The 66,962-nt window shown below is 31.9% G+C and overlaps 3 protein-coding genes and 1 long non-coding RNA gene across 4 annotated transcripts; all 4 read right to left on the bottom strand.

Annotated features, from left to right (window-relative positions):
- Positions 1–18,751: 18,751 nt before the first annotated feature.
- Positions 18,752–19,802, bottom strand: LOC111394954. Its single transcript, XR_002702771.1, has 3 exons — positions 19,655–19,802; positions 19,488–19,552; positions 18,752–18,921 (listed from the first exon to the last, which is right to left on the bottom strand). It is a non-coding gene; the product is annotated as an uncharacterized LOC111394954 (long non-coding RNA).
- Positions 19,803–30,322: 10,520 nt separating this feature from the next.
- Positions 30,323–33,212, bottom strand: LOC111394599 (putative disease resistance RPP13-like protein 1). Its single transcript, XM_023020500.1, has 2 exons — positions 31,420–33,212; positions 30,323–30,555 (listed from the first exon to the last, which is right to left on the bottom strand). Exon 1 carries the CDS (start codon positions 33,196–33,198, stop codon positions 31,981–31,983), a length of 1,218 nt encoding a protein of 405 aa, XP_022876268.1. The 5' UTR covers positions 33,199–33,212; the 3' UTR covers positions 30,323–30,555; positions 31,420–31,980.
- A 474-nt stretch (positions 33,213–33,686) lies between these two features.
- Positions 33,687–35,817, bottom strand: LOC111394223 (putative disease resistance RPP13-like protein 1). Its single transcript, XM_023019984.1, has 3 exons — positions 35,782–35,817; positions 35,338–35,700; positions 33,687–34,653 (listed from the first exon to the last, which is right to left on the bottom strand). Exons 1-3 carry the CDS (start codon positions 35,815–35,817, stop codon positions 33,808–33,810), a joined length of 1,245 nt encoding a protein of 414 aa, XP_022875752.1. The 3' UTR covers positions 33,687–33,807.
- A 3,154-nt stretch (positions 35,818–38,971) lies between these two features.
- Positions 38,972–39,636, bottom strand: LOC111394953 (putative disease resistance RPP13-like protein 1). The gene has a single exon (XM_023020990.1). It carries the CDS (start codon positions 39,618–39,620, stop codon positions 39,171–39,173), a length of 450 nt encoding a protein of 149 aa, XP_022876758.1. The 5' UTR covers positions 39,621–39,636; the 3' UTR covers positions 38,972–39,170.
- Positions 39,637–66,962: the final 27,326 nt, after the last annotated feature.

Here is a 66,962-nt window from a genome sequence, read left to right as displayed (position 1 = left end):
CGCGGGACGGTAACGTTCGGGATCCGACGGGTTGTTCGTAATCCGATTGTACAATAATTACCAACCGGTGCTCTTGAATATATGTGTAAAAGTGTATAAAATGTAGTGCAAGTAAATGGAGAGAGTTGAGTAAAATGTAGTTTTTTGTATTGATTCTTGCATTAGCCTTTGGCAGTATACAATGGGGGTATTTATAGTGATACATATGGAATGGGAGCCCTTGGATGAAGTGGCACGTGGCCTCATCTCCTTGGTTTAAACGTCTGTTCTTAGGCATGGGATTTGACTTGCTAGCTTACGGCGCATTTATTGCTTGTGCAGGGCCTCCATGCTAGTGACAAGACTTGACCTTTATGCTTATGACAGACATTCCATCAATCATTCGAATAAGATCCGTGCATGCGATCTCTTGGGAGAAGTGACCATGGAGGATGTTTCCTTGTGGTTGAAGCTCGCGCATCAACTTCGGGGCTTCGTCCATTTGAGGACCTCAGCTACAACCAAATACTTCCACGCCTCGGGCCATGGGCCTCGGTTAGAAGCAGTTCGGATATAACCCACCTCGGCAATATGGGCCACCTCGGCAGGAATGCCACGTGGATCAGGATGAGTGGGCCACTGGCCCAGGTGGGTAGGACAGGTGTGACAACACGCAACAGAAGCTTATCCCCACTTGTCTTAATTTTTCTTTCCCTGATTCCATGCTTGCAGATGAGACTGCTTCCGAGCTAAAAAATATAAATAGCCGGTTGGAAGTTCTGTCAAAAGAGATTAGTAAGCTCGATTTAGAGGAGAACGTGACAAGGGTGCCTTACAGAACAGGAGAAAGGTTTCAAGCGGACTCGTTTATGGAAAAAGGGTCGTGCTACATGACCACAAATCCTGACACATAGGTTGACACATTCACTCACATGGTGATGTCGACATTATTTTATTAATTTAGGACTCACACATCGATTGTGAGAGATCTGTCAAACAATATGGTCATTTAGCTTAATTTATGGAAAAATCTTTAGAAGTATCGCATGCCTATCGCCTTTCCTAGGTTGGTTTAGTAAATCCATACTTTCGTTAAGAGGAAAAGTTTCCTAGTTGGAAATGATATTTTTAATGCAAAAAATTATAGAAACTCCACGGTTCAACTGTCCCAGCAACGTCCCTCAGTGGAACAGATATAGAAGAAGAAATGTCCCACTAGAGTTTAAATTACTTTTATTTCCCCAAGAAATGTAGGTAATGAAGTAGAATTTTTCAGTGTGTCATATAGTTGTGTTTTAAGCCTCTATTAACTATTTTACTACATTTTATCACATTATTTTTTTCATAGTACTCATTATCATTTATAGTTTTCATTAAAATAATATTACACATAAATAAAAAAAATTATTCTTTTTTAATCACATATTTCAACATCAATCGCTATTTCAAATATTACTTTTTAAAATTAAAGGGCACAAATAGCCCTAAGTACTGTCTGGGCGAGATTTGTCGCCGTCCCGTTCGTATTGACTAAATTTTGTAAAATGACCAACGTACTATTAAACATTCAATTTCTTATTCCGTACACATGGGACACACCTTTAGGTTCAACGTCCAAAAAATGGATTAAAATCTACATTAAATGCCTGTAGTTCTTCAACACGATCTAATCAGCTCCTATCTTTTGATGATCAGGTGCATGGGAGAGGGGTAGTTGGAAGCACAGGTTTTAAAGAGATAAAAATGAATTTAGGATGGTATTTTAAACTGTTTAAAGCTAAAATTAAAAAAAAAAAAAAAAATCAAAGTTGGGACCTTAATTTGTTCATTCTCTTTCTGTAGATACGAATGATTTCTCTAATCTAATATGTGCCGTTGTAAACTAAAATATTCATCTTCTATTGGAACCCAGGTAAATTTGACTTGAGTTTGAGGTCAATTTTTACAAATATAATTGAACGATGCTTGGAAAAGAAAACGGATGATAATAAAGTTATTTACAAAAATTTATGTAATAGCATAATGGATTTACGCTAAGTAAAACCCATTTTTTACAATGCCATGTTGGCCAATGGGAATTTACACTACCTTACTTCTCCACCAAAATATCAGGGTTTCTCTACTAAAGTGTTTTATAATTCAAATTTATTTGTATTGTAATTCAACTTAAAGAACCACAAAAGAATACAACTCCTTCCAAGTAATTTTTTTTAACAAGAGAAGAATACGCGTGTTGTTCTATATTAAAGCCATTGGTTTTGGTCATTAAAAGTTGTAAATAGAGCAAATTCCCATCATGGAACTTAGGGCTGGATATGGTCCGATTCTATTCAAAATTTTTGGATATTTAATATGTGGAACCGTCGGGTCCAAATTTAATTATGGAACCGTTGGGGTTCGGTGCCATTGGGTTTAGTTCGGTTCGGTTCTATTTCATTCGGTTTCCAGATTTCGTATTATAATTAAATTTTTTTAATATCTACAAAGTTATATTAATTCAACTAATGATATGTTCAATCTTAGTTCTTACAAAATAACGTAGTCCAATTTTATGTGTTTTTTGCGTCTATCTTTACTAAGTTCTTCATAGATTTGATTGTTAAAATTATAGGAAGAGGAATATAGCGAGCTCAAAATAATTAAGAGAAGTATTGTCGAGTTTCAATTTGATTTCTCCGAAACCGTAGAAATAGCACTACCGTAGAGTAACAGATTTGGATAAAACATAGATCAATTTGATGAAATTGACTTTGAATTGAAAATTAGAAATAGGAAAATTATATTTTTGGGTTTGAGCTAAATTAACTAGTTAACAAATTTATTTATAAAAATAAAATAATTTAGATTATTTAAAATAATTTAATTAAAAAAATTAGGGAGATTCGGTTCTTGATCTAGAATCGAGAACCGAACCGAACTCGTCAAATCTCAATTCAGATACTCGTTCGGTTATATAACTAAAAAAGAATTGCCCGGTTCAGTTCGGGAGTTTTGTTCAGCCCTAATGGAACTTGACATTTCTTCTAGTCCTTCATTCCTTTTTCTCCTTCAAAGGTTTTACCACGGCTTTAAGTGTTGGATTGAGTCAATATTTGTTCCATAGATTTGGAGGCCAAGCTTGTAATTTTTATGAAAGTCCTACTTTGAGAATTAGGTTTTGTGTGAAGAAAATAAAAAAGAAAGAAAATCAAGGACCAATTATAAATATAAAATAATGGGACATGGAACGTTAAACAGCCGAAGAAGAGATTTCGAGAGGAAAATAGTGAAGACAAAATTTAACAAAAATTAGAAAGATGTTATATGTCGATTTACAACGTACTTTTATGTTCTAAAGAAATTGAGAGAGTAAAGAACATATTGTACTGTAACGTTTTCTTATCTAATAAAACCTTGTTGTCATCGGTGGTTTCTAAACCATGTTTAATTTGCACCTTTTTTTTTTTTTTTTTTTTTTTCCTATTGAACATATGTGGATTTTTTTTTCTCTCAACAACTTGTGCTAGAGTTCACGGTTCAAACTCTAGGAGTTGTTGATCCTCTCTATTGAACATATGTGGATTTTTTTTTCTCTCAACAACTTGTGCTAGAGTTCACGGTTCAAACTCTAGGAGTTGTTGACGATGATGACAATTTCCAAAATTAAGGTAGAGTGATTTGACAAAAAAAATAATTTTCTTATTTGGATGAGTACTTTTGAAAATGTTCTCATGCAACAAGAACTTTAAATGATTTTACATGATATGAAGCATGAATGGATGAAAAATGCACAATGAGAAGAACGATAAGCAAAAATATCCAGTTGCTTCAAATTTGCTTTTGCACCCAAGGCAAAGCACAATATTTTGAGCGAGAAATATACTTGTAAGCTTTGAAAAAAGTTAAAATTTTTGTATATGTCCAGGTCCCTAAAAAACATAGATTATATTTTAAAAAATAATTAATTGAGTTGACGATGGATGATAACACCGAAAGTGAATCATACTACTCCGCGCATACCTAGGTAGCAAAAAGAAAGATACACAAACGATATGATCTATAGACCTATCACAAAACACTCAAATTGAATCAAAATATTCGGATACGAAGAAAACATAACTTTATATATGTGTGTTTTGATTCGTATAACAATGCTATCACATGTGGTCTTAGATCCTCATAAATTCTTCTATTTCTTGCTATCCAAATATAGTAGATGATAGTCGCCAATGCAAATCCTTTTGACCTTCCTTTTGCCAAGAAGCCCCTTTAGCCTCATTCTTTATCCATTTCAATGCACTAGCAATACTAGTCATTGCTCTTCTAATATCCAACCAAACTTTAATATCCTTCCAAACATGAGAGGCGAAAGTGCATTGGAAAAATAAGTGTTGGCATTTTCCCTCTTGCAAAGCACGAAAAAACACAAGTGCTGTAAATGTTGAGATGCGGTAGCCTATCCTTATTAAGCAATTTGGATTGCACTCCCAACCAAAGGATGAAGGAGAAATTTTAAGACCATGAAGAGAGGCGCCCTAGTAAGTATAGTTGATTGGTTTGTTGGAAATGACATGGCTCTTTTCTAAACAGGTGATGCCGCCAGTATTTGCATTCGTGAGTTGAATATTTTCGTTTGCAATTTCGAACAAATCTATTGGTATGAAGGTTTCAAGGTTGGATGTTGGGTGGCATGTGTAGAGAGAAGTGAGGGTTTTTTGATGGGATGGGGGTCCAGTAGTTTTGGTGGTGGTTTGCTGGAGTTTTTTGACTTCTAGGGTGACTGACCCATTTGAAGAAGAAGAGAATAGAGAGATAGAGAGAGAGAGAGTTTTGTTATTTTTAATATTTTAATAAGGCCTAATAGCCAAAAAATCCCTACGTTTCAAATTTTTCATCCCTATTTTCATGTTTCATTATGGAAAACATATTTTTTACCAATTTGAAACGTATGAACGTTTTGCACACTATAGGCCAAACGTAGGGACATTTTGTGCTATTAGGCCTTTTAATAATTATTTGGACTCACTTGCACTTTTTAAAAAATTCAGGAGTAAGATTGTAATTTATTCTTTATTTTTCTTTTTTCTTTTTTTTTTTGGTTTTATTGAAATGGAGGGCATTTTGGTTATTTTACATTAAAAATGGTGAAAATGATGTTTTCTGCAATGAAACGTTGAAATAAGGACGAAAATGCAAAAAAAGAAAGATAGGGACGTTTTACAAAATAACATTGAAAGGTAGGGACCTTTTGTGCTAATTACCTTTCCTCTAAACATGAGAGGAGAAAGTGCATCGGAAAAATAAGTGTTGGCATGTTTCCTTTTGCGAAGCTCAAAAAACACAAGTGCTATCAATGTTGAGATACTATAACCTATCCTTAGTAAGCAATTTGGATTGTACTCCTATCCAAAGTGTAACGCCCCAAATTTTATTGACTTAAATTTTGGGGTGTTACCGATATCATTTCATAAACATGGTTGAAGCAGAAATATTAAATTGAGAATTTAGACCCTTAATTTATTTGAACTCTTAAATACGGAATAAAATAAACATGGTGTTAGAGAGTTTAGAACATTAATGGAATTAAAGAGAAACGTAAAATAGCCTAACATAATTATTTTTGAATGTTTTCTTGAAAAACTTATTTACTTGGCAACCCGCGCATTGTTTAGCCACCATCCATGTCCACCGATTTAACTTGAAATGTTAAAATTCAATGAATGAGTAATTTATACTCAGATGGATACGTGCATCCAAAATAATATAATAACTTTTCAAAACATGAATTTATAACATTTCATACCATCATTTCATCCAGAGCAATCACTGATCAATCGAATACTCTTACACATTTGAAAGATCCGAAGGAGATCTAACATTTCATTTCATTTCTTTGGGACCCATAGGTCAATTAGCATTTCATGAAATAAATCACGTAAAAAAATTATAATATTGTACGGTCAGATCACTCGCATATAGTATCTTACCTCATTTGATTTTGAAGAACTGTAAAAGGATGTAAAATATTGGGAGATTTTTATAAATGGCCTGCCACTATTCATTTTTGATAAAATGTCTATAATACCCTTAATGAAAGGATTTGTCATATTTTGCACAAGATATCCTTAATTTATTGGGATAGTTCCGAAATTCTTCTATTTCTCTCATTTCGAATTTTAATATATAGTTTCATCTTTTGATCTAATAAATTAGCATAATCTGTAATATAATTGTCATGTAATTCACTAAGATTATCATATTCCTTAAATGAAATATCCATAGTCTCTAGTTAAGCAAAAATATTTCTTATTTTTTCTAATAGTTTTTCTAACAGATTATCTAATCCCTTAATTGTATAACCTGGCATTATTCAGATAATTCCTTGCAAGCTTTATGAATAATAATAACATGTTAGATAAGTTTTTTGTAAACATGAAAAGTAATAATCCCTACGATTCTTTCAAGATATTAGAAGAATTCTTTCTAAATTTAACAAAGACAATAATTTTACCTTACTTTTGATCTTAAATCTGTATTCTTAGAACCGAGTGACCTTCAGGCTCTGAATCTGCAAACTGCTCCCTCAAACGGCCTCTTGCCTCAATGGAAATTCTGCTATTTCAGCTTCTGCCCTCACGGTATCTTTTCTTAGAATTAAGAGTAAAGATTTTAAGTAAAGAAAATTCTCTCTTTGTTAAAGTAAGAATGAGATTATCTTCTTCAATCTATCAAGAATCTATGGGATAGGAAGTTTAGAAACTCATATTTTTCTGATATCAAAAGATTGTAATTTTATTTCTATAATGATTTATACAAGATTTCTATTGTATACAAGGGGTTTCCAGAAAAACTGGTTTTGAGAAAGCTTAAGGAAAGAGAATGGTTTCTCACTCGAGATGATCCATCCTTTCTCCAAAGGCCTCTATTTATACATGACTCGAACTCACTATTATTGATCTATTACTTCATTGCATACATCAGAATTTTGAAAAAAGGCTCACATGCCTCTCTATTCTTTTTCTCCTGGGGTCTACATTTTCACATGCATTCTTTGCCTTTCCATCAAAGGGGCATCTTTTTCTCTATTATTGTCTTTTCATCTTTGGCTCCATATACAGCTGGCTAAATGCTTTGGTAGTGGTAGGTCATTTTTCATTCATCAATCTTTCAATTTTGTCTACATGTGGGGCACTCCCTCAATCTGCATGATTCTTGGATTGTTGTTGGACTTCCACTAATTTGATGGGTATCAAATTTCTGGATGTATTCTTTCAAAATGGTAGATTTTTCTTTTCCATTATTTGTAAGGAGTGTCCATCCTTCATATTAGCACAGGCATCTAAATTTTTTATCATATAAATTCTTTGCAATGTTGTAAAGAACTTTCATCCCCAAAACTCTCCGGGATTTTATCCATGATTTATTGATTTTAGGCAATGGTTTATTATTTCGGCCAACTTCAATCTGAAAATCTCGGCCAACATATCCAATGGTGATAATATGTTCAGCAGGATAGTATATCCTTCAATCAACTTCGGGACTTATTGAATAAAATTTGATATAAATCGGTCTCCCTTGGGCAAATTTTGAAACTTCTGTCCTGAATATATCATCAAATTTTTCAATTTCTTTTAAATCTTTTCCTGGATAGATCAAATCCAGAAATCCATAATCTGCTGCCATTTTGACCATGAAAGGGTCTGCATCTTTGGTAATTATTAATCTGGGATAAACATGATCTCCTGATGCAATAAAATAAGATTCATTTTCTTCCAATTCATAAACAATCTTGGCAAATGATCTATATTCTTCTTCTTTTGATGATAAAGGGGTATCATCATATTCATCAGTTTTGATTCTTATAACTCTTGTATGTTCATCACCATTTTTTATAGTCACCTTCCGGGGACTTGCTATGTCTCGTTTGATATTGCTGGGTCTACTGCTGCTTCTTGGCTGTGTACCTGTTTGTATTTTTGAGATTGTATCAATTGGCATTTCCTGTTTGGTATCTAATGACTCGAATTGTAAAGTAATATCAACAATTCTGTCATTCAATTCTTTGGTATTTTTGGAATGAGAATTAGAGATTTCCACCAACAATTTGACATTTTGTTGGATAGATTCTGTCATTTCCTCTCACTGCTCAATTCCAATTTTCATATCTTCAGATTCTTCCATGAGGAATTTCATTTGTCTGTTGACGTCTATTAATGAATTTTTGATATTATCCATCTCCAAATTCGATGTTCCTGCTCAAAAAATCTGCAAAATAGTTATTTATTCCTTTAATATGTATAATATCAAAATTGTAGAATGATAAATATGCTTGCCATCTGTGTAACCTTCTATATTGAGGTTCCATAGGTAACTTATTTCTAATAAGTCCTGCAACTTGAGAATTATCAGTTTCAACAACAAATTTTTTAGATAAAAGGAATAATGAAAACTTTTTTATTCATCTAATAATTGCTAATAATTCTTTTTCATGAGTAGTATAATTTATTTCTGCTTGGTTAAAAGTTCCACTTGAATATCTACATTTAAATCTGTTTTTAATATAGCTGCCCAATATTTATCCGAGGCATTAGTATTGACAATTAGATTATCTTTTTCATCTGGTAATCTTAATTTTGGTAAATTTTTACATTCTTCTTTTAATGATTTAACAATTTCAGTATGTTCCTTATTCCAACCTTTAGTATTTGTTTTCCTAAGTAGGATTTGTATCTTATGTCTCTTTTTTGAGAGATTTTCAATAAATCTTTCAGTATAGTTTAAACATCCTAAAAATTTTTGTATTTGTTCTTTGGATTTTAATTCATCTGGAAAGCTTTCTATCTTTTTAGATATATGACTCTGTAGTTTTATTCCTTTTCTATCTATTGATAATTCTAAAAAATCTATTTCTTGTTTCTCTATTATAGATTTCTTTTTAGAGAGTACTATTCCTTCATTTTTGCATTCATTTATGAATTGTAATAAATGATTCCTATGTTCTTTTTTATTATTAGAGCATATTAGTATATCATCAATATAAACAATAAGAAAATCACTAAACTTTTTGAATATATTATCCATTTTCCTTTGATATATTTGCGGTGCATTTTTTAAACCAAATGACATAACTAACCATTCATATTTTCCTTGAAGTGTACTAAAAGCTGTATATTGTATACTCTCTTCTTCCATTTTTATTTGCCAAAATCCTGATTTACAATCAAATTTGGAATAATATTGTTTTGCTTTTACAAGGTTTATTAGGACTTCTTTATTTGGTAAAAAGTAACCATCAAATTTAGTATATTTATTTAATTCTTTATAGTTTATTACCATTCTAGCTTTTCCTCTAACCTGCTCAGAATGTTTCATAACCATAAAAGCTGGACTACTATGAGGTCCATTACTGGGTCTAATTAGCTTTTGTTCTAATAGTTCTTTTATCTGAATTTTAAATTCTTGCATATCCTGTAAGGTATACATCAATGGTCTAACTTTTATTATAATATTTTCTGTTAATTCTATTTTAGTTTTAGGATGATATGGTTTTCAAAATAATAATGGGTTTTCTCCATAAATTTTCTCTAATTGTTCTATGATTTTTTCCATACTCATCTCTATTTATGTTTTTAGGATCTTTTTATATGATTATTTTTTATTTTTTAGTTCATCTTGTACTATTGGTCGTTTTTCCCATTTATCACCATGGTGGGCTGGCTGAACTCTGTAGGGTCTAGATTCTCTTGGTATTTTTAATAAATGTGCACAAGATGTTTGTAACATTATCATGTAATTATTTTGTTTGTAATATTGAAATTGTTGGATAAAATCATTTCCTAATAATATATCACATTATAATTTATTATAATTATATACTTTATTTATTATAACTTGTTTACTACCAAGTATTATATTAACTTTTTCAGCACTATCAATTATTTGAGTACTTTCTCCAGTCACTCCTGTTATTTTTATTCCATGATTTTATTAAGAAATTTTTAAAAATTGTGATATCACTTCCTGTATCAATTAAAGTACAAGTTGTTATATTCGTTTCTACTATAGTAACTTGTATATATGCTGCCAATGGAAAACTAATTTGATTATTCATCCACTTCCTACTCTACATAATGTAGTTTGTCCTTTATGAGTTATATATAATCCTTCTCTTCTTATACTATAATCTTCTAATCCATTTAAGAAACTCATTCCTAATAATATATGAGGTTCAATATCCATACTTTCATCCAAATAACATGGTACTAAAAGGTCAATCCCACCTATTTTTATTGGTACTTTTACCTTTAATTCTGTAATATATAGTTGTCCATCAAAATTCCTATATTCATATGGTTCTATCTTGTAAGTCATTAATTCTTCATTTTTATTTGCAGCCATATGACATTCACCAGCTTCTGTATCTATCAATATATTTGGTCCTTTTATATACCTTCTACCATTGAAATATTTTCCTTCTATTGTCATATTTCCAATATTTCCATGAGGTTTTATTTCTTTTATACCACTAATTTCTCCCAAATATTCCTTTTTATTTGGTAGTTTAAGATTTTTTGATTTCTTTATCAACCTTCCATTATGAAATGTTATTTTATAGTCTTCTTCTTCTCTTAACTCTGTTATTTCAGGCTTATTTTTAGTTATATTAAATTCATATTCTTCTGGAATAAGATTTATTTGTTTATTTGGTTCCACTATTTTACTAATATCCTTACATTCCTTATGAATTTCTATGTATGGTTTATTGGAATAAATATTCCCATAATTAGAATTAGTAAATGTATATAATGCCTTATATTCCATAGTCATAATTTGATCTCCTGGTTCCATTATATCATTTCTATGTAATTTGAAATGTAATCCTAAAACTTCATTAAAGTTTTTATCTTTTAATGAGACACAATATTTTGGGTAACAAGTAAATATTAACTTTTGATATGCTAAATTTCCTTCTATAGTTCCTAAAGGACCATCTTCCAAATTTATAATTCTTCCATCATGTAAACTTACAGTTAATGGTGAATCTATCCCTTCCCTAAATAAGGATTTAAACATTATTTGTATTCCTGCTAAATAAACATATTGGATCTTTTCACTATATTTTTTACTTATTTTTGATAATAATTCTGATACTGTACTTTTTGTTAAAAGATTTATTTTATGTGTTCCTTGAGTAGTTCTAATATCTATAGTTTTTTCAATCTTATGGTATTCATTTATTACTATTCTTTCTCTTCTCCATATTCTATCCAGAATTTCCCATTTTCCTATTTTTAAATCTAAGGATAACTTTGTATCTTCTTGTATTTATTATTATCAAAAGTTACTTTTAATCCATAGCCTTCTATTCCCTCATATTCTTGGATTTCTATGTTATTATTTTCTATTTCTTCAATTTCTCTATTCTGATTCTGATCCATAATCATCTGAATCTACTTCACTTATAAATATTTCTTGATTATTATAATTTTCAATATCAGATATTTCACTTAATTCGCTTTCTATTTCAAAATAATCATTTTGTAATATTCTTACTTTTTTCTTTGTGCAATCAGGACTTATATAACCTATTTCTCCACAATTCCAACATTTACATTGTTTTTTATCTTTCTTATAAGGTTTATTTTTCTGTATATTATTTTTCCTTTTATAATATTTCCTTCCAGGTTTTATGTATTTTTTCTTAAAGTTTCTATATTTTTTAAACTTCCTGTTTTTATATTTTATTTTATTTCTTTTTTCAGAATTACATCCTCATCTTATAGGTTTTTCCATATCTTCACAACATATTCTAGTTAATTTTTCTGATTTTTTCAATAATTGTCTTTGTTGACATATAAATGCAAGTCTTTCAAATAAGAATTTTATTCTTGATCCTAGTGTTCTAGGTATTCCTATATTTTCTTTAATATATTTTTCAAATTCTATTTTAAAATATATTTTCCATGAACCTGGTAATTTATTATAATACATATCTTGATATACTTCTTGATTCTCATTATTATAAAATTGAGTATAATAGTATTCTTTAAATTCACAAGTATATTCTTTAATTTTACACATATCACAGATTGTTAGATTAATTAGTTTAACTCTTGCATTATCTTTTTCTCGTATTGCTTCTTTTTCATAATTTCTTAGCCAATTTTTCCCTAAGAATTCATCTGCAATATATTCTACTAATCTTTCTATTCCTAATTTATCTGACTTTATTATTTCTATTTGTACATTTCTTTTTATTAATGATTTTGTATCACTACTAATTCCTTCCCACCAATTTCTAACATTTTCTTCAAAAAATGCAATTAAAAAAATCTATCATCATTTCAGTATTTTCCCATGTATCATCTTTATTATATAAAAAGAATAATATCATTGAGTCTGCCCAAGTTATTAAGGCTTTCTTAGTATCTATTTTGCAATCTAAATCTAATTTTGTTCCTCCATGGTTAACAGGTTTATCATAATTATTATTTAATTCAACTCTATTACTATATTTATTTCCTTTAGACGGTTGTTTATCTCTTATTTTATCATAAAATTGCCTATATGGTTTATTATACATTGGAGCATAGCTTTCATCTGGATCTATTGATTCTTGTTTAGAGGTTCCAACGGGATTAGGTCCTCCTCCAGTATTCATTAAGAATTGGTATTCATCATCTATACTTTCTAAGCTTAAATGGTCAAAATTATTTATAAGTAGATCTAATTCTTCATTCATCTTCTTTGTCTTGATTTTCTTCAATTTTTTGCTTACCTAATATTTTTTCTTTAGATTCTTCTTTTTCTATTATTTTAGGTAATATATTTTTTCTAAACTCATCATCCATGCTTCCTGTTTCTATTATTATATTTTTCCTATCAATATGTTTTTTTCCCTATTTTGGTTATTTCTTTTTCTAGAAATTTTTTATCTATTCTATTATTCTTTTCTTCATTTTCTTTTAATTTTCTGACTTCAAGTTTTAATATATTTATATCATTTCTTGCTTCTTTTATTTCATTCTTTACTTCTTGTACATCATTAATTAGTGTTCTTATTAAATGCTTTAATTCTTCCATATGTTCACTGATTGACATATTATCTATTTTTTGATTGACAATAATAAAATACTATACACTCAACATTTTTACACTCTTTTATCATTTTATCATATTTTTGTTTTATAACTTCAAGATTTGTTAGCTCTTTTAATTTTTCATAATACCTTGCTTTTTCTTTATACCTTTCTTGTTTTAATTTTAATATCTGTTTTTCTTGGGTTTTAGTCATTTCTCCAGGTATTAATAATTCATTTAAAATTTTATTATTTATTAATCTTATTCTTTCTAACTTCCTATCTAAAATATTTTTAGTTTTTTCCATTATATTTTTATGATGATTCATATATTTCTCTATGATACAATTCATTTTCAAATATTTCGCAAATTATTTCATATGTACGTCTATATTTGATAAATCCTACAATTAATTTATGTAATATTTGTTCCTTTATTTCTCTAGGTAAATTTCTAGTTATATATAATGTTATTATTTTTAATTTATTAGGGATGGGGTTATAAAATATATAACATCCTTTTTCTTCAATACATTGATAATAATTATTTATTTTTAAGATTTCCATGATCTCTATGGCTCTGATACCAAAGGACGGGTACTACTATAAGTGAACAAAAATCTAATAATCTAAAAATCTAATAATCATGAAACTAAAAATCTAAATTTTTAATATTTCAAAAACTCTTTTATTTTTGCTATTAGGTGTATATAAAGTCTTAAGATAAAAACTAATTTTTTGTATGCTTATGGTAACCTATTTTTTATTATCTTTTTCATAAATTTTTAAGTAATTCTTCAAAATTTAGCAATGTCTGAGAATTTATAATATCAATATCTGTTATCATATCTATGTCTGTTTTAAAAGGTATATCATATTTTGAGATATTTTTCTTTCTTTTTTCTAATTTATGTATTATATCTTGTATATCTTTTATAATTATTGATCTTACAATTCCTTTAGCAAAATTTTCTAATAAATTTTCTTTGAAACATTTTAATATTTCTTGTGATGCATATAATTATTCTTGATATCCTATCTTATCAATTTCTTTTTCAAACTTAATTTCTTTTTTATTTTTAACAACCTTTTTTATATTAAATGGTCCTCTCTTATATTTGGGTTTTTCCATTTTATAATTAGTCATTAATAATTCTTTCAAATTTTTAGAAAAATTATTTGTTAATTTTTTAAGGACTTAAATAGAAGGATTTTATTATGAAGTAGGCTGTTGTTAATATTTATTTGAGAGTATATTCGGTAGTTTCAAATGTTTGGAAAAGTCAAAGGTCATTTTGAAAAATTATTCTTTTATTTGGGTTATTTTCATGTATTTCCCTAGAATATTGCACATGGAAAGTCGTTGCCATTTTCCATTCTCATTCTGCCTTTGGTTTAATTTCCACTGCCGTGTCTATTTTTGTTGGTGAAAAATGAAGACTTTGACTTGATATTTATAGTAGTACAGATGATAAAGTTTTGGTGAAATTGGGATGGAAAAACATGTACCACCAATTGGATAGGAACTAACTTTTTGGTAAAGCAATTCATGAAGTGACACTTGTAGTTTGATTTGGTAGCTACTCTTTGAATAGCTTACAAGTATGGGTTGTAGTTTTTCAATGCAATAGAGTTTTAAAACAAGTAGGGTTGACGTCGACATGGGGTACCAAAGGGCATAGTCTCCTGGTGAAAAATGGAATTACTAAGGCCCTGTTCTCTTTACCGTTTTCGGGCCGTTTTCTGTTTTCGATTTTTCAAAACGGTGAAAACGTGTTCTCTTTCCCATTTTCGAAAACGAATTTTCGAAAACAAAAAAAAAAATTTGTGAAGAAAATACAAAACGACTTTTTTGTCGTTTTGGGCGTTTTCAGTGTAAAACTTGAAAAAACTGAAAACGCGGGAAACCCCTTTTTTTTTCCGGAGGTGGTATGGTGATAAAAAAAAAATTAAAAATTATTATTATTATATATAGATATATATATATATATTTTTTTTTTTTTATTTTTTTTTTTTTAGGTGATTTTTTGGGGATTTTCAAAATTTTAAAAAAAAAATTTCATTTTTTTTGTTTTGAGAAACAAACAAAAAGAACGCATTTTCAACAATTTCAAAACAAACACTCAAAACACGAAACTCAAAATGAATTTAAAATTCAAAACACAAAACTGAAATACAAAGAGAACACCCCCTAATCTTTTAGCATTCTAATTAAACTGATCCAGAAAATTGGTGATAAGTCTAAATATAATGAAACTGGATATGATCAAGCAAATCAATATTAGGAATTAACCACTAGTGTTTAGATTAATTATAACTAAAATTTAAAATTCTTACTTCAACTTCAATTGTTGTGTAACCCGTTTAACCAAGGACAATTAATTCGCTCAAAATTTTATTCAATGATAACTTTATTTAATTGGCCATAACTTGATTTGTTCTTATCTAAATTAATTTTTTTCTCAAACCTAATATACATAATTAAATATTAGCTATCCAAACAACACAATATCGATATACTAAATCTCGCTCTATAAAAATCTAATTTTTGACCCAAAAATATAAGAATTTAAAATATATTTCACTTTAAATTCCTCAACTTTCAAAATGATGAAATATAATATATAGAACAATTTTTTTCCTAAATTTTCGGGATGTTACACAAAGGATGAAGGAGTGTTTAGGATTTCACTAGTTTGGTGGTAAAGTGTGGCACATAATAGAACGTGGGACTCATGTGGCCCACCAAGGAAGAAAGGTTTGCAATTGCGATGGATAGTGCAGCAAGGGACGGTTTTTCTTGGGACAACCTTCTTATTTATGTGTTTAGGCATGTGGTGGGTGGGGTGGAAGCGGAAATACCCGTAATTATCAAAATAGTATTTTCCTAAAGATGCTACCAATTTAGGCTCGAATGGATTCTTGATTTTAGTTGTTCTTTTACATGCGTTCTAATAAATTGTTACTTGAAAATGGCAATATTCTACTTTTGAAGGCACCATATTTGTTCCTGATCTTGAAAGAAACTTAGTGTCCCTAGGTATATTAGATGAGTTTGACATTAAATTGGTTTATTGACATATTAAAATCTTTAGGGGCTGTGACTTGATCAATTCAATCCAAAGACACATGGCATTTATTTCCTTGAAACAAAACATTTACTTGGTCTGACAACAGCAATTTTAAATGCAAAAAATCACTCTTGCAAAACTGTGACATGACAAACTTGGTCACAGTGGTAAGAAAAGTTTAAAGTCTTTATAAAATCAAGAAGATTTTGAAAAAATTAACATTAGTGGGTTTTCCTCTTGTGAACAATGTATGCTGATTATTGAATACCTATATGCTGATTTGTTGGGGTCCTGTCTGGTGATTAATATTATCTGTTCATCTTTGATGATTTTTCTAGAAAGTCTTGGGTGTTTCTATTAAAGACCAATGATGAAACTTTTAATGTATTTAAAGATTAAATCTAAGTGATCTTGAGATAAAAACCTCAAGGATAGATATTGGTTTAGAATTTTACAATTATGAATTCAATAAATTTCGTAAATTTCATGGCACCTTAAGGTATATAACTGTGATTTATACTCCTTAATAAAATAGCATTGTGGAAAAAAATAAATAGGATATTATTGAATAAAGAGAGATGCATGTAGATGTGTAAATAGTTGGGTGGTGATAATATCACAAATTGTAAAGTAATTCATTCATTTATACTTGTATTTGCATGATTTATTGATGCCTAAATACACTAGACTCCCTTATATTTTGATTTATGTTGCAAATGAATGAATATGGCGAAAATTAGAAGAAAAGGGCGAAAATTAGGATGAAAGTGGAAGAAAATGAAAGTTCGGGGACTAAAGTACAAATCCTCTACAGTTCTGCTTAACCTTATGATGAAGATTCGAAAGTGTTAGGGGTTAAGCAGATGAGGAAAGAGGTCAAAGGGATGAAATATCGTAAAAGTATGATCACACATCAATTCCCAATTGAAGAAGTTACGCATCGATTTTCAGCCTCATATTAGGACCTTTTTTGACATATCAAATGATCGAACTGGAAGATGACATCTGAAGAAAAGTTGGATCCCTTTGAGTTAGCTTTCAAACGCAACTTGAATCACCTCAATCAGACATCAGAAGAAAAAGTTATGAACAAAATACTAAAATCTATCCGACAAAAAAATATTTATACTATGCGTACGCATAGGCTTGCAGGCCTTGCGTACGCAAGACTCCAAAAATTCACTACTAAAGTCTAAACAAGTCTACTATGCGTACGCATCATTATAACCATGCATACGCATAGTTTATTAAGGTAATCGAATCATTATAACCATGCATATGCATACGCATATGTAATTGAGTTTTTCATTGTTAAACAGTTTTAGAATCTGATTTCAATGTTTTAAATGAGTTTTAACATTAATTTAACATTTACTAGAATTTTCATAGACTCAGTCACACTTTTTCTATCGAATATTCGAAATATTTATTGAATTGCAATTTCAATTACTTAAAATTATTCACTACAAAAAAATACCGAATTCGCGACAAAAAATTGTTGTCGCATAAATACAATTTTTGTTGCAAAAGTAATTTAGCGACAACAAGATGTTTGTTGCATGTGTTGTTGCGCTATATGAGTCACAGAATGTATTCTGCGACAACTCTTAGTCATTCATTGCATAAACAAACTAACAACATTATTTGTTTGACGTGAATAGTTTGAAAAAGCAACATAATATTTGTCGCCATAATGTCATCGCAAAACATGTATGTCGCAAAAAATTAAAAGGGCGACAAATTAATTTGTCCCAATGATTATTACAAAAAAGTTTTTGCGAGATATATGTTTGTTATGGATAATATTTTAAAGTTATAACGTTTGTTACCTATTCCATTTTGCAACAGAACATGCTTGTCCTAATATATATTATATAGCAAGACGTGTTTGTCGCATAGTTTGTTTTACAATGCGTTTGACTCGTTGAAAAATATATGTTAAGATATTCAATATTTGTAGTTAAATTTATTCCACGACATAGGTAGTTGGTCGCATTATCATTTGTGCAACAATATATAATTGTTGCCTAATTTATTGTGTGCTTATTTATATATGTAGCTAAATTTAGTCCACAACACAAAACTCATTCCACAATAGTCGATAAATTTATTTATGCAATAACAATGAGTAATAAATCCGTCATCCAAAATCCTTCTCTTACACTTAAAAAAATCGAGATTACTTGTATAAAATAAGACAACTTAAAACCGCACATTATGTACAAAATTAAATTAACAAAAAGAAGATTAAGTACATTAACCGGAACGGCCCAACTACAAGTGTCAAATCCTCATTCCATTCGCATTCTACATTTTATTTAGTGTCACATCATTTTTTTCCATCCGGATCTTGGACTTGAAAGAATGCATCTTTTTTTATTTGAATGTTTTCTGCGAGAAGTACAAACAAAAACTTTTGATAAGAAAACCATGCCTTGCTCAGAAATGGATTCACCTAGACGAGGCCCCTGCAGTTGCTACCGCTCAATTTCTCCGAGGAGAGAATCCCGCCTCAAGGGAAAAACCAGTTTCCTTCATTTATTCTCCTCATCTAGAAATCAAATAGACGGGTAGAAAATCAAACACTCCATTATTTCTATGTACGTATGTATGTACGTATGTATGTGTGTATACACATACAAATATGAAGATACAGCTAGATATTGCTTTAAAAGTTTCATCTACAATTAGAAGTGGAGAAATATCTCATATCTAAGTTTGTCATCAACAAATCCATCTTTGTTCCTGTTACAAGCGTGAGCGCCTTTGGATATATCAACATCTTTACACCTGTCCTCAACCAACTCATCAAACTAATTCACAAATGGTTCGAACACATAAACTAGGTATTATACACGTGTTTGGTGATTGGCCACTCAGAGATAAGATATATCTATCATCTACAAATAAAATCAAATAAAAATCGAGCCTTGGTAGTCAATTCAACTTCGACCAAAAAAGGATGATGCACCCTATTATGTTTCATACATAGATTACTAAAATTACCACCAAAAACTTCTCTTGACCTCCGACTCTATGCCTCATTAGCAACATTATTTAATCCAACAAGAGGCTTATTGAGAATCACTATATTGAAAAGGAGCAATAGCACAAATAAGTTGTGAATGTCAGATTAGAAACCAAGATTTACTGAAGCAATGGCTACAAGTATGAATTAATTTCTCTTTTTGCACAAATTTAAACATGTAAATGCACAATTCCAATGCACCAAACACAGTTGTAACGACCAACAAAAAGAAACATGAAGATATATATAGATATACATTTGATCAAATAGCATTAAAAGAAACCAATTTCCCAATTATTGAAATCCAAGAGCAATATTTACACTTCAATAAATTAAAAGATGAATGTACACCTCATTAATAATGAAAACTTGACCATTGCTCTTCTTCACATTCTTAAGCTTCCTCAGAAAAATACCTTTATAATCACAATAACAATTCGTTTCACTACAATCATCACAGAATTCATTCTAGACAAAACACATTACGTATATATTATTAATTGTAGTGGAGGTCAAACCAAAATTTCGACTTAGCGTGGACCTCAATGGTAGCCCAGGGCTTCATCCAATAGATCTTCGGGTGCTCATCTGTCTCCATAGGTAGAGCCCTTCCCACCACCTGGTACTGATGAAACTGCACAAAGAACAAACATGCCCAAAGGCCATATGTCAAAACTATCCAAATCTGAAAACCCCTAATTTATAAATAGAGTGGAGGATTAACCATGTAAATCACCATTTCTGATGAGAATTTTCTTCTGGTGGGGTGCGTGTATGGGATGTTTGAGTGATTATGTCATAGTTTTAATTCTCGATTTTAAGAAATAGATTCTAATAGAACTAAATTAAACAGCCAATGTGGTCCATTTTGATTCAATCCTAAGAGCACCAAATAAATAAATGTCCACATCTAATCAAACATACTATCCTAGAACAATAATTCAGTTGTCTATTGTCTGGGAAAAATTATAAGTTGATGAAAATGAGTAATGGTTAAATGATCAATAATTATCGATTTACAAAATATGCAGTTAGAATAAGTGCCTAATTCCTAATAAACCAAGCTTATACTCCCCCAGTAAAAGAGTAAAAACTCAATATACAAACAAAATAAAATAAACTTCACCAATAAGAGTAGTAGTAGCACCACTACCATCAATAGTATCCCATGGCCATGGCTGAGAGCAATAGCAGTAGCACCATTGCCATCAATAGCAATGAATCATCATCTTCACCAATAACTGAAATAGCCCAGGATCATATTTTCTCAATTTTGTTCCTACCCATCGAATCGATTCTTTGTTTTGCCATGACTTGCAGGAAATTGAAGTTTTTGGCATATTCTGATTCTCTATGGGAATCTGTATGCAGAAGGGAATCTATATATGGTTTAGTGACTGTGTGAAAGGGGACAAAACTACGAGGGACACCGGGGGTATGAATCAATCAGGTTCACTAATCTGTATTGTGGTGTTTGTGAGGTCTTGTTCGGCCAAGTCCTCACCGCCACTGAAAACCAAATCCCACGACCTGTCACCGCCGTAGAAGCTTCCATACCCCCTTACAGCAACCAAGTGCCACCCACCCCTTACCGTGACCATGGTGAGAAAGAAAACTAGGACTCAAAGAGGAAGAAAAGCAAAAGACGGCGTCGAGGGATGATATGGTTCTGGCCCTAACTGAGAGGTTCTTGCTTTTATTAATATTCGGTCATGTCCGGTCCGATCCGATCCACTTTATGGGCTGTGAAATAAAATTTTGACTAGGAGATTTTACGTGCAACAAAGAGAATTTTTCCGTAACACTAAACCCTGTTTGATCTCCATTATTTTTAAAATACATTTTTTACTCTCTTCTTTTAAATCATATATTTTTTAGTAAAATAATATTATACGCAAATTCAAATATTTTCCTTATTTTTTAGCCACACAATCTCCATCAATTTATGATATGCATCATTGAATTAAAATGTGGCTCAATCAAGCTTTGTATGAATGGTACAAAAACTTAAATTCCCAAATAAAAGAGACAATCAACCAAAGTCTTAAATTTTCAAATCCAGCAAAGTAAAAGAGAGAAGAGATCGATAAAAAAAAAAATTAATTCCCAAATAAAATCATAAATAAAATCAAACAAGAAAATCAATTGGTTACTTAATCTAATCGCTTGAAATTGTGAATAAAAAAGTCCACTGCAACATTTTTTATCCGTTGCAAAAAAATTATTTTTCTTGTAGCGATTTTTTCCTCCAACTATAGAATTTTTAGCAACAAATATTTTTTTATCGCAAAAAGTAGACCATATTGCATCGCAAGCACTTTGTTGCAAGAAATAAATGTTTGTCGCCATAAGTTTCCCACCAAAAATATTTTGGTGCCTTGCTTCCCTCATATTTTTGGCGATATTCTTTATTATTTGTCGCAACTTATCACATTTTACGATAACTTTTTGTCGCCTTATTTTTTTTAATACTTTTTTTTCATAACAATTTTCGCGACAAGCTTTAAAAATGTGTCGCATTAAGTCACTTATTGTGACAACTTTTTGTATGTCGCAAAAAATCTTATCGTGAAATCACAGTTTTGTTGTAGTGATTGGTGTGATTCTCTACTGCCTTATGTCTATGGATATGGTAATTTTTGAATTTGATTTCAATAATTAATTGTACAAATTTGTTTTTAGGAAACTTGATTTCTAGAATTACCATAGAATTGAATTTGTGCTTAACATTATATCTTCCGATTAAAGAGTTACATTTAATGTCTTTAATTGAGTAAAAACATATGAATTGATGATGTTGAATGACGCAAACCAGTTGGGGGAATTCTGACACTTCACTTTCATATACATTGATTTAATTTCATTACGTAAACTTGGATTTCATTCAAACTGTAAAATCATTACAAATTTTAAGAGAACCATCACCTTTTGGACCTTTGGATTATTTTCCATCTCCCTGTGTGGATACGACACCCCAAAGCTGTATTATAATTACCGCATTATACTTTGGGCGTAATCAAATTTTGGTACCGTTGTCGTGGAGGCGGTACGAATAATCAAGGGATTGACCGAAAAGGGAGATATCGTTCCTTTCTTTTCATTTCCATTTGATTTAATTTTATTATTATTTTTTTAGTGTCATTTTTATTTTGTCTTCACACATTTTCTTTGGTTTTCGTATTTGATGAGCAAGGATCAAGGCGATCGAGGGAGTTCTATCGAAGCACCTTTTATAGTGTTTGAATCTCGATATAACCCTTATTTTACTACTGCATCAGTTGCCACGAACACCTCAACACATAACACAATGCTTGATAGTGAGCACGGTGATGCGCCTTATAGGACTTACATGATTATCTGCACCCACGCGCACATCCGCACCATCATGCATAATATTTTCGTTGAATATGCCACGTATGGAACTAAAATCGAGAATGATTCAACTTCTTCCCACTTTTCATGGACTTGACAGTGAAAATTCATACGTGTATATTAGGAAATTTGAGGAGGTGGTTGCAACCTTCCACAATCAACATGGTACAATGGATGCAGTCAGGTTAAAATTTTTCCCGTTTTCAAATTAAGAAAGAGCAAAGACCTGGCTATATTCGTTGAGACCACATTCAATTAGTACATGGGCTGAAATGACGCAAGAATTCTTTAATAAATACTTTCCCCACCATAAGACTAGCGCCCTTAAGAAACAAATCTCATCTTTCACTTAAAAGTATAGTGAGACCCTATATTAGGCTTGGAAAAAATTTAAAGAACTACAGGCGCTCTACCCCTACCATAGTTATGAGAGCTGGCGTATAGCGAGTTACTTTTATAAGAGATTAACACCTAGGGAGCGTCAATTCGTACAGATGATGTGTAAAGGTGACTTCGCGCAAAAAGATCTAGATGAGGCCATATAGTATTAAGATGACCTTGTTGAGAAAGCTCATACTTGGACTGGACCTAGCCCCACTGATAGTACCAATAGGTCATGACCCACGGGAAACCTCTCTAGTACAGGTATCTATCAACTTAGGAAAGAAAATAGTGTTAAAGCCAAAGTAGAAGCCCTCACTAAAGAACTTGAAACCTTGCGTGCTAAAGTTCTAAATCTGCACAAACTGTTTCCCGTGTTGAATCTTTAGGACCTTGTTTTGTGTGCGGTGGAGTAGATCACCTAGCCTAAGAGTGCACCACTTTGATTGAGATGGGAGGGATTTTATGAGGAACATTGTAATGCCTTAGGCACATATGGGAAGCCCTATCTCTTTCCTCTGGGACCAATGTCTTAGCTGTAGGAGAACGTGGGAAATTTCCAACACAGGCTCAACGAAATCATAAGGGACAACACATGGCTCAAACCTCAGGTTCGGGAAAAAGCAACCTTAAGGAAGTGAACGCCGTTACCACTCGATCTGGAAAGGTTATGAACCAACTTCCTTATCTAGGAAAAATGAAATGGAGTTTAGTGAGTCTGAAGAAAGTAGCCCTAGTGATGAGGTAGTAGGAAATCCATCAAGAGTACCTTTTCCTCAAGCCCTTAAGCTTATCCCGAAATCAGTCAATCAACACAGTGAGATCCTAGAACACCTTAGGCAAGTAAAAATCAATCTACCACTCTTGCATATAATTTCACAAGTTCTTACATATGCTAAAGTTCTTAAGGACTTGTGCACTGTGAAAAAGAGACAAATTGTCAAGAAGACTGCCTTCTTGACCGAACACGTTAGTGTTGTGATTGAACAAAGAATTCCATCGAAATATAAGAACCCTGGCTGTCCAACTATTTCTTGCACATCATGAACCATGAGTTTGCACAAGCTCTCCTTGATCTAGGAGCCAGTGTTAATCTTATGCCCCATTCCATATACTTGTTGTTAGGTGTAGGTGAAATTAAACTCACTTCTGTGGTTCTACAACTAGCTGATAGGTCCACTATAAGACCTAGGGGAATAGTTGAAGATGTGTTGGTTCAAATTGATAAATTTTACTACCCCGTTGATTTATAGGTCTTGGATGTGAAGGTTGATGTGAATGTTGATTCTAAAATTCTCATTAGTCTTGGTAGATCTTTCCTTGCCACAGTTAACGCTCTTATAAATTGTAGGAATTGTCTAATGAAACTATCATTTGGGAATATGACCCTAGACATCAACACCTTTCACATCATGAAGCAACCTGAGGAGGATGACAAGTGTCATCAAACATTCATGATTGATGCACTCGTTCAGAAGGAAGTACCTGCGATTATTGGCCCCGACCCTTTAAACTCTTTCCTTTTGAATTCTGAAATTTTGATAGGATATGATGATGGTGACTATGCTAATATTTGTGCTGTTTTTGATGATTTGCAGGATTATGGAGCATCACCGGTGTTTATCTCCAATGAGCTTGGTGCAATGCAAGGAAGATTAACAATGCCCTAGCTAGATGCGAGCTAAAGAAAGTAATATTGGGTTGAGTCAACGACAATAAACAAAGGCGCTGCTTGGAAGGCAACCCAAGGAGAGTTCGTTCCCTTCTCTTTCTTTTCTTATTTTTATATTTCTTTAGGCTTATTCTCATCACATGCATTATTCATTGCATTTTAGTTTATTTTCATTTTCTGCATCATCCTTTTCAGTGAGTACTTTCAGGCTTCTTATACTTCAGCTTATATTGATTCACTTCGATATTCATGTGAAATCTTTCCTTTTTTTCTTTTGACGGACATATTTTTGCATTGATGATAATGCAATATTTAGTTGGGAAAGGATACATTTTGTTGTAAATTGCATAGTAAATTGTGTAATCATGCAATGCTGAAATTTTTTTGCTTGGACTTTTGATTTGCTACATGTCTAACCCCTAGTAGCACAAAAATATGCCACTAGGAGTTGATTGTGTTTATGAGAATTTGGATATCAGGACATTTGCTAAATTTCTTTTTGTGCACACACGCCTTATGGTAAGATGGTATTTTAACACATGTAGTTAGAGAAATCACCTGCTTGAGCTTTCTCATGAGAGAATTGATGAAGATTGAGAGCTACATACACTAAAAATGGTAATAAGTGTTCATTGATTGTGAGATGTGGAAACTCCTTCTAAGAATAACATTACACGATCTGTGGTAAGATGGTGAATTATACCTGGAAAATGATAACAGTCAATTTAGGATTGAATTTGAGCTTTCAGACTAGTTTTTCTTTTCATAATCCCCTAGTATCCACTTTGAGCCAATACACATACATATCGTTTCTTTTAACGTGCCTAAGTTATTCATACCTTTTCACATTGGAATAAAGCCTATAAACATTTCTTTTCTACCTTTAGTGCTTCCAAGTGTATAATGGGTATGAAATGATCATGTGAGAAGAAAAGTAACAGTGAAAGGTAATAAAATTGTTAAGTGCTCAGGTGAAGCGAGAAGAAATGAAAAAAAGAGAAATTTAAATAAAAAAAAGTGATGAAAAAAAGAAAAAGAAAAAAAGAAAGTAAATTGTTGTTGGGAATTGAAAGCTTGAGAATGCATTGATATAAGGATTGATATGTTGAAATACTTGTTGAGATGCCTATCTAGATACTTGAAAGTCCTTAAATTTGTCCTACCCTACTCTTCATATAACCCAACTTAACCCTTTTTACACCCTTTGCATTGACTGTTTTGATCTCAAATCGATTTGTGGTAAGAAGTTGATGAATTCTCAATTGGTAGTATGCCTATCATGTGATTAATGTTCGCTTGTTGCTTGTTCATAAATGTTTAAGCCTCTATGTTTTGAGTGTACATATTTTCCAGCTCCAAAGAGAGAAACCCCGCACTAAACACTTTGATACCCATGAGTTGTGGGGCTGGACCTTTAGCTCGAGACACACTTAATGTTGCATGTGTTAGGGTTGGTGGTAAGATGGCTATGATTTGATACATACTCACACAATTTGTAAGTGCTTTTGATGTCCTGATGATCATGACATGGTTAATCTCTTGTGGTGTTGAGTTTGAAAAAGGCATGGGCTATGATTAAACTAGGACTTAACAATTTGAATTGAAGCATGACCCACTCATTCAATTGTTTTGTTTTGCATTAAAAATTGCTAGGTACTAGTAATAAGCAAGTTGGGGGTGTGATAATATCACAAATTGTTAAGTAATTCATTCATTTATAATTGTATTTGCATGATTTATTGATGCTAAATATACTAGGTACCCTTATATTTTGATTTAGGTCGCAAATGAATGAATATGACGAAAATTAGAAGAAAGGAGCGAAAAAGGACCAAAGTGGAAGAAAATGAAAGTTTAGGGACTAAAGTGCAAATCCTCTACACTTGTGCTTAACCTTATGATGAAGATTCGAAAGTGTTAGGGGTCAAGAGGATGAGGAAAGAGGTCAAAGGGATGAAATATCGTCAAAGTAATGGCCAATCAAAGAAGTTACGCACCAATTTTCAGCCTCATATTGGGACCCTTTTTGACATACCAAACAATTAAGTTAGAAGATGACATCTGAAGAAAAGTTGTAGCTGTTTGAATTAGCTTTCAAAAGCAACTTGAATCACCTCAATCGGACAGTGGGAGGGGAAGTTACAGCCAAAATACTAAAATCTGTCCGGCGGAAAGATATTTATACTATGTGTACGCATAGGCCTGCAGGAGACGCCTCCAGACCCATTCTTTTCACCTTGGTGCTCAAGAAACTCCATGGAAAACTAAGGAATTTGGTGAAGCTACGAAGGAACTCAATCGGTTTTGGTGATTTCGACATCCTTCAATTCATGTAATTCAGTTTTTCATTGTTAAACAATTTTAGAATCAGATTTCTATGTTTTGAATGAGTTTTGACATTAGTTTAACATTTATTAGAATTTTCATAGACTCAGTCGCGCTTTTTCTATCGAATATTCGAAATATTTATTGAATTGCAATTTCAATTATTTAAAATTATTGGTGTGACTCTCTACTGCCTTATGCCTATGTATATAGTCGTTTTTTAATCAGATTTCAATAATTAATTGTGTGAATTTGTTTTTAGGAAACTTGATTTCTAGAATTGCCATAGAATTGAATTTGAGCTTAACGTTATATCTTCCAATTAAAGAGTTACATTTAATGTCTTTAATTGAGTAAAAACATATGAATTGATGATGTTGAATGACACAAACCAGTTGGGGGAATTTCAACACTTCATTTTCCATATACATTGATTTAATTTCACTACGTAAACTTTGATTTCATTCAAACCGTAAAATTTTAAGAGAACCATCACCTTTTGGACTTTTGGATTATTTTCCATTTCTCTGTGGATACGACACCCCAAAACTATACTACAATTACTGCGTTATACTTTGGGCATAATCAGGAGGAGTTGGTTCGAGAGCTGAACCTTGCGGCTCGTGCACGACACGGCGAAAAATGAGCCAAAACTTGCCAAAAATCAATGGTTTGGCGAATTGTTTTTAATCGAACATCTATGGGTGTAGTTGCCTGCTTTTGGTATCTAGCTGCCTGAAAGTATAGGCAACATCAAGTAGGTAGCAGGCTACAGCCTACAACTGCCTACCTTTCAAGCAACTTCAGGCAGCCATGCAGGTAGCAGGCTTCAGCTACTTGCATCCTGCTTTCTGTGACATGGGCCATTTTGGCTGGCCACCATGTCATTTTGGCTGGCCACACGGGCCAACTCAAGCTCGGGCTGTCGTTCAAAAATTGGTCTTGGCCTGAGCTGGCTCAAAGTTTTTCACGAGTTGCTTGAGATAAAAAGCATCTAGATGATGACACGTGGTGTGCATCGGGGTGCAACTAGAACTCACATGTCACATGTGCCACAACTGAAAAAAATTGCAAAATATTTTGCCGGCATTTGAGGACGTGTAGGGGAGGGGCCATTTACAATTTAAAAATTACCTTTTGCTTCCTGAAATATTCTGAATTTTTTTAGTACATAAATATTATAATTTTCAGATTATTAAGTATTTTTAGATATTTAAAGTTTAAAATGTATTTTATAAATATGTAAAACTTATTTTCTGGATTAACTAAAATCTGATAATTTTAAATTAAAATTTAGAATATTTATTTAAGGATTCCATTAGTAGGGTAATTTTCAAAATGCTCCCTTTTTTTAAGTAGAAAAATACTTTAAGAGTATTTTAGACACGTCGTTATTTAAAAATTTTGAAAATTGTATTTAAGTCGAACAAATACCTTTTGAGTTCAAAATTTTTCTGATTTTAGTAATATTTGTTCCCACATTATTTTGTGGTGTTGATCTTGATGTGATTGTGTGATCCATTATAACAAGTTCCCATTTTTCGTGCTTAACCCGATGTAGCTACATGTATGTATACTTTTAACATTTGGAGAGAGAATACTAAAAGACTACTGGTATAGAATGTATCGAAAAATTACACGCTTATTTAAAATAATAAATGGATGTACATTATTTTAATAGATGACGTGAAGTGTATAGAAGGATTACGTATGCTATATTACGGGACATAGTTTTTAGTGATAAGTAGAATAGAAGCATTTTGATGTCACTTTCCATTTGTTGGGACAATATTGCAAGATTATGTTTATAAAACGCATACTAATCAAACTTATAGGATGCGTTTTATTTTTCTATTATATTTGAAACTACTTTGAAAAATAACTAATTTGTGATGATACATGTCATAATTAGATAAATATACATGTTTATGCTCTTATGGCATATTATAAAATTGCCTATTGAATATATGATGTCTATTAATTTATGGATTATCATAAATGCTAAGGTGGGTAGAATTAGTCGTATTCTTCCTTATGGATTAGTATTGAATGATAGTTCATTAATTGGAAAATTTAGATAAAATCTCATCTAAAACTATTTGGTCCACAAATCGAGTGGGAGTTCTCCTATTGAAAGAATTAATGTAATACTCACAAAGAAATATTTGGTCCACCAAAAAAATTTGAAATGTTTCAAATTTGGAATCCGACCAACAATGTGTCACACATAATTATATTCGCTCGTAAAATACAATTTATATCTTTTTGTCTCTAAATTACTTTGCAACATTTAAGTCAATGTTGCATATTCCTGAAGAATCTACAAAGTGATAATATTTTATGGTTACCTTTACGGGAGCGTTCCACCTATCAATACATTTGACAAACTTTTTGACAAATAATTTGAACTCTTAAATTTATAAAAATCTAATGGTCTCAATTAATTATATTAAGATCCTTAAAAATTTATATTCCATATCCAAACGTACTTACCTTTTAAAATCACCAATAATCATTTTTCCCTCCAAAAAATCACACGAAAATCTTAGCAAAAGGCTTTTTATTCATCTCCTCATCGACAGACTTTACCCACCATCTTCGGTAGAACCATCGGCGATTGGCATCTCCCAAAAAAAAAAAAAAAATTTGTTTGTGAAATTGACATCAATGGGGGATTAGGTTGAAGATTCACAGCCTAAAATATGGGCAAGGATTGTAATTACATTTTAAATCTCCTCTTCAATTTTAAACTTCGTTCAATCTCTCTTTCAACTTGAGGATTCATGTAATTGATTCAAGTTCAAATACTCCTCAATTTGACGTCTTGTTCAATTGCACCTCAATTTGATATCTTGTTAATTATTATTATTATTATTTTTTTGTGCAGAATATCCGACTACTTTTCTTTGCAGATAACAAGAAAATCCTTTTCTTCAAATTTTCAAATACTAATGCTGATGCTTCCCAAAAGGAAGTGAATACTTATAATAAGGAGAATTCTCAATTTGTGCCATCGGATCCCAATGGTTCAATCAAAACCGAAAATTTCCAAATACTCATGTTGATATTTCCGAAAACGAATTGGATATTTGTAATGAGAGTTCTCAAATCGTGCTATCGAATCCCAATGTTTCAATTACAAACTAATGAAAGAAGGATGAGAAATCTGCCAAAAAAAATAATAATAATAATAAATAAATTAATAAAAATTCACATTGTTTAAAACGGTTCAAATCAAATATTGAGTTGGCTTTATGTGTGCTCGTCTAACCAAAAAAGATAAACTACCTTTACAATAACAATAAAATTACAAAGCATAGCCTCGACATGCATATTAGTTTCATCAGCATTCACATAAATATGATGTTAAATATAAGATCACTACGCATATTCTACAAAATCATCTACATTAGTGAACATCGAGTTCGAGTACAAATGCAATACATGTACACAATTTTAATTAACAAATAAGCAAAAAACAGTCATCAACATTTGCATGATTTAAAACTTTTCATAATTCTCTGAACATCTCAGGCAAAAGGTTGTTCTCTGAGTATCCGAGTTCTTCGAAAGACGCCACGTCAAAACCGGCTGTCGAATTGGAACATTCTTCAGTGAAGTCGATGATTCTATAGGAGTTCTCAAAATCCTCTCACTTCCGAGCCTAAGCTGCAAAAATCAATTCAGAGAAATGATATATGACTGATAACCATAAAAAAAAAGAAAAGGGAAATGCTTCTCCAACAAGATGCCACAATGAACAAAAAGAAGAGAAATAAAGTAGTTCCTAAGAACATGAACAAAGACTCTTGATTCCTTAGAACTGAAAGCTACTATCGTTGCAAACTGTCAATAAACCAAGATTTAATCAACATGTAGACAAACAATTCTACGTTGGGTTCAACTGAAAGGGTAGTTATACAGTTTGAAGAAACATTACAAATAGATTAATGCAAGAGTTTTCCTACTCTCAATCAAGAATTATCCCTCCAACTTAATCCTACTATCAATCACTCAGGCTAATTCCTTTATTTTCATGCGTATTTGTTTCTTATCAGATTGAAAATCATTCTCAACTGAAATTGCCTGCACATTTCTCAAAGGGCCTTCACTTTTTAAGGATTTTGGCATAATTGATGGAGGCTAATAGATTTTTATAAATTTAAGAGTTCACATTATTTGGCAAATGTATTGGTAAATGGAACGCTCCCCTTAATTTATTCTGGAAAGATAAAACAGCAGTTTTAATTAAGCTGAGATATTAATTTATGCCACAGAGCAGAAGCGCACACACAATAAACACAGAATAGCATGAATACTATTGAATTATTGTTACAGAAACTGTTAACTCACTTGTTGAAGCGTAAATCTTAACAATTCTTAAATAAAATGAATCCCTTTCCTGATGCAATTCGTAGATGGAATACCCAAAACAATTCATTGCGGAAAATTCACATTTGGATCTGGAAATTATTGATGAAATGTCAAACAAATGTTTTGCATGAAATTCATAGGTGTCAAATTGAATGTCACCTGATGTAACTCATGCACTTGAATCTGGATCATAGACAGAAAGGCCATCAATTTCGACATAGGGAATATCAGCAATGGTTGGCCAGTAGTCTCCTTTGTATTTCAAACACCTTTTCTTAAGAAGTGTGCAGCCTCCAATCAAAAGGCTAGAAAGCTTGTCAACCCGGTCTTCCATAGGCAATGCAACAAGCTTTGGGCATTTGTCAATGACTAAATGCCTTCTGATAGAGTTTTCAGATTCGGCAGCTCATGCAACTCCAACTTAGACAGAGATGGAGGAAGCACGTAATGTCCTTCATTAGTGAAGGACCCCAGCTCTGGATTTCCACCAAAGAGGAAATGACGAAGAGAAGTGAGTTTCTGTAGGTCCAACTCCACCAGGGGCTTTAGGTTCCCGCAATGCCTGATTGAAAGTTGGAATAGAATTGGGGGAACATTTCCTTGTGGAAAGAGCTCTGTTAATGATGGACAATAACCCACCACCAGGTACACAAGAGACAAGCAGTTCCATCTGATCAGGTAAGGACTTTAGATGTTGACAACCATATATATGTAGACTTCTCAAATTTGGGGTAGGCAAACCTCCATGGGGAAACAACTCCAGACCATCACAAGAATATATATATATAGGCGAGTGAGACATGAGTAACTGTAGCCATGTCCTAGTAAATTTGTCATGTTCAAATTCACCCAGCCATTAATAATTAGATCTTTAAGTGTGGTGCTGCAATTCTGAAGCGACGACATCATCTTCAATGATGGACAATTGTCTATAACCAGCACGTCAAGACGAGCTATTATATTAGGGAACAACTCCAGAGCTCCACAACTCCATATCAGAAGATTCCTAAGATGAGGAAGAACATCAATCTCTTGAAGAGACAATAGCTGAGGACAACTTTCAATAGACATTTGTTGTAGGTTGACTAGGCATTGCTCAGTGTTATCACTTGGCCAGAGAGTCACAAGGTCATCACAATCAATAACTTCACAATTTTCAAGTGTAAAAGGAAACTGCACGAATGCTTTGAAAAATGAAGTTAATCCAAAAATTCTAGTCAATCTTAATTGGGTTAAAGATTCCAAATGGTGCACATGATTTAGGACCACCCCCCTTACACTTTGTACTTCTAATTCACGAAGGGATAGCTGTAAGATATTTGAAAGGCTGACCAATTTGGGACATCTTCTTATGTAAAATTTACATAGCTGAGGAAATTCGATAACACCGACTTCTTGAGCTACTGCAAGCCATTCCTCCCAATTTGGCATGTCCCCAAACATCAGACTGCTAAGCAATGGAAAAGGTAATTCTCCATGGCCTCTACTCCCATAAAATTCAGCTCCGATCACTTTTACTTGATCCATGCCTCGAATGCTCAATTCTCTTAGCATAGGTAGCTTCCCTAATGGAGGCAAAGATGTGCAATTTTTACAAAAATCGAAGCTTATCTTTGCCAAATTAAAGAATCCTGAATCTCCAATCCAATTAGAGAATTTTGCATCCCCGTAATGGTCAATTTCAAGTCTTGATAAGTTTTCATGGGGCTTTAATGCATTAAGCACATCCAATTCAAGAGTTTTATCCCGGGAACCATCAAAGTCTTTGCTCCATGCCAACCTTATTTCCTTAAGGCCTGTCTTATCCATTAGCCTCGCATCCATTGCTTCTTGAACATTCACAACATTTTGCAATTCCTCAATCAAAATATCACCTTGTAGAACTGACAGATTGCCCAAGTCCTTTAACCTCATTCCGCTGCTTTTACTTACAATCATCTTAGATAATGTTCGTAAACTAGTTAGTTGAGCAATTCCCTAAGGCATCTCATGTAAATTAGTAGTACCAGAAATGTCAAGATGGCAAAGATTAACAAGATTTTCCATCCTTGTGGGTAATTTGACAAGTATGAAACAACCTCTTAAAATCAAAACCCGTAAGTTTATAAGGTTACTCACAAATTCAGGCAACCACTTCAGTGAAGTTTCAGCTAGTCCTAGGTATCTTAAATGTCTCAAATCACCAACAGTATTTGGCAATTCATATATTGAATAACCATTTAACAATAGCACTCATAAGCAGAGCAAATTTGGTAATAGGTGAAGCAAAATTCTTTAGGATATAAAGAACTCTTGATAATCCACCTTCTTCACAATGGGTAGTGGCAAAAAAGTTCTTAATCTTTGACCATCCTTGAGAAAATTAAATCTATGGTATGATTCATGGCCACAACGGATGAATGACAAGTGACGTACCTTTTCAGAAATCTTGGTGGGAGAATTTTCATTTAGCACATCGTCTATCCTCAAACATTTATCACCAGCAACAAACAAAGCTAGATCATTAACGAGGTCATGCATCACTAAGAGTGAAGAATTGGCAATCGATTATTGGAAGAATGATGTAGCCAATAGTTCATCAAAATATTGACTGCCTACTTCTTTCTTTGATTCCTGCACAAAACCTTCCGCCATCCAAAGGTTTGCTAACTCCAGCTTGTCAAACTCATAGTCCTTAGGAAAGAGTGCACAGTAAGCAAAACATCTTTTCAACTGAGGAGGAAGGTATTGGTAACTCAATTTTAGAGCTGAAAGAATTTCGCTCTTCTCATCAGCCATCCAGATCTTACTTTCCAACACCTCTTCCCATTCTTTTGGACCTTTCGTACGTAGAAGCCCCTGAAGGGCCTTTACTGCCAGTGGCAAGTTCTTACATCTTCTCACCACAGACTTACAATTATCTCTTAAATCTAGATTTGCATCAATATTTTTGCCTCCAAATGCTTGTTGAACTAATAGTGACACAGCGTCGTCCTCAGATAACTCAGTCACATGATATGCTGGAATATGAGACATGATTTTGGCTACCCCCTCTTGTCTAGTTGTAATGATGATTTTGCTTCCAGATTTTCCAGAAAGGAAAGGACGGCGTAGGATATCCCAATCTCCATAATTTTCATTCCAAATATCATCTAAAACTACTAGGAATTTCTTGTTTGAAAGATTTTCCTTTAGTGTGACCTGAAGCATGTTAAAGTTTCTATAGTCACTCTTTCCAGAAGAAACCGACTCAAGAATGCATTTTGTTACCTTAAAAGCATTAAAATTATCTTTAACGCAGACCCATGCCTTGAGATCAAACTTATGCTTTAATCTTTCATCATTGTACACTAGCTGCACAAGAGTTGTTTGCCAACACCTCCCATGCCCACAATTGGAATAACAGATACTGGACTATCATTTGATTCAATACCCAATAAGATTTCGAGTATTTTCTCTTTGTCCTCTTCTCTTCCATGAGATGCAGGACGAATTAAAAAAATAGAAAGAAGAAGCAAGAAAGAGGGGAGAATCGGAGAGAATGGGGAGAGAAAACGGAGAAGAAGCAGAAATTCATGGGGGAGAGGGGAGGGGAGAGCCATAGGCAACAAACCACCAAAATATTCTTCAATTCATCAAAACTAATGAAAAGGTTTAAATAGTAAAGACTAAAACCCTAAGTAGAATGGACTTGGGCCAACACAAGCCCAATTACATAAATAAAATTTAAAACATAAATAAAACCCAACTAAAAATAAATAAAAAGTAGATGTCCTCATCAACTCTCTCGGGGTGGGAGAAAAACTCAACCCTGTCGAGTTGATAGATAGTATAGGCTGCAGTCAATCTGATACTCCAAATGAGTCAAATCAAGCCACGGCAGACGATCTTTCTGACAAACCAAGTAACGAAATTCCATGATTGATAGTATTGAAAACTGTAGCTTATTCCCAATAATATGATCTGACCAAGGGGGCGATCTTTCCTTCTAACCAAGTACTGATACTGGACTCCAAATAACCAATACTCATGCACCTCATCTTCAAGATTTTCACATGATTGTATATAATGAGGAGCATAAGAAGCACGTCAATCTACCCAACAAACAAGATAGTATTGAATCTTGTCATCATTGGTCAATACAACACGTTCATCTAAAATAACATCAATTTTATCTTTGTGTGCTGTGATAGATGGTATTGAAGTAGAAATATCAACATAGTCAAGCTGGGGGTCCATAAAGCTAAGTAGAAATAGATCATCAAAGGAAGTAAAACAGAGTTTGTAAGTAATGAAGTCCTCAATATTAAAAGCAAAGTGGTAGCCAAAATGTGATGAAAGGGCAATGACATGTGCATTTGAATAAACATGCTTTAACATTTTTAAAGGATAAGCATTACAAGCTTGCAATATAACATAATCCCCAATATTAAATTCAAAATATCGTTTATGCGAATCAGCCTGAAGTTTATATAATGCATTACTTGCGTTATGTTGTTTATTGATCTCAATATGCAATTTATGAAAATGTGATACAACTACCTCAACTGACATAAACACACTAGCATGTGGGTACATGGGAATAAGATCTAAAGGTTTCCTAGGTTCACAACCATGAATAACTTTAAAGGAATTTAGACCTAAAGACCAGTTCACAGGATTATTATATGTAATTTGAACAGTTGGAGGAATCAAGTCCCAATTCTCAAGATTTTTCTAAACTAGAGACTTGAATAAATTGCTAGGACAATGGTTAACGACTTCATTTTGACCATCAGCCTGTGGTTGGTCTGCAGTGAAGAATTTCGATTTAGTGCTAACCATAGGCAATTGGGTTCTATAAAAATGACTAGGGAAATCATGGGATACAGAATATGGAGTCCCAAAAAGAGCTTGGATGCCACCTAAGGAGGTGTCCTCACTATCATCATCAAAATCTTCAAGTTTAGGGTCATATGCTAGATCTTCTAACGACTCTTCTATTGCATTCTTTCGTTCTTCTATGAATAAGGCTCGGTTAGGACATTTGGAAGAGATGTGGCCAAAATCCTTACAGCTGATGCATAGCAAGTGAGAAGTATTTGGAGTTTCAAAAATTATACCCTTATTTTCCAAAATTGGAGGAACACTAGACGGAGGAGGTCCTAGAAGGGACTTAACAAGAGGAAGTGGAGCCAATGAAACCAAAGGATGATTGTTGTTACGCTTTCTACATGAAGAAGATGACCTTGGGCTATCACGACCTTTACAGCTGATACATAGCAAGTGAGAAGTCTTTGGAGTTTCAAAAATTATACCCTTATTTTCCAGAATTGGAGGAACATTAGATGGGGGAGGTCCTAGAAGAGACTTACCAGGAGGAAGTGGAGCCAATGAAACCGAAGGATGATTGTCATTACGCTTTCTACATGAAGAAGATGACCTTGGGCTATCACGACCTTTACACTTATTTTTCCAAAGGGAAGAACACTAGACTGGGAAGGCTCTATGATAGACTTATGATGAGATGACACTAATGAGATGGGTAAATGATAGTGATCACGCTTTTCATATGCAGTACTAATAAGTAACTCGTAGTCCCAAGCTGAAGAGTAAGCTTGATCAAGAGTAGTGATGCCTCGAAAGAAAAGCTCACGCCTAAGTTCATCTCGTAGACCTTGTATAAACCTACTTAAAGCCAGGGCCTCATCCTCAACGACATGACATTTCACTCGAAATTCCTCAAATTGAGCAATGTACTCAGTTACTAGCCGATTCTTTTGTGTAAGGGTGTTCCATTGGGTAAAAATTTCATGATCTAAGCAACCATCGAAAGTAGGAATATCTAAGTCAATGTCTCTAAAGAAACGCTCCTTACGACAAAGAAGAGAATGAGTACCATAATGACCATGGCCTTGTTCTCGCTCACGAACCTGATCCCTATTCCTACGATCGCGTAAAAAATATTCTTGATCACTTTGTTCACGATGATATTGTTTATTATGAGATGCTTTAGAATTAGTGTCAATCAAACGAGGGGTTCGCTTAAAATTTCTCAACTTAGCAGCTAGGGTCTTTCCCTCCTCACGAGTAGCAGTTATATCTTATTGGACAGTCAATAGGTTAGTAGCAAGTTACGCTAATTGTCTAGTGAGTGCATCAAATTGGGATGGATCCATGGTCAATGTATTGGAAATAGAGACAACAAGACGATCACTACGCAACTACATGCAATGTAATACCAGCTAAATGATGTGCTATGATGAGATCAATAAACAATACGTGCAAGCAATGAAAAATAACATGTACCAATTTTTTTAATTTAATTTTAAATATTATGATTAATTAAATCCAAAAACGAGCTAATACTGCTGGTACATGTAAAATGACAAAGCAAGGGTCAATACACTAGTCAAACTCTCCAATCAATTTAAGTGGAGAACAATAGAAGTCAATTTGGTCACTGGTGTCAATTCGATTAATGGTTTCGATCAAGTGGGGTTTAAGGCTAAAATTATCACGATAACAGCAACACAAGATTTTAATTGACACAATTTTAAAAATGAAGCAGTAGTACAAACCAATACAAAATAGAGATCAATGACTCCCTGTTGTTTAGTTTTGATTATTTGTATGCCGATTGATCTGAATTGCTGACTTATGAGCCCCAACTATGCTTCTGTTCTTCCCTTCGTGTCCAATGGTTTTAGCCCTTGTTGACTGTAACTTGTGTTGGTTCTGGTGTGGACGTAAAACCGTGTGTGGTGACTGTGGCTTTTAGATTATTGAGCTGGACGAGGAAATATATGAGTGTGGTAATTGTGGTAGAAGTGTATGATCGTGGGTTGGTGGTGGTGGCCTATGGCGATGAAGCAGTAGTTCTCTGGATGCCTGGGTACAATAGATAATGAAGTGGTGGTGTGATGGTGATTAGAGGCAGCAGCGACAAGAGAGTGGCTGTGAGAGAGGAATCGGGTGAAACTGTGGGGTATTTGATGTTAATGGATTAGTTATAATCGGGTTTGGTTGGATATTTGGGATTGGACCAGATGGGAAGGGGCTTGGATCCTGTTATAGAGATAGGCCAGCTGGGGTTAGTGTTTGGGGAGTGGGTTTGAATTGGATTAAATGTGAGTAAGTTTTAACTGGGATTGGGAGTAATTTGGGCCACTAGTTTGTGGCCCAAAGTCTTAATAAGAGAAATGGGCTCGAGGATAATAATTATATGTGGATATATGGATTATTATAGGGTTGGGTTAACGTAAAGTGAGCTGATCTTGTATGTAGGCTGAATGTAAGTAGGGTTTGATTATTAGGGATGAAATTTATGAAACAGCACACTTAGCAGCAGCAAACGCCTAAATTTCTAAAACTGATTTTATTTATTTATTTATTTATTTGGTGGGAACTGCAGAAAATGATAAATAAATAAAAAATGAAATTTCGGGTGTGAACAGTACCCGTGAACAATAACTTTTTTTTTTGTGAAACTGCTAAAAAATCTAAATAAAAAAAACTAAAATTTCGGGTGTGAACAGTACTCGTAAACAGTGACTCTTTTTTTCCCCTAATCAACTAGAAAGAAAACAAGAAATTTTTTTGTGCTGTTCCACAAGTTTTTGGGAATATGATATAGAAGAAACTTTTGGATTGTGATGAAAAATTACCCTAATTTTGGCTCTGATACCAAATTTGATGCAGGACGAATTAAAAAAAATAGAAAGAATAAGCAAGAAAGATGAGAGAACCGGAGAGAATGGGGGGAGAAACCGGAAAAGAAGCAAAAATTCATGGGGGAGAGGAAGGAGAAGCCATAGGCAACAAATCACCAAAATATTCTTCAATTCATCAAAGTTAATGAAATTATATCGCAATTAGATTTAAATAGTAAAGACTAAAACCCTAAATAGAATGGACTTGGGCCAACACAAGCCCAATTACATAAATAAAATCTAAAACATAAATAAAATCCAACTAAAAATAAATAAAAAGTAGATGTCCTCATCACCATGAACTTCAGATTCTACCACAAGTGAAGTCATTTGCAATCTTTCTCCAGTTCCATAGTGCCTCCCCCTCATATTCTCCACCAAACTTAGAATCTTAATATGATTTAATAGACCTTCCAATTGGCTACTAATCTCCTTTAGTTTGGAGGAAAACTTCAGATCAGACATGAAATGAGCGAAAGAAAGACTAGGACAACATGTGGGGATAAGCTTCTGTACCTTACTGGTGCTGCCCTTATTTTCCTTCAATTTGCGCAGTGAAGCTTTAGTGTTCAACTCATCCACTAAGTCATCAAGATCATAAGCCAAATCTTCCAGATCATTCAGCCACTGATTCACAGCTCTGTTTGTTGTTTGCTTGTTTTCCGCATCAGTAAGCACAGCCTCGATCATCAACAATTTTCTGTGCTAGTCTTTTAGCTAGGCATCGATACCTACACGACACAGAAATTTTAGAAGCTCGCGCGAGGCCAGCTTCTCAAGCAAAACCATGAGAAATGCACCTAGAAAAACTTCGACTATAGCCATTGTTAACTTTTTTTTTTTTTCTTGACAACAGGAAGCAATAGATGAGAGAGATGAGCGCAAGAGGTTGACTTGTAATATATCAAAGTCTACTATTGTGGGTGAGTAATCCAATTGGGAAATACATGAAATTGACCCAAATAAGAGAGGTCATTTTCCAAAATGGCTCTTGACTTTTCCAAACATTTGGACCTAGCTAAAATACCCTTAAACAAATATTAAAAATAACCTATTTCATAATAAAAATCTTTTATCTAAGTCCTTAGGAAATGAACAAGTAATTTTTCTAAAAATTTGAAAGAATTATTAATGAATATTTATAAAATGAAAAAACTCAAATATAAGAGAGGACCATATGATATAAAAAAGGCTGTTAAAAATAAAAAAGAAATTAAGATTGAAAAAGAAATTGATAAGATAGGATATCAAGAACAATTATATGCATCACAAGAAATATTAAAATGTTTCAAAGAAAACTTATTAGAAAATTTTGATAAAAGAATTGTAAGATCAATAATCATAAAAGATATACAAGATATCATAGATAAATTAGAAAAAATGAAGAAAAATATCTCAAAATACGATATACTTTTTAGAACAGACAAAAAAATGATAACAGATATTGATATTATAAATTCTCAGACACTACTAGACTTTGAAGAATTACTTAAAAATTTATGAGAAGACCAATAAAAAAATAGATTACTACAAGCATACAAAAAATTAGTTTTTAACCTTACCTTAAGATTTTATACACGCTTAATAACAAATAGATTAACTAAAACAAAAATAAAAGAATTTTTAGATTATTAGATTTTTGATTATTAGATTTTTGATCACTCATAGTAGCACCCATCCTGTTGGTATCAGAGCCAGAGAGATCATGAGAAAATATATAAATATAAATTACCTAAAAGATATTGAAAATAAATAAAATTAATCATTGAAAAGATAAAGAAAGACCCAAAAGTTTATGATTTTAGAAATTAAACTTATAAAAATAGACTAAGGTATCAGGTAAAACGTAGTTCTAATATAGAAGGTTATATAGAAGAAGATAATATAGCTGGAACATATAGTAAAGACATAAAAGAAGTATTAGAAATTTTTAGAGTAATTAAAAATCTACCTTTAGAACTAAAAGAAAAAATAATTAAAAAGATATTATTTGAAGAATATAAGCAATATATATATATATATATATATATATATATATATATTAGAAGAAATCCAGAGTGAATAGATTTCATAGTAATTTGAAAATAATAATAATAATAATATTTTATTATGAAAATCATAAAAATAAATAATTATTATCAATGTATTGAAGAAAAAGGATGTTATATATTTTTCAACCCTATTCCTAATAAATTAAAAATAATAACATTATATGTAACTAGGAATTTATCTAGAGAAATAAAAAAACAAATATTACATAAATTAATTGTAGGATTTATCAAAGATAGACGTACATATGAAATAATTATCGAAGTATTTGAAAATGAATTATATCATAGAGAAATATTTGAATCATCATAAAAATAAAATGGAAGAAACTAAAAATATTTTGGAAAGAAAGTTAAGAAGAATAAGATTAATAAATAATAAAATTTTAGATGAATTATTAATACCTAGAGATATGACTAAAACTCAAGAAAAACAAATATTAAAATTAAAACAAGAAAGGTATAAAGAAAAAGCAAGATATTATGAAAAATTAAAAGAACTAACAAATATTGAAGTTATAAAACAAAAGTATGATAAAATGATAAGAGATTGTAAAAATGCTGAGTATATAGTATTTTATTATTGTCAATCAAAAAATCGATAAAAGAAAATGTCAATCAGTGAACATATGAAAGAATTAAAACATTTAATAAGAACATTAATAAATGATGTACAAGAAATAAAGAATGAAATAAAAGAAGCAAGAAATTATATAAATATATTGAAACTTGAAGTTAGAAAATTAAAAGAAAATGCAAAAAATAATAATAGAATCGATAAAAAATTTATAGAAAAAAAAAATAACCAAAATAGGGAAAAATATATATTGAAAGGAAAAATATAATAATAAAAACAGGAAGCATGGATGATGAGTTTAGAAAAAATATATTACCTAAAATATTAGAAGAAGATGAATCTAGAGAAAAAATGTTAGGTAAACAAAAAATTGAAGAAAGTCAAGACAAAGAAAATGAGTGAAGAATTAGATCTACTTATAGATAATTTTGATCATTTAAACTTAGAAAGTATAAATGATGAATACCAAATCTTGATGAATACTGGACGAAGACATAATCACATAGGTACCTCTAAACAAAAATCAATAGATCCAGATGAAATTTATGCTCCAATGTATAATAAACCATATAGACAATTTTATGATAAAATAAGATAAAAACAATCATCTAAAGGAAATCAATATAGTAATAGATTCGAATTAAATAATAATTATGATAAACCTGTTAACCATGGAGGAACAAAATTAGACTTGGATTGCAAAATAGACACGAAGAAAGCCTTAATAATTTGGGCAGACTCAATGATATTATTCTTTTTATTTAATAAAGATGATATATGGGAAAATACTGAAAGGAGAATAGATTTTTTAATTGCATATTTTGAAGGAAATGTTAGAAATTGGTGGGAAGGAATTAGTAGTGATACAAAATCATTAATAAAAAGAAATGTAAAAACAGAAATAATAAAGTCAGATAAACTAGGAATAGAAAGATTAGTAGAATATATTACAGATGAATTCTTAGGAGAAAATTGGTTAAGAAATTATGAAGAAGAAGCATTACGAGAAAAAGATAATGCAAGAGTTAAATTAATTAATTTAACAATTTGTGATATATGTAAAATTAAATAATATACTTGTAAATTCAAGGATTACTATTATACTCAATTTTATAGTAATGAGAATCAAGAAATATATCAAGATATGTATTACAATAAATTACCAGGATCATGGGGAATATATTTTAAAATAGAATTTGAAAAATATATTAAAGAAAATATAGGAATACCTAGAACATTAGGATCAAGAATAAAATTCTTGTTTGAAAGACTTGCATATATATGTCAACAAAGACAATTTTTGAAAAAATCAGGAAAATTAACTAGAATATGTTTTGAAGATATGAAAAAACCTACAAGATGGGGATGTAATTCTGAAAAAAAGAAATAAAAGAAATTATAAAAATAGAAAGTTTAAAAAATATAGAAACTTTAAGAAAAAATATATAAAACCTGGAAGGAAATGTTATAAAAGAAAAAATAATATACAGAAAAATAAACCTTATAAAAAAGATAAAAAAAATGTAAGTATTGGAATTGTGGAGAAATATGCCATATAAGTCCTGATTGCACAAAGAAAAAGGTGAGAATATTACCAAAAAATTATTTTGAAATAGAAAGTGAATTAAGTGAAATATCTGATATTGAACGTTATTATAATCAGGAAATATTTATAAGTGAAGCAGATTCAGAAGATAATGGATCAGAATCTGAAAAGAGATATTGAAGAAATAGAAAATAATAACATACAAATCCAAAAGTATGAGGAAATAGAAGGTTATGGATTAAAAGTAACTTTTGATAATAATAAATTTAAGAAAATACAAAAGTTATCCTTAGATTTGAAAATAGGAAAATGGGAAATTTTAGATAGAATATGGAGAAAAGAAGAGAATGAATAGGAATAAATGAATACCATAAGATTGAAAAAATAATAGATGTCAAGACAACTCAAGGATCACATAAAATAAACATTTTAACAAAAAGTACAGTATCAGAATTATTATAAAAAATAAGTAAAAAACATAGTGAAAAGATCTAATATGTTTGTTTAGCAGGAATACAAATAATGTTTAAATCTTTATTTAGGGAAGGAATAGATTCACCATTAACTGTAAATTTACATGATGGAAGAATTATAAATCTTGAAGATGGTCATTTAGGAACTATAGAAGGAAATTTAGTATATCAAAAGTTAATATTTACTTGTTACTCAAAATATTGTGTCTCATTGAAAGATAAAAACTTTAATGAAGTTTTAGGATTACATTTCAAATTACATAGAAATGATATAATGGAACCAGGAGATCAAACTATGACAATAGAATATAGGGCATTATATATATTTACTAATTCTAATTATGGGAATATTTATTCTAATAAACCATACATAGAAATTCATAAGGAACCATACATAGAAATTCATAAGGAATGTAAGGATATTAGTAAAATAGTGGAACCAAACAAACAAATAAATCTTATTCCAGAAGAATATGAATTTAATATAACTAAAAATAAGCCTGAAATAACAGAGTTAAGAAAAGAAGAATATTATAAAATAACATTTCATAATGGAAGGTTGATAAAGAAATCAAAAAGTCTTAGACTACCTAATAAAAAGGAATATTTAGGAGAAACTAGTGGTATAAAAGAAATAAAACCTCGTGGAAATATTGGAAATATGAAAATAGAAGGAAAATATTTTAATGGTAGAAGGTATATAAAAGGACCAAATATATTGAAAGATACAGGAGCTGGTGAATGTGATATAGCTGCAACTAAAAATGAAGGATTAATGACTTACAAGATAGAACCATGTGAATATAGAAATTTTGATGGACAATTATATATTACAGAATTAAAGGTAAAAGTACCAATAAAAATAGGTGGGATTGATCTCTTAGTACCATATTATTTGGATGAAAGTATGGATATTGAACCTCATATATTATTAGGAATGAGTTTCTTAAATAGATTAGAAGATTATAGTATAAAAAGAGAAGGGTTATATGTAACTCATAAAGGACAAACTACATTATGTAAAATAGGAAGTGGATGAATAATCAAATAAGTTTTCCATTAGCAGTATATATACAAGTTACTATAGTAGAAACAAATATAACAACTTGTGCCTTAATTGATACAGGAAGAGATAAAACCATTTTTAAAAATTTCTTAATAAAATCATGGAATAAAAATAATAAAATAAAAATAACAGGAGTGACTGGAAAAAGCACTCAAATAATTGATAGTGCTGAAAAAGTTAATATAATACTTGGTAGTAAACAAGTTATAATAAATAAAGTATATAATTATAATAAATTAGAATGTAATATATTATTAGGAAATGATTTTATCTAACAATTTCAATATTATAAACAAAATAATTACATGATAATGTTACAAATACCTTATGCACATCTATTAAAAATACTAAGAGAATTTAGACCTTACAGAGTTCAGTCAGCACAGCGTGGTGATAAATGGGAAAAACGACCAATAGTATAAGATGAACTAAAAAATAAAATACTATCATATAAAAAGATCCTAAAAACAGAAATAGAGATAAGTATGGAAAAAATCATAGAACAATTAGAAAAAATTTATGGAGAAAATCCATTATTATTTTGAAAACCATATCATCCTAAAGCTAAAATAGAATTAACAGAAAATGTTATAATAAGAGTTAGACCAATGATATATACCTTACAGGATATGCAAGAATTTAAAATTCAAATAAAAGAACTATTAGAACAAAAGTTAATTAGGCCTATTAATGGACCTCATAGTAGTCCAGCTTTTGTAGTTATGAAACATTCTGAGCAGATTAGAGGAAAAGCTAGAATGGTAATAAACTATAAGGAATTAAATAAATATACTAAATTTGATGGTTACTTTTTACCAAATAAAGAAGTCCTAATAAACTTTGCAAAAGGAAAACAATATTATTCCAAATTTGATTGTAAATTAAGATTTTGGCAAATCAAAATGGAAGAAGACAATATACAATATACAGCTTTTAGTACACCTCAAGGAAAATATGAATGGTTAGTTATGCAATTTGGTTTAAAAAATGTACCTCAAATATTTCAAAAGAAAATGGATAATTTATTCAAAAAGTTTAGTGATTTTCTTATTGTTTATATAGATGATATACTAATATGTTCTAATAATAAAAAAACACATAGGAATCATTTATTACAATTTATAAATGAATGCAAAAATGAAGGAATTGTACTTTCTAAAAGAAATCTATAATAGAGAAACACGAAATAGATTTTCTGGGATTATCAATAGATAGAAAATGAATAAAATTACAGACTCATATATCTAAAAAGATAGAAAGCTTTCCAGATGAATTAAAATCTAAAAAACAAATACAAAAATTTTTAGGACATTTAAACTATGCTGAAGGATTTATTGAAAATCTCTCAAAAAAGAGACATAAGATACAAATTCTATTTAGGAAAAGAAATACTAAAGGTTGGAACAAAGAACATACTGAAATTGTTAAATCATTAAAAGAAGAATGTAAAAATTTACCAAAATTAAGGTTACCAGATAAAAAAGATAATCTAATTGTTAATACTGATACCTTGGATAAATATTAGGCAGCTATATTAAAAACAGATTTAAATGAAATATGCAAATATTCAAGTGGAACTTTTAGCCAAGCAGAAATAAATTATACTACCCATAAAAAAGAATTGTTAGCAATTATTAGAGGAATAAAAAAATTTTCCTTATTCATTTTATCTAAAAAATTTATTATTAAAACTGATAATTCTCAAGTTGCAAGACTTATTAGAAATAAGTTACCTATGGAACCTCAATATAGAAGGTTACACAGTTGGCAAGCATACTTATCATTCTACAATTTTGATATTATTCATATTAAAGGAATAAATAACTATCTTGCAAATTTTTTGAGCAGGAATATCGAATTTGGAGATGGATAATATCAAAAATTCATTAATAGACGTCAACAGACGAATGAAATTGCTCGTGGAAGAATCAGAAGATATGAAAATTGGAATTGAGCAATTCGAGCAAATGGCGGAATCTATCCAACAAAATGTCAAATTGTTGGTGAAAATCTCTAATTCTCATTCCAAATATACCAAAGAATTGAATGATAGAATTGTTGATATTACTTTACAATTCGAGTCATTAAATACAAAATAGGAAATACCAATTGATATAATCTCAAAAATACAAACAGGTACATAGCCAGGAAGCAGCAGTGGACGCAGCAATATCAAACGAGACATAGCAAGTCCCCGGAAGGTGACCATAAAAAATGGTGATGAACATACAAGAGTTATCAGAATCAAAACTGATGAAGATGATGATACCCCTTTATCATCAAAAGAAGAAGAATATAGATCATTTGCCAAAATTGTTTTTGAATTGGAAGAAAATGAATCATATTTTATTGCATCGGGAGATCATGTTTATCCTAGATTAATAATTATTAAAGATGCAGACCTTTTCATGGTCAAAATGGCAGCAGATTATGGATCTCTGAATTTGATCTATCCAGGAAAAGATTTAAAAGAAATTGAAAATTTTGATAATATATTTAGAGCAGAAGTTTCAAAATTTGCTCAAGGGAAATCGATTTATATCAAATTTTATTCAATAAGTCCCGAGGTTGATGGAAGGATATACTATCCTGCTGAACATATTATCACAATTGGATATGTTGGCCGAGATTTCCAGATTGAAGTTGGCCGAAATAATAAACCATTGCCTAAAACAATAAATCATGGATAAAATCCCGTAGAGTTTTGGGGATAAAAGTTCTTTACAACATTGCAAAGAACTTATATGATAAAAAATTTAGATGCTTGTGTCAATATGAAAGATGGACACTCCTTACTAATAATGGAAAAGAAAAATCTACTATTTTGAAAGAATATATCCAGAAATTTGATACTCATCAAATTAATGGAAGTCCTACAACAATCCAAGAATCATGCTGATTAAGGGAGTGCCCCACATGCAGACAAGATTAAAAAGATTGATTCTTCAAGATAAAAGATGAATGGAGATAAATAAAAGGGGGCCTACCACTACCAAAACATCTAGCCAGCTGCATATGGAGCCAAAGATGAAGAGGCAATAATAGAGGAAAATATGTCTCTTCGATGAAAAAAAAAACGCATGTGAAAATGTAGACCCCAGGAGAAAAAGAATAGAGAGACATGTAAGCCTTTTTCAAATTTTGATGTATGCAATGATGTAATAGACCAATAATAGCAAATTTAAGTCATGTATAAATATAGGTCTTTGGGGAAAGAATGGGACATTTCGAGTTAAAAATCATTCTCTTTCCTTAAGCTTTGTTTAAAACCAATTTTTCTAGAAACCCCTTATATACAATTGAAACCTTATATAAATCATTATATAAATAAAATTTCAATCTTTTGATATTAGAAAAATATGAGTTTCTAAACTTCCTATCCCATAAATTTTTGACAGATTGAAGAAGATAATTTCTTTTTTACTTTAACAAATAAAGAATTTTCTTTACTTAAGATCCTTATTCTTAATTCTAAGAAAAGATACAGTGAGAGCAAGAAACTGAAATAGCATAATTCCCATTGAGACAAAAGGCCGTTTGAGGGAGCAGTTTGCAGATTCAGAGTTTGAAGGTCACTCGGTTCTAAAAATACAGATTTAAGATCAAAAGTAAGGTAAAATTATTATCTTTGTTAAATTTAGAAAGAATTCTTCTAATATCTTGAAAGAATCGTAGGGATTATTACTTTTCATGTTTGTAAAAAACTTATCTATCATGTTATTATTATTCATAAAGTTTGTAAGGAATTATCTAAATGATGCCAGGCTATACAATTAAAGGATTAGATAACCTGTTAGAAAGACTATTAGAAAAAAATAAAAAAATATTTTTTCTCAACTAGAGACTATGGATATATCATTTAAGGAATATGATAATTTTAAAGAATTATATGACAATTATATTACAGATTATGCTAATTTATTAGATCAAAGGATTGAACTATATATTAAAACTCGAAATGAGAGAAATAGAAGAATTTTGGAATTATTCCAATAAATTGGGATATTTTGTGCAAAATATGGCAAGCCATTTCATTAAAGGTATTATAGACATTTTGGCAAGAATGAATAGTGATAGGCCATTTAGAAAAATCCCCCAATCCAATTTATACAAGAAAGACGTGGTCATATTAATTTGGTCCCCTATCTATGGAGATAGTTGCAAGTCATCCTCATTCAATTTTGTGTTTGCAGAAGAGTCCCTATCAAGTAGGTTTAGGTCCCAGTTAGTCCTTTCCGTTAAATTTTGTCATATAATGACCATGTAATATATTTGCAACATGTGTATAAATTGTATAGAGCTCGTTTGGTTTGTATTTCAATTTTTAAATTTGATTTTAGAGTTAATTTTAAAATTCCTTTGTTAGGGTATGTATATTGTTTAAAATTTGTTTAATTTGTCATCATGAAATTTTTTTTTACAAATAAATAAATTAATTAAAAAGGAGGTTTGGTTTGAAATTTTGAGAAATTATTTTATGACATTTTATTCCATTAATTTGATTATCAATAAAATAGAACAATTTATATTAATACATTATCAAGTAATAAATACATATAATCTTAGACTATCTCTAATGCTTGCAGCAAAATTTGGGATCAATTTTACATTACGTTGCATCAAATTGAAAATCATCTGTAATCCAAAACCCCAAAAGTTGTACCAAATAAATAGTGTTTTACTATTTTCTTCATTTTTAATTCTTAATAATTTATTTATCTTATATTCTATTTAATTATTTATTCTATTATTACATAATTTACTAAAAATATAATTACATTTCATTAAAGAAAATAAATAATTACTTTTATATTAATTTATTCCTTAATTATTATTGGTTACTTGATTAAAATCTATTGCATAAAGGGACATAAAGGAAAGAAAAAATTGTTCAACACCAAATAAAGGGCAAAATGGTACAAAATTACTTCGCACAATCGTGCAAATGCAAAATGATGCAAAGTATAGTATGTGGTTAGAAAGGGTTTGCATCATTTTTTGGTACAAAATGGTATTTTGGGATGGCATTGAAGATGTCCTTACAGTATTATTTTTCTACTACAAAAGTCAAATACAAGCCAATAGTATTTGAGTTGACAAACATAGAAAATAAATAAATAAAAATTACTAAAATGGATTGAGATTTTTTTTTCTGTTTTCATTTAAACAATTTTTTAGAATTTTTTTTATTACCAATAAATTTTTTTTTTTTAGAATATTAGAATTATAAAATCATAAAATTCTTATATAATAACTTTTTTTTATTTAAACGCTTATTTCATGCGTTTTGAATGTTTTTGGTATTTTCACACTAAAAACGTCAAATAGATGTTTTGAATTTTATGTTACAAGTTTATTATTATTTTTCGAAAATACATTTTCAAAAATATCAGAATAAACAAGTTTTGATATTTCACAAAACTGAAAATAATTTGAAACGAAAGCACCCTTAATATTCACAAATCAACAATGTCTTAATGTTCAGTGTGTTGCCTTGTCTTGTCATCTACGCTTATATAGATACATATATATTTAAATGTACTGTAAAATAGACTTTAGAGTTTTTCAATCTCAAAATTCTCAATATTTGATATTTATCATCAATAAGTCCAAATTCTCAGTATTCGTTTGAGAATAAAGATTTTTTGATGTCTAGATTTCTAGTATTTCTAGGAATCAATGGAAACTAGAAGGTAATTGTGTTGTTGTATTCCTTTGAAATCAATAGGACATCAATAGCATGTTAGTTTCATCTTTACTACGCTTTAGTCCCCTACACCAAGTTCAATATGTCCGCAACAAGAATTTAAGAAATTAGAAAATATCTCAATATCAATATTTTATTACTTCATAAAAGCTTGAATTCAAGACTTTTGCTTACAATGATCCACATAAAATTAGATTTATGTATTTTGAATGCACTCTTTTTATACGGTTTTGTTGGGTAAGGATGTATAAGATGTGTGTTTGGTAATTATTGAAAGCGAGAAAAAGGGGGGAATTGGGGAGAGTGGGTATTGCTATGTGGGTGATATGGAGCAAGAGGAATAAGAAGCGATGCAACCAAATACGTAGACGATGTGAATTATGTATGTCGATAAAGCTTGAGATTCGAACTCGAGATGATCATGAACAATGCATCGAAGTACTTGAAACGAAGGCTAAGAGGTTCTTAGCTTCTCTGATGCTTAAACCAGCGAATAGAGAGAGAGAGAGAGAGAGAGAGAAGGTATGCAAAAAACTCTAAGCAAAGAGTAAAGCAATAATGTATGTTTTAAATGAGGCCAAAGTGTTTGTATATATAGTGCTTTAGATAGTAGATACCTAGTACAACTATGATTCTTGAGGGATATTGGCTGACCCAAGTATATAGGAAGTTTCATATCATTTTAGGACTCTGTTGCTAAATTGTTATCATGTTGTAGAAGGGTTGATCTTCTTTGAATAAGGAGAAGTCTATTCAGAATGATAAACCATTCGTGCCCAATACACCTATGTTGGTTAGGTGATTATGCACTAGATTTGGGAGGACCTTGTTGGCTTCTTGGGATAAAACGCTCAATCAAAAAGGCTATCCTTTAAGTCAGGAAGTGACCATAGTGAAAATTATAATTGTGAAAGAGTCTATTCTTGTTGTAAGGTTGAGAATAAGCCTTGGGCTGGTAATAATGATCCTCTTAGTTGCCATCTCCGGGTCGGCCCTAAGTGAAACATATTGAATTATTACTAACTTTGCATTCAAGATCAAGTTTTGGAGCTCGAGATGTATGACCACCTCCAATCATGATACGTAGGGTGCATCCAGAAAATGAAAAGGTCATCCAACATCATTCTAGGTGATAACGATAGCGCGTCAAAGGCTTTGGATGTCAGCTACATGTCTATGATTAATGGAAATGGTCAAAAGCTTTCCCACCCTAGTACATCTTATAAATGGGGGTTCATTTCATTTAATTATTATATTCCAATCCTTAAGATTTTAGTTTATAAGGCCCTTGCAATCGAGTTCAACTAGTATTATCAGCTTTTAACACCACCACTAATAGTAAGTGATCATTGACAATTAGACATAATTTTTGTTTTGTAAAATATAGTTAGCTAGGAGTTAGAACTAGAGGACCAGGAGAGGGAACATTGCGAGAATGAGAGTTCTAGTTCATGGAAAGATAAATCCTTGGAGACTTTCTCTGGTATGGGTATTAGAGAAAACCCTCTACTAATGCTTGGGATAGGATAAAAGAGAAGGTCAATGAGGGTCATTATATTATTCTTGAAGCCATACTTTTAGGGTGATTGAGAATTGATCGCCTTGGAACTTCTAGAACAAAAGCCCCTTGCTTTTAGGAATATTTTGAAAGAACACTTTATTAAAGTGATGTTAAGAAATACAAGCTCAACCTACTTTTTTGTGTATAACACCCAAGGCTAAAGAGGCTTGGAAGTGTATACTGAGGATATTACTATATATATAGAGGCTCTGATAGTCGAGCTTAAGCTCTTCCAAAATAATTTATTAATTGGTACCTACTATCCTCTTGGATATGTCAGGGATAGTTGGCCCTGAAAAGGTGGAGGAAGCCAATATACAATTTTTTTTATTATTATTATTAATTTTTTTTTTTTTTTTTGGGCCTCTTCCCACCAATTAGGAACTTTCCCGAGGTTAAGCCTTCGCAAACTAGTGCTTGAGCTCAAATTTCTCCCCAAGTACATTTTTTAACCTTTTGGGAAGAATATTTTAGGACTTCAAATTATCAAGTTCAATCAAACATTAGAAGGAAACTAATTTTAGTTGTACCGAGATTAGAAAATATGGTATTCTAGCCAAGTGGAGGCTGTCTGACATTGTTTCTTTTAATCAGGTCAAAAACATGTGATTGAGCTAGAAACAATTCACCTAAGGGTGATCCAGCAAGCCCTTCTAGCCTAGGAGTCTGAGCTCTATTAGCTAGAGGGTAGGCTCCTATCTTCGAACTTCTGGCCTCTTAACTTATTCAATTTAAAATCATAAATGCTTGACTATTAAGGTAGTCATTATTTTTTTTGGAATGATAAATAATCCTATCTACATTCAATAGATCATCTAGAAAAAGGCTCAGGTCAAGGCTGCAAGGTGGTTGAGTGTACAATGATCGAAAAAAGGTAAGAGGGCTTTTCATGACAAGTCTCTAAAGAGAGAGGCCATGGGGTCTCAGACTAGGGTGGCCCTCCCAACCCACGTTGAGCTAGGGATCAACCTTTTCTTCTTGTTATATACAGCATAATAAGAAGTATAATAAGCTTGAACATGAAAACGCTATCCCTAAACTATATTTGTCCTCTCTAGTATTTTAGAGTGCTTAAAGAGATTTACTGATAAATAATTCATAGGATTAAACGATCCTTTAAGGTAAAACATTGAAGTAAAAATGATTCTTCCAAAAAAATTTGATGAAAAGCTTAAATATTTTAAATTTGTATAAGAATTGGAATAACTTGAAGATGATATGCAATGACGATTTCTTAAGTTTTGAAATGAAAATCTATCACTTATTTATAGTTTTCCATCGATATACCATGAAAATGTTCCAATTGTTCATGAAAAGTTAAGAATTTTTCTGTAAACAACGCCAAAAATCAAGTTGTGAAACTATCGCACGCATGGTAACATGTGTGTGCCTAGTTCACATGTTTTGGCTTCTGCTCTTGTAGAGTAGGCCACGTGCACGCATGGCCTTAAAGCTCATGCGTGCATATGGGCTAATTTCTTGGCCCTATGCCCATGTTATGATTTTAATTGATGGCAAATCCTTTATTGCCCAAATCTTCCCTAATGATCATCTTCCCTAATGATCTTGAATAATTATAACAGTCTCTCACTAGTTCAAAATTTTATTGATTACAAATTCAAATACCAACATTTATACGTACGTTTTAGATATCCTTCGATTGAATCTAAACACAGTGTAATCTCACGAAGGATCATTGAAATTATAGGTAGCATGATAACTTTGAACCAAATATTTCTTGTTATGATACCGATAAAACCACACACAAAAGTGTTATGTTTTCTAAAAGTTCCACAAACTCACTTAGTGTTATTATGACATTGCATTTGTCTAATTAGTCGAACTTTTAAGAGAGAAATTTTAATTATCTATTGAGGCAGTACTATCTCAAAGCTCACATAAGTGAAATTCTTCTCTTATCTTTGTTAAATTTAAAAATACTTGTACCCCGTATTGAACTTCATTATGAGTTTTATAAACTGAACTCTCCAACTGTAACAAAAAACATTGTTTATCAAGGATATGATTTTAAACATATATTGTTGAAACTATTCAGTTATCAAATGACTTGTTTTTACCCTTTGAACCTTGATATACTTATTTAGTATAGTTAGGTAGGGTTGCCATCATTGGTGGTACTTTAATCAAGGATCTTAAACCACATCCTTCTCGATGTCGATCTTACTTATTTTCTTGAATGAGGTTGAGTCAATGGATCAACTAGGTTTTCACTAGATTTCACATATGCGAGGGAGATTATTCCGTGCATAATTAATTTTCTCGCATAGTTATGTTTTTAGACTCATATGCCTAGACTTTTTGATAAATATTTCGCTATATACTCATGCTAAGGTGGCTTAACTATAACATAAGATAGGCATTAAAGAAATATCTTTTGCACCCAAAGGAATTTCATAAAGAAAATCCCTTAGCCACTTAGCCTCTTTCCCTATTTTGGTCAATCTACAAATTTGAACTTCATTGTTGAGTGTGTAATGCATGTTTGCTTTTTAGACCTCCAAAAATTGCACTACATCCAAGATTAAACATCCCACTGAAGTAGATTTGTTTTCTCCCGCATTAGATATCCAATTAGCATTAATATTCCTCTAGAAATTGTCTAGAATTTTGAATATTGCAGTCTAAGGTTTATGATTCTTTAAATAATCAAGAATCCTCCCAATAGCCTTTTAACGTTCTAAACTTGAATTGCTAGTAAACCTTCTTTTAATTTACTAACAATAAATGCAATCTATGATCTTGTACATTGTATCACGTAGATAAGACTTTCAATTGCACTTGTATACTCAATTTGTGCTATAGCTCTTCCATTGTGATTTACTAATTTGATACTTAGATCCAACAAGGTATTCACCTCTTTAATGTTTGTCATACCTATAAATTACGTGACATACGCGTAATGGAGGGGGTCCCACGTTGCCCAACGTAGCATTGTCTATTTAATTGATTGGACTCATTTAATCAAAACAGTTACATTTTTTGCTTGAACTTAGGCCCATTTCACTAAACCCATTTGGCCCACTTCTACTTCTCTATATATATGAGATTTCATTTCACAAAAAGGTATGATATCGAGCCCTAGCCAAAAATCTATCTCTTTCTCTTGCACTCATATTTCTCTCGTCCAGTTGTTGATTTGACCGTTGGAGTGTAAATAGTCGCCTACCTTTTTCTTGATCTACGGTCTTTGCCTTCTAATGGGGTGTTCAGTGTGCAGGTGATATCCACACAGAGGGGATGAGGTCGGAATTCTGTTGGCACATTTTTTGGGTCAACAGATTGACATTGTTTATGAGAAAACAATACGCTAACCATGTCTACCACATATAAAAGTCATCGAAAATGTAGTTTTTTCGAGCAGTTTCTCTACAAAAAACTGAGGTAATCTACCAAAAGAAGAAAAATGGCCAAGGGATTTGTCAAAGAAAATAGCATTATTTTGTTTCCTATGTTCGGTCGTGTTCAACTATTTTTTGAATCCCAACAACAAATGAATAGAAACCCAGAGCCAAGGAGAAGAGAAGATCAAGGGGAGGAAATTCCAAAATAAAATGTATACTACTAAGAAGAGAAGCGATGGGCTAGAATTTTGGATTTCTCAAAGCAATATTGAAGCCACTGCATCTGCTATTATAGCCCAGACTACTATTTTCAGTAGAGGTGGGCGTGGGTCGGTTCGGTTAGGTTTGGTTCTCACCAAAATTTTCGGGTATCTAGTAAATGGAATCGTCGGGTCCAAATATAATTATGGAACCGTTCGGGTTCGATTCCGTTTAGTTCAGTTTGGTTTGGTTCCGTACTATAATTAATTTTTTTAAAATTTATAACAACATTATATATATACAACTAATGACACATTCAATCGTTTTGGAATGCCAGAGACTAGTATATTACCTTGTTCAAATGATAACTACGGTCAAAGTTTCGATCGACGGAGGTCACCGTTTCGATCGGAGGTCACGACGTCAACCGACGATTGTATAGGTTTTGGAATGTCAAGGAGGTTGCGAGAGTGAGTACGAGAGTCGAAACAGTGTTATGCATTTTAGTGTATGTGTTTAGAGTTATTTAGTGGGTTTGATCTTGTTGGGCTAAGAAATAAAACAATAAAATGGGTAATTGGGCAAAAAATTAAAAAAATTAGAAATGAAACAAATTATTGGTCCAAAAATTTGGATTTAGAAATTATTAATTTGTTTAGAAAAAACTAAAATTAAAATAATTTGATTTATTCAATTTAAAAAAAAATTAGAAAGATTTGGTTCTTGGTCTAGAACCGAGAACTGAACCGTACCCATCGGTTCTCAATTCAGATATTCGTTCGAGTGTTTAATTTGACAAGAACCATCGGGCTCGGTTCGGGAGATCTGCCCAGCCCTAAATTTCAGTACTCAAACAACATTATCATATTCTCCAACCATTATAACAGGTTTTGAAAAAATCCATAAATAAGGTACATATTGTTTTTTTTCTCAAGATACATTCTTCTAGAAATGGTTGTCTGAGCTTTGAGTTTGTTGTGAAGATGGTGGAAAAGGTAAAGGTATGGAAAATATTTTATAGGAAATAAAGAATCTGCTGCAGATCATCCCATTAGTTATTGACCACCAAATGCTTGATGAAATGCCCAAATCAAAATATTTTTATCACAAGAATGTGTTTTTATGATCTGTTTGGCAACATCAAAACAGTTGCTACCTAAACTTCGGTGACCAACGGTTGCCAAAGGGGATGATAATAGCCACAATGCATGGGTTTTGCTTTTGTTCATTGTATAAACATTAAATTTGATAGTGACAAGTAATGATGGTGGCGTATTAAAACAAATTTCATGGTTCAGTTTTGTAGGCTACAAAAATGCTATTTGTACATCACTTTTTTCATATTAATTTTCACACTTGCGTGTGTGTGTACTATGAAAAAAAGTATATAAATAGAATGGTCCTAACGTGTATGTTGGCAGTCAATAAAAAATTTAGGGAGGCAATTTTGAACTTTTGTTTGGGCTATTGGATATTGTGAAATTGGGTTTCTGTATTTTACCTAGGCTATCCATGACTTCTTGATGGATCAAAATTGTTTGGATATTGTACACTTGGAAATATTAAAAGATCGACCTTGTTTGAACTTACTAGCAAATGGATTTCCATGTACTTGGACCAAACATTTCATGCATAACTTGGCAAGCTTATTTTCCTTGGGTCTCATTGCACCCTACATAATTAGGCCTATTACATACTTCGGGCGAATTGAATTAGGATCTCTTTGGGTCTATTAGCTGGGATGTTTCTGTACACTAGCCATCTGAGCTGTTCCAGTTTTTGTTTTCCTACAAATTTCATAAAGGACAGAGTAACAGGGCTGAAGCATATCTATATACTATCACAATTTTCTTCAGCAACAACAAATTGGTTACTCTTCTACCCACCGATGGACCCACATGGGGTCAGTTGATGCCACAAAAATTTCTTCCTCTTCCTTTTTTTTTTTTTTTTTTTTTTTTTTTTTTTTTTGTTGTGAATTATGCCTGTCCTAGCGCTTTTTTTTCATTTTTTTTTTGTATACTAAAGATTAAATATAACCTTGTCCAATGGTTTATTGTCAAGCCCATTAATTGGTATTTCACCTATCCAACTCCATATCCAAGTCCATTCTCTCCACTCCTTCACATTTTGGGATTTTCTTTCTTGTGCTAACTTTGTGATCTTTTTTCCATTTATGTAACAAATCGACACCCTGCTTGTTTGATTTTACATATTTTTATTCTAAAATTCATTTGAATAATTGAATTTGAGATTTGAGAAATATTTTCAACTACAATCCCCAATTTCCCATCACTTATTAGTTATTATCTAGTCTACAGGAAAAAACATAAACATCTAAACAAGTGGACATTGTCATATTATGGGAATTATCATTTGGATAATTTTTTTGTGATTATTTGATGTCTTGTGGAGAATCATGCATTTATCCTTATCCAGTTAAATTATGGGGTTTGGATCTAATTGTTGCAACCATAAATAAGAAATTAAGAAGACAACTATAAAATTTTGTGTAAATCTGAAAAGTATGATTTGGTCTCTGCTAGTATTAAAAAAAAAATGGTTGATGTCATCTTGTTTCTTCTTACTATTTATTCAACTGAAATATCAAATTCTCTCATCTAGATGCTGTGTTCGTATTTTGTTAATATTGAATTTGATTTTGTAACATTCATGGAGAAATATTTTAAATAAAAACCCTTATTTTCGAGTGCAAAGCAAAATGTAGTTGAAGCGAGCGTTCAAAATAACATATTATATATTGTTTTAAAAAAAATTGTATTTTAATTTTGACCCCACAACGTCAAATGTCTGGCTCCGTCCCTGCTTCTACCATAGTATCGAATGCCTGAACTAAGGTACCGTGGCAAATTTTATTCAACATGTGTGCTTAGATAGCACGTAACTAAAAAGCTGGTTCATCAGGTCTCTCTTTTTGTGAAGAAATTACTAAAATTATTTGCAAGCCGCCGAATATGCACGCTGAATGCTTGGCCAGTTGCTATGCTAATAGTTGTTCAGATTCCTCAAATTCTTCCAAAGATGATTCTGGTATTCTTTTATGATTCTTACACTATTTTTGAAAATGGAGTATGATGATTTCATAGTTTGGTACGAACGTAAGGTACTGGGGAACTTGAGAATCACAACTATAAACACCAGTGTTCAACAAAATGCATTGTTTCGATCTCTCTTATTCAATGGCCCACTGATCATCTCAATTACTCAAGGCGAGTCCTAGCTCATGGATTTTTTATTATTAGAGATAGCACTCTATACGTCTCCGTTTCTTGAATAAAAGAAGAAGCAACATCTAGAGTCCTCGTTCTTTGAATAAATGGAGAGGCGACACCTTAGACTCCTCGTTCCTTGAATAAAGGAAAATGTGGCATCTTGGAATCTTTGTTCCTTGAATAAAGGGAAATGCAGCATATTGAAATCCTCATTCCTTGAAAAAAGAAGAGTACAATAGTCAGACGTGTTTGTTCTTGCAAAAAGAGCTTTTCCTGGCCTTTTTTTAGATATGTTTATTACTCGCCCTTCGCTATTATCGAGTCTAGCTGTAAGACCTCGTCTACTCGAGGCCACTTATAAGATTTTGATAGTTCGAAAGCTATTCGTGGGATGCTTATTCCCTATCTTGCCAAATAGTTATTCTTGGCTTCGCAAGAAGTTTATTTCCCGCCTCTCACTATTATTGAGCCTAGTTGTAAGATCTTATCATTTCGAGGCCGCTTATAAGATTGATAGTTCGAGAGCTATTTTTGGGACGTTTATTCCTTGCCTCGTCAGGCAGGCCAATCCTATGATTGTCGGGGCCCAAAGCAAAGTCCAAAAATTAGGCCCCCTAAAATTAACGTAAATACAAAATTCAACAATATATTATGTAACATATTGCTAACTTAAAACTTAACATTAAAACAACAAATAAATATCTCAATCGTTTCACAATTAATAAAAAAATTATTTTCCTTTTCCTTATTTTAATATTAAAAAAAATTGGGTCAAAATAGTCCCCCTATAATTTTGGGCCTGAGGCACAGGCCTCATTTGCTTGGCCATAGGACCGGCCCTGTCGTCAGATACTTATTCTTGGCTTTGTGAGATGCTAATTTCTCGCCTCTCACTATCATCTAGCTTAGTTATAAGACCTCGTCCATGCAAGATCGTCTTATAAGATTATGATAATTCAAGAGCTGTTCACGGGATGTTTATTCCCCGTCTCGCCAGATGCTTAGTCCTGGCTTCGTGAGAAGTCTGTTCCTCACCACTCACTATCATCAAGTGTGGCTATAAGATCTCATTATCCGAGGTCAATTATAAGTCTCTTATAGTTTGAGAGCTATGTGCGGGATGTTTATTCCCCACCTTATCAGATGCTCATTTGTCGCCTCTCACTATCGTCAAGCTTAGTTACGAAACATCGTCTATCCCAGCATCTTATAAGACTTTGATAGTTTAAGAGCTTTTCGCGTGATGTTTATTCCCTAATTTGGCATATGCCTATTCTTAGCTTCACGAGGTGCTTATTCATCTCCTATCACTATCGTCGAGTCTAGCTGTAAAACCTCGTCTATCCGAAACTGTCTTTTAAAACTCCAATAGTTCAAGAGCTTTGTAGGATGTTTATCCCTCCCACTTTGTCAAATTCTTATTCTGGCTTTAAGGAATGTCTATTCCCTGTCTTGCCAGATGCTTATTTTTGGCTTCACGAGTTTCTTATTTCTTGCGACTCACTTTCATCTAGCCTAGTTATAAGACCCCGTCCACTCGAAGTCAGCTTATTGGTCTCCAATAGTTTGAGACGAGCCACCAGCTCGATATTTAATCTTCGATCTTCGTGACGCCTTGCCATATAGGACTACGACAGAGAACTCATCATGCCTCTGCATTAGCTATAACATAGTTATATCTATTTTTAGAGACCTCATCATACCTCTACATTGACTACATTACGGTTGCCTATCTTTAGAGCTTTGCTTCTTTAATTATGTCACATCTACTTATCTTCAAAGAGTTTAAATTATCCCCTTCATGAATGAATCATTCACCATGCTAAGATATCATTTACTATTTTGTTAGGAGAGTGATAGGCCCACTTTAATACCTACGAAGATTAAGTTTTCCATAGCACCACGGAGGAAGCCTTTACATGGAAGAGCCTCCCCTTTGTAAGGAAATAAAATATCCTTGATAAGAACAAGTGTGATGCCTCTATTAGGGAACCAAGCCTTGCTACCTTAGAAGTTAATTCCTTCCATGGCTGGACCAAACACCATGAAGGAAGCCTTTGATATGGATGCGCCACCCCATGTAAAGATGTCAGCTTATCATAGCTACTTATGTCCAAAGCATCAATTTTGCTACTTATACATTCAGAGCATTGCTTCTGTTACTTATGTTTAGAGCATCACCTCTGCTACTTATATGTCCAGAGCATTGCTTTTGTAACTTATGTCCAGAGCATCACCTCTGTAATTTATGTCCAGAGCATAGCCTCTGCTACTTATACATTTATAGCATCGCGAGTATCGTCTTTGCTACTTATATATCTAGAGCATCGCCTCTACAACTTATGTCACTCACATTCAAAGTATCACCTCTACTACTTATTTTCAGAGCATCGCCTTTTTTACTCACATTCAGAGTATCATCTCTACTACTTATATATCTAGAGCATTGTCTCTACTACTTATGTACAAAGCATCACCTCCGCATTTGCTTATCATAGCTGCTTATATATTCAGCCTCGTCTCTACAGCGACTCCATCATAGTGACTTATACTATAAGTTCAACCCGCATATAAATATTCTACTCAGACTTGGGAGACTATTATGATTATTGCTAGCACGTGCATTATATAATTGCTGTAAAGTACATATGTCACACACTGCTAGCAAGTCATGAGATATGACACTATTTTCATCACTGCAAATACAAACGCCACGTTAACTTTATTTTCATTTTATTATCAACATCATATTACTTGCTTCACTATGGCACTATTGCTACACTAAGTTGTTCGAGCATACGACCTGCTATGATACATGATAAGCTCTTTGCAGATTATATCTTAGAGAAATGTGATGTCATTATTCACTTTATGACAATGAGTAATTTAAGTGGCAAATGGATCCCAATTTATTTTATGTATGTGCGGTGATATTATGTTGTATTACAAGTTGGTTTAACCTATATTATAGAGCAGATACTGTCGAAATTTTGACAAATTATATGTGACATTTTTTGAGGCAATCTGTAAGTCCTTGATTATTCAGGCTCAAACAGAATTTTTCGAGACAGTTCATAAGTCCTCATGTTTTGAAGCAATTTATATTTTCGAGACAATTCGTAAGTACTCGCCTATTTAGGATCAATGTATATTTTCAAGGCAGTTCGTAAGTCGTTACTTATTGGTGCTACTCATAGTTTTGAGATAATTTGTAAGACCTCACTTACTTGACAGCTTGTATTTCGAAGTCCAGCGTACACATAAATGTTTGACTCGGACTTGGGAGACTATTGTTACACCTATATATTACATGTCATATACATGACAGAGAGGGTCTCATATATGTCAACGAGGCATTGACATTCAATTGATTGGGTCTATTTAATTAAGCAAGCAATTGCATCTTGAGTTTGAACTTGGCCCATTAATACACTCAGGCCATTAATACACTTGGTCCATTATCATTTCGCTGTATGCGTGTGTGTGTGTGTGTGTGTGAACTCACTTTGCAAAAGATATGTTCATTCTAATCGTAAGTAAATCCCCTCTTCCTCTCTTGCACTCTTTTTTTTTTTCTCTCGTCGGCCGTTGACTTGATCATCCAAGTGAAAACGATTTTCGAACCTTTTTTTCAATCGATGGCCTTTGCCTTCTAACGGAAAGTTCAGTGTACATGTGATGTCTACGTGAAGAGGACGAGGTCAAGATTTTATTTAGCGCATTTTTTGGGAACGGAAAGTTCAGTGTACATGTGATGTCTACGTGAAGAGGACAAGGTCAAGATTTTATTTAGCGCATTTTTTGGGATTAACACACATTAAATAGGGGTATGCTAAAAAAATTAAGATTTTGCTTATTCTCTAAACAAGAAAAGTAATTTATAATTTGGAACAAACAAAAAAGAGAAGCAGAACTATCTTTATGAGACCAAGGACGTATTTCTTATAGTTTAGTATTAAAATTAGAATAAATAGCACAAATTACATGTGATGTCTATGTGAAGAGGACAAGGTCAAGATTTTATTTAGCGCATTTTTTGGGATTAACACACATTAAATAGGGGTATGCTAAAAAAATTAAGATTTTGCTTATTCTCTAAACAAGAAAAGTAATTTATAATTTGGAACAAACAAAAAAGAGAAGCAGAACTATCTTTATGAGACCAAGGACGTATTTCTTATAGTTTAGTATTAAAATTAGAATAAATAGCACAAAATGTTTTATTTATTTATTTATTTATTTATTATTATTATTATTTTGCATTTTTACCTCAAATTACACATTTGATTATACTAAGTGTATTCCAGCAATTTTCATCCAAATTATGTTGTTAAGTGAACATGAATCCCCTTTTCTTATTTAAATAGAAGGATATTTTTATCTTATAACAATATTTCCCGATTTTTCCTTACACCAGTTTTCATCCCAATGCATCCAAAATTTTCTTCACAAATAATTTTCATTGTCTCTCGCTTGAACAATAATCCACGACTTCAACATTATTCCCTTCTTCTCTCCTCGACGTTGATGAAAGAACATAGTGAAATAGGGCTGGGCAAATCTCCCGACCGACCCGAACCCGAACCGGATCGAACCGAACCGGACGATTCTTGTCAAATTAAATACCCGAACGGGTATTTGAATTGAGAACCGATGGGTACGGTTCGATTCTCGGCTCTAGACTAAGAACCGAATCTTTCTAATTTTTTTTTTATATTGAATAAATCAAATTATTTTAATTTAAATTTTTTCTAAACAAATTAACAAATTAACAATTTCTAAATCCAAATTTTTGGCCCAATAATTTGTTTCATTTCTATTTTTTTAATTTTTGGCCCAATTACCCATTTTATTGTCTCATTTCTTAGCCTAACAAGATCCAACCTACTAAATAACCCTAAACACTTACACTAAAGTGCATAACGCTGTCTCGACTCTCGGAGCCTTGCTGACATTCCAAAATCTATACAATCGTCGACCGACCCTGTGATCTCCGCCAATCGAAATTTTGACCGTAGCGATCATTTGAACAAGGTAGTCTACTAGTCTCTGACATTTCAAAATCATTGAATATGTCATTAGTTGTATTTATATAATGTTATAAATGTTAAAAAAATTTAATTATAGTACAGAACCGAACCAAACGGAACTGAACCTGGACGGTTCCATAATTATATTTGAACCCGACGGTTCTATTTACTAAATACCCGAAAATTTTGGTTCGGTTCGGTTCTCTTTAGAATCGAACTGAACCGACCTGCGCCCACCCCTATAGTGAAGCGAAAGTAAGATATTATTTTTTGGGTATTTTATTTTTCATTTCCTAATTTCTTCTTCTAATAATTGTAGAGTTGTGAGGGGCGAGGGTTTTGGCTTCTATATTCTCAAGAATGGAGGTTATTGAAGTTGCACAGGTGTCTATTCGTCTTCCGAAACGAACATGTTAGAAGAGGAATCTTGCTTGATCATGCTACATGAGTCGTAATTGGAGAAAAATCAATTATGGGAAATAATGTGTCCATTTTGCATAATTTGATTTTGGGTGGCACTAGAAAAGTTTCTAGGGATAGACAACCAAAGATTAATGATGGGGTTTTGATGAGGGCAGGCACTTGTGTACTAGAAAATGTTAGAGTTGAAGGTAAAGCTAAAATTGGTGCAGTTTCCGTGGTGTTGAAATAGGTTGTGATAGGAACGTTTTTCACAATTGCAGTAAAACTTACGCTATATGCCAAACATTTTCAAAGATAGGGGTGTTACACGTCAAATATATTAATAGGTAGAGATATCTATCACAACATTAATTTTATAAGCTAAAATGGGGATGAATAGCTCCAGTTCCAATTCATCTTCATCATTGAAATTTCATGGGTAATTTAAAACATTAATACTGTCATTGTCTTTTTCTCATTTACACTCTAGTGACACCCTTAAATTCAACCTGAAATGGGGATTAATAGCTCTAGTTCATCGATCACATATTTAGGGGGTATTTGATAGGCATTTTTATGTCAAAATACATTTTAGAATAGTAAATTGATGTGAAATGTGTGGTTGAAAAATAAGAAAAAGTTTTTTATTTACGTGTAATATTACTTTAATAAAGAATGTGTGGTTGAAAAGAAGAGAGAGAGAAATGTATTTTGAAAAAAATGGCTACCAAACACGGCCTTAATGTCTTCTTCACCATTCAAATTTGTTGGGTTTCACCAATATAGTAGCCATTGTTTTTCTCATGGTAAAATACACTGTTCATTTTCTTGGGATTCACAATTTTTAATCACAAATTTCATCAATTTTTATTAAAATCTACTAAAAATCTAATTTCAATCCTCACCCAACAGGGGCTTAATTCATTGCGGGGTTGAATGATCATTTCAAACAATATTGACATTTCAACAGTCAAATTAATTATGAATGTGAATTTACTATGTTTAGAACAATGGATGCTAGAAATCAAAGCTTTGGAACTTCAACATCACTACCTTCAAAGGTTTAAAACCTAGGTGCAATTTACTATGTTTCTTTTAACTTTTGAACATTGTCTCACACAAAAGGTCCTTGTACTTAATGCCTTATCGATTTCGGTCCTCAGACTTTTTATCTCATTGATTTTGATCCTCTAAATTTTAATATATCCAAGTTAGTCCCTCAACTTTTCATTTATTCTATTTTAATCTACCAACTTCGGAGTTCATCCATTTTGGTACCTAAACTTCACAAAGGGTTCAATTTGGTTCCAAAATTTATGAAATCTTCCAATTGTTACCCTAACTTTACAAATGGTTCAATTGGTTCCAAAATTTATGAAATCTTCCAATTTCATCCACTTGAGTCTTAATACTTTTTGGCGCTTGCAAAATTCTATTTTTTTTTTTTTTTTTCCAAATTGAACTCCAAATCACTTCAATTTGCTAAATTCATCTCAAATTTAAGGTTTTTCTTTCTTTCATTCTTTCTTCTTCTTCTTTTTTTTATTTTTTTATTTTTTACCTACAAAATGAATGCGCATGCACACACTAATGTGAGTAAAAATTCATTCAAATAATCAAATAATAAGCAGATGTGTACAACACAGTTATTACATCCATAGCAACAAAGCAAAACATTAACAACTACATAGCAAATAGTTCGTTAACAAATATATTTTTTTTATTTGTTTTTATTATATTTTAAACCCCTGGTTGGTGGGGATTAAAATTTTGATAGATGTTGATTAAATTTATGGTTGAAAAGTTGTTGATTCAATAAAATATATGGTTAAAATTAATTATTGACAGTATGGTAGATAATGAAGATGTTTATTTTCCATTTTTCGCTTTTCTGGTGAGCTTCTGGAATTTCTGCGTCATCTAGAAAAAGATGCCCAGCTGAAAGGATGGCTCGCCACAATGTTGATGATCCAGGCCGCGCTTACCGATGCCGAAAACAAACAAATAGAAGACACAGTGTGCACGAGTGGCTGATGGGTCTAAAATCGTTGGGTTAGAAACTTGATGCCTTGGTGGATAAATTGATCACTCAAGCTTCACTTGACAAATCAAGGAAAAATGAAGGCAGCACCAATAAGTTATGGAAGCTTATCCCCACTCGTTCTAATATTTCTGTCGATGATTCTATGTTTGATCATGGGACTGCTTTCGAGATGAGAGACTTTAGTGGCAAGCAGTGACGGATCTAGAATATTAAGTCAACTACGGGGCGTTGACGGTAGCAATAGTAAGATTTTTATTAAAATAATATTAAAAATTTTTTACTCAATATAATACACTAAAACATAAAAGTCATGAACATTTGAAAATATAATCCAATATAACTTAAAATAATAAGAAAAAGATATTTTCAATCATAAATGTATGATCAAATTTCAAGTTTTTTATGAACTTAAAGGAAACAGCTTATACGTTAAGTATGGTTAAACGGTAAAGACAAGTTTCGGGTTTAGGTGAAGGTTGTGCAAAATTTTGAAAATAATGATTTTTTAGAACTATAACTATTTTTTACCCTAAAATAAAAAGCGTTTTTTGACCTTTTAAAAGAATAAAGAGTAGTACTTAGATTATCCAAATTTGAATATTATAAAATAAATTAATAAAACATAGCAATAAGAGAGAGAGAGAGAGAGTGTGTGTGTGTGTGTCATGAAGTAATAATTTGAGTCAATAAATTTTTTAATGAAATTATGAAAACGAAAACTAATAATATATATTGTTTAGTTATTATTTATTGTATTAAAAAATATAAACGAAAAAATAAAA

Source organism: Olea europaea, chromosome 5, assembly GCF_002742605.1.
Source record: "Olea europaea var. sylvestris chromosome 5, O_europaea_v1, whole genome shotgun sequence".
Taxonomy (NCBI): domain Eukaryota; kingdom Viridiplantae; phylum Streptophyta; class Magnoliopsida; order Lamiales; family Oleaceae; genus Olea; species Olea europaea.
This window is presented reverse-complemented; position numbering and strand designations above follow the sequence as displayed.

Bases quoted from the DNA above. Each gene is read 5' to 3' on its own strand.
- LOC111394599 (XM_023020500.1), bottom strand. From the start codon at position 33,198: ATGATTGTAAGTAAAAGCAGCGGAATGAGGTTAAAGGACTTGGGCAAT.
- LOC111394223 (XM_023019984.1), bottom strand. From the start codon at position 35,817: ATGTACCCACATGCTAGTGTGTTTATGTCAGTTGAG. The intron at 35,701-35,781 runs GTAGTTGTATCA...TATAAACTTCAG, and splicing joins GTGTGTTTATGTCAGTTGAG to GCTGATTCGCATAAACGATA. The intron at 34,654-35,337 runs GTAGATTGACGT...ATCAAATGATAG, and splicing joins AATACTATCTTGTTTGTTGG to TCCAGTATCTGTTATTCCAA.
- LOC111394953 (XM_023020990.1), bottom strand. From the start codon at position 39,620: ATGATCGAGGCTGTGCTTACTGATGCGGAAAACAAGCAAACAACAAAC.